Raw genomic sequence first — 72,089 nt, forward strand, 5'->3', positions numbered from 1 at the left:
ATATCATCACTCAACAAAATATATTAAGTCATCTTATTTTTTATCATCAAAACAAAATTTTAAGCCTCGTAAGGCCAACAGATACGCCAAGTTGTGTGTACGCTTTAAGTCCCGTCTTGGCTTTTATTTTTCGATATCTTATGTTTGTGCTGACATGAAAGCCTGTTCACACACTAAATGCACACATAAGATATTGGTGGTTTGTCAGCATCAAAATAGAGATTGGACTCAAAAAGTTAACAAATCTTTATTGAAAGAGAGCATATATTTGGGCTTGTTCATTCAAAGCATATTTTTTTTCCCCTCAATCTTCATACTTTGAAAATCATTTTCTTTGAAAGCTTCTTGATTCTCCCACATATTTTTGTTGATAAATATTATTGGGAGAAAATTTTATTGATCATTTTTTTAAGGTTTGAGCACATACTTTTTTATTTATATATCTGTGTACTTGGAAAAGTCTATTTACATTTGTGCTTTCATAGACAAATTTTTATTTTGCAAAACTACTTGAAAACAAAAACCCTTGGTTCTCCTATTTTCTTTGAAATATATTTTGGGGAGAAAAGTTTTATTAGGGTTATATCTTTGAAGTGCTTATCATAAATATCATGTTCAAAGATTTCAAAATATTTTGAGAAAATATACAAATTCACTTGAGGTTAAATTTATATCATGTGTGAGTACATCTAGTGCTTAAACTTGTACACATATGCTTTTGTAGAAGCATTCATAGTTGTACAAAAATATTATTGTTGTAATTCCTAACGTATGGTCGGAAGAGGATTGCACTGGCCTGTAACGTGCACTGGATAAACTTAGACCCAGTTAAGAAAGTCCCGAACTGGTTCAGATCCAGTTAGGAGAACTAGGTGCATCATTCTGTAAGGTGTAGTTGTAGGTTAGGGTCAGCCCTGTAATCTTACTTGGGGTATTCCTCACCTAGTAAGAAGAGGAGGATGTAATCGGTGTCGCTCCACTTGTTAATGAGCATTAGTGGAATCCTCTTACTTGTTAGCAAGAGGCGGGGACGTAGGCAAGTTTGGCCGAACCTCGATAACATATTCTGTCACTCTCTTTTCTGTGCTCTTTTATTTCTACGCTTTAATGCGTTATTTAATCTGCTAATATATATATATATATATATATATATGTATATATTTGCACACTTTAATTATTGTTAATGTTTGGGAAGTACTGTGATTTATTTATCTGTTTTGTTTTATATATTTGTAATTGGTATTTGCTTAGACAGACCTTAGGTTGTGAAATACTGCTTATGGTTTAACACCAAACATACCTAACTTAGGAAGAACTTTTGAAATGTCCAATTTACCCCTCTTGGGAATACACTAATTACATCAAAACATATCTCTCCAAAATTCTTCAAGTTCTTATATATACATGAACTCTAGAAGAATGGTTATATAGATGTTTAGTAGATCCGATCAAATAATAATCTAACAGATTTGTTCACCAAAACTTTGCCTACTATAACATTCAAGAAATTGATTCATCTTATCGTAATGAAACATTTTAAAGATTTTAGCAGAAGAAGTTAATATATGGGTGACATTCAATGGGGAATGTTATGAAAAATATGAATGTCACCTTTTCGTTTTTCCAATCCAATAAATGTTTTGCTATCCTTATTGTCCTATAAAAGGACACCTTCCCCCTCTTATTTGGAACACGCACATTGTATGCTTGTATACACATTTGCATGCTTAAAGTAAGTAGATATATAGAAAGAATAATAGAGATAAAAAGAAGAGAGATATCTTGTAGAAGGCCAAAGATATTTAGTATAAGGCCGGTTCCAAATCATCTTATAATTCCTCCCGAAATAGTGAAATTTTTTATCCTATCCACCTGTGGAGTAGGCATAGCCGAACCACATAAAATTTCAGTCCCATCTCTATTTTATTTTCTGCATATTTTATAACAATTAAATGCTATTTTCCCTCTCTTTGTGATGGATTACTTATTTGATTATAAATATTCTCTTCACTTAAAAAAATATTTATTTTGTAAATTATGATTTATTAAATAATAAAAAAATTCTGATTGCAACAAAGCACATACATATGGATGAGCATTAAAGGCTGTGTAAATGCTCTGTGTTTACATTATCATGTTTACATTTTCAAATTCAATAAATCAGACAAAAATAACTGCTAACAAACACACATGCACATCCATATACCTTCACAAAAAAGTTTATTAATCAAAGGATTTTTAAAAATTAAAATAAAACTTGCAACCATAAAATTTGAATCTTTAATTTAATTATGTAAATTTTAAATAAATTTATTAAAATTTTTATAATACATTTTATTCAAATCCACATAAATTCAAATTCAATATCTAAAATTTATACATCTAATCGTAATATAAGAGTACTTTGGTATGGTATTGTTAAAATTAGTATTGAAAAGGCTTAGTAAAGAGGATCAATCTTATTCTTCCCCTCATGCCTCACTGGTAAAATTTTGAATATTTTTTTCCCTCCATTGCAGGAGCATTTCCGAAAGCTGAAATTTGAATCTCCTGATTAAGAGATTTCCTCCTTCAAAATAGGAGCAATTGGCACCTTCACAATTTTTGGCACAGTATACAGCCATAAATGCCATCAAGAGAGACTTAGAAAACTACACATGCACCAAAAATCTTTCAGTTTTTCTGCGGAGCGTGGGGAAGAAGAACATTTGAAGACACCCCCCAATACTAGGATTATGAAAATGATGAACAGATAAATCTAAACATGGTTCACAAAATCAAAATTTGGGAAGTTTAGATGTGAAATCCAAATACTTCGAAACATTTGGACAAACCTTTTGCAAATTCAATAATACACAGCAATCTCGATAGTTTACATCACTACTGTTAGTTCTCTCTTGAAGTGGAAGCAGCATTTGCTGCATATTTGGATAACACGCCTGTTAGCAAAGTCTTCTCCCTGACCTTTAACCTGCATCATGATCAATAATAAGAGAGACAGCATGTGTTCCAACAGACTACAAAAGGCAGATAACAAGCCCGCTGTGTACCTATTTGCAGATCCAAGGATGCCTAACTTCGGACCCTTCTGAGCTTTCCTTTTGGTGTCTTGCTTTTTCTTATTCGCCTTTGCTTTATCTCGAGGCTTTGAGGATGATGAAGCAGTTGCGGAGTCCACAGTCGGTTTCAAGCCATCACCGTCATTTACCTCTGAAACATGGGCAAACTTTAGATTCCTTTGGATTTCTTCCCATGCTGATAAAGGATTATCCTGCAACTCCTTGGACTCATTTGACGTGGCTTCCTCCGACAAATTTAGGGAAGCATTATCCAACTCAAAATCAGCATCTGGGTTATCTGCTTCCACAGTAGGATGTACTACTTTAGGAGCAGAGTCGGTGCCAAGGGCTGAAAATTCAGAAGCAGTATCGGGCGAGGGTGGATTTATCAATTCGCATTTTATCTGCTTCTGGATTTTACCAAAAGTAATGTTTTGTCCTGAAACTATCCGCACAAATCTGCCATCACAAATAGCAGTGGCTTGCACAAAATTAGCACTAGCTAAGTAGAAGGAAAGAACTTACATGTTTATATATCAACTTAACATGCACTGGGAATCAATGAGATACAATGTCAGCATTCAATGTGAATATGATTTTACTTGTATCAAACACACTGTTCCTCATATTGCATAGTTTTATAAAATATTTAACCCATTGTTCTATATTTAGCCTGGCCCAAATATATTTGTACCCGCTATTCTCTTGCTAGTTTTTTTTTTCCCAGTATTACTAAAAAAAAAATTTCTTTAAAAAAAACATGTGTTAGAGATCCAGATTAGCTGTGAGGAGAATGGGAAATTAATTCAATATGCCCATTGCAAAGTCATGAAAGCCTAAATGTAGTAACCCAAACCCGAAAAATAAAATAAAAATGAATTAAAAAAAAAAAAGGAAAATAAATAAAGGAAAGGAAAAATAAGAAAAAAGAAGAAAATGGTTTGGTTTAGCACCAAACTGTCGATGGTATGAGGATCTCTTAGAAAAACCGCCGATGGTTTTCTCTTCAACAGGCATTTTAAGAACCAAACCGGTTTTGTCAAGTGTAGGAAAACCATTAACGGTTTTCTGCGGGGATAGCATAACTATAAATAGATCCCAGTTCATTTCTTTTAGAAAATTTCTCTTCCCCTTTGCTCTCTCAGCTAGGGTTTCGGGTCTTTGGCGGTTTTAGGGCATTGCAAGCATTTTTAAGCCTATTCGGGGGTTTGTGATCGCTCCCAGACATAAGGTTCGTGTTGTAGCTCTTCAGTTTCCATTCGTCGGTGGGTTTGGAGCCTAGGGTTTCGAGCTTCTTGTTTAGTTTAGGCGGTTTCTTTAGAAAGTAGGTAAGAGGAATTAATTATAGCAGGTTTTACTAAGTTTGAACCAGTTAAATTCGATTATACAAATTTATATACGCAAGTATGATTTTCTGAACAATTTGCGCATTTGGAAAAGAATGATTTTTGATTATATATCATATATGGGAAAAATTGTGTGGCATGAATATAACTTTCATAATTTAACTGGTTGCGTATACTGGCCGTTGTGAATACTGATTAGTGATAAATATTGACAGCCGGTGAAAATTGGCTGATTGTGGTTACAGTTTATTTGTGAATATAGATTGATTGCGAATATTGGCTACTTTTGATTACTGTGTGGTGAATACTTTGATGTGTGTGAATGGGTCATTTTGTGAGGTTATCTGTATGTATCACAATATAACGTTGGCAGACCTGAGGAGTTCGTTATATTGCCTAGATATAATCACGATATAACTTTGGCAGGCCTACTGAGTTCGTTATATTGTCATTATATATTGGGATAGAACATTGGCAAGCCTGAGGAGGTTATTCTACTGATATACTATGGATAGGTCATTGTGAAAGTGTGACGGTGATGGCTGGTGAGGAAGAACTTGTGCAAAATCTTGTGTGAATGTGAGTCCTGTGTGGACGGTATTTCCTGTGTGGATGTGATTAAAGTGTGTGGTCTCTTGTGTGGATGCGTGTGGTAAAATGTATACATGGGTCTCAGTGAAATGATTTATATTGCATGTGTGTGAACTTAATTACATAAATATTTATGGCAAAGTAAACTCTCCGCCCGAGAGCTTGCTGAGAAAGGCGAGTGTCCTGGTAATTTTCGGTCTGGTACCAGAGCAAAGGTAAGCTACTTGTATGGGCGGGTAGTCTTCCATATTCTTGGAGACTTTGCCTATATACATAACCCGAGAGTTTACTGAGTAAAGTGAGTGCCCTGATATTGGTATCAGAGCAGAGGAAAGCTACTTGTATGGGCGGGTACTTTTCCCTATTCTCGGAAACTATCACTATAAATAATTATATATGTGTATGTGTATGTGTAATCTGTATATGCTTCCTCTGCTGATGTTGAATAACAAATGATTATACTTTGTATTTATTTAAATTCTCTGCCACACACTGTTATGGTTTATTCTTCCTTACTAAGATGTGTCTCACCCTAACGAATGATTATATTTTCAAGTCCATCAGGTGATCGAGCTTAGTATTTTTGGTAAATTTTGGGGTGAATGTAAGAACAATTTATGTATAGTTTATGTTTTTAAATACCGGGTTGTAATATAAACAGATGGATGCAGTTGTTTTTTTGGGGTTTATAAATAGACTGGTATTTAAATTGAGATTGATTATATATTTCCGCTGCATGGTTGTAGTTTATAATATCAAAAACAGGTGAATGAAATACATAACCTTCAGGCCCCACTTGGCGGGTTCGAGGCGTTACAGATGATATCAGAGTCTAACGATTCTGCAGACTTTCAGGATAATTAATATCAAAGTATTGGTTCGAGTTAGGATAAGGATAAGAGTGGGTAGGTTAGGTGGAATAGTGGTTTGGAAACCTGAAAGCGAAGATCCTTTGATGGTAGTCTGTATTTTTCCGGGAATGGCGATTTCTGGAAAACTACGGTAAATCCATTAATGGTTATGTTTTTGAGTTGAGAGACTAGAACTTGGGCACGTAAATCGGAGCGATAGGTCGATTGAGTATGTTTGTTGTGTCGGTGTTACGGTTTTGTGGTAAGACGGTATGAACGAATCATAAATTAGAACTTCTATGCTATAGTAGCTTTTCGTTTCAAACTTATTTCAGTTATGATAAATAAGGAGAATCTAAGTTTGTTTCTATCCTATCTTCAGGATGGATCCTAAGGGGAAGGACGTTGACATTGGAGGAGATAAACACGTGAATACCTCCAGTGAGGATGATGTTGATGCCTCGGCGGTGCTGCGTAGCATAGCACGTTAGGCTAAGAAGGAAACTCGGAGAGAGCAAGCTGAGCCACTTGCTGATAGGGGCTATACTTTTCAGCAGTTCACCTGGATGAGTTCGCCGGCTTTTGTAGGAGGTGCAGACCCGATTGTAGCTGAGGACTGGATTCAGGAGATGAAAGAGCTTCTGACTGTACTGAGGAGCAGAGGGTACAACACGCCACCTTTAAACTGGTTGGAGAGGCCAAGAAGTGGTGGAGGGCGATGAAGCTGGTAAAGGAGCAGCAACTAGGACCTGTGGTCATCACTTGGAGTCGCTTTAGGAAGGTGTTCTTTGACCGGTATTTCCCCGCTGCCACCCGAGCAACTAAAACATAAGAGTTCTTGCATTTGACCTAGGGGTCCATGACTGTGCAATAGTATGCGGTCAAGTTTGTGGAGTTATCTCGTTTCGCTCCACACAAGGTCCCGGACAAGCCACTGAAAGCCCGGATGTTTGAGAGAAGACTGAGGCAGAAGATACACGCTCAGGTGGTGGTATTGTTGACTCAGAGTTTCTTTGAACTGGTGGACAGGGCCATGGCAATTGAGGCAATTATATAGGAAAGTGAGGCAGAAGCGAATTAGAAAAAGAGATCCATACATTCCAGCTCACATACCGATGTCCGACAAGATTCCTGAAGGGGAGATCGAGATACTGGGAGTAAGAGGTCGGATAGGGCTGATCGAGACTACTGGGAGAATTCATCCCGCCCCCTTTGTGCCAGATGTAATCGAAGGCATTGGGGGGAATGCCGGAGTGGAAATACCGTGTGCTATAGGTGTGGCAGATATGGCCACATAGCTCATGATTGCCGTGCTCCATCGAGCAATGCACCCACTCCTAATCAGAATAGAAGGAACAACCCAGTACCTCGCGGCGGCGGCAGCCCGACGCGTGTCTATATGCTTACCCTAATTGAGGGAGACAATGCTAGAGGCACAAGTAATATGTTTACGTTTGCATAAGCAATAGTCTTGTTTGATTTTAAGTGAGTCGATGGTTCACATGTTAGAATAAATTGAATTGTGTGAATGTGGTTAGTTAGCTTTTAAGTTGTGAAAAATGATGGATTAACAAATTTTGACGACGAAATTTGTAAGGAGGGAAGACTGTAGTAACCCGAACCCGAAAAATAAAATAAAAATGAATAAAAGAAAAGGGAAATAAATAAAGGAAAGGAAAAATAAGAAAAAAGAAAGAAGATGATTTGGTTTAGCACCAAACTGTCGATGGTATGAGGATCTCTCAGAAAAACCGTCGACGGTTTTGTTAAGTGTATAAAAATCGTCGACGGTTTTCTACGGGGACAACATAACTATAAATAGATCCCATTTCATTTTTTTTAGAAAATTTATGTTCCCCTTTGCTCTCTCAGCTAGGGTTTCAGGTCTTTGGGGGTTTTAGGGCATTGCAAGCATTTCTAAGCCTAGGTTCGTGATCGCTCCCGGACGTAAGGTTCATGTTGTAGCTCGTCGGTTTCCGTTCGTAGGCGGGTTTTGAGCCTAGGGTTTCGAGTTTCTTGTTTAGTTCAGGCAGTTTCTTTAGAAAGCAGGTAAGAGAAATTAATTATAGCAGATTTTACTAAGTTTGAACCAGTTATATTCGATTATACAAATTTATATACGTAGGTATGATTTTCTGAACAGTTTAGGCATTTGGAAAAGAATGATTTTTGATTATATATCATATATGGGAAAAATTATGTGGCATGAATATAACTTTCATAATTTAATTGGTTGCATATACTGACTATTGTGAATACTGATTGGTGATGAATACTGACTGCTTGTAAAAATTGGCTGATTGTGGTTACAGTTTATTTGTGAATATAGATTGGTTGCAATTATTGGCCACTTGTGATTACTATGTGGTGAATACTTTGATGTGTGTGAATGAGTCATTTTGTGTGGTTATCCATGTGTATCACAATATAACGTTGGCAAGCCTGAGGAGTTCGTTATATTGCCTAGATATAATCACGATATAACATTGACAGGCCTGAGGAGTTCATTATATTGTCATTATATATTGGGGTAGAACATTGGCAGGCCTGAGGAGGTTGTTCTACTGATATACTATGGATAGGTCATTGTGAAAGTGTGACGGTGATGTCTGGTGGGAAGAACTTGTACAAAATCCTGTGTGGATGTGAGTCTTGTGTGGACGGTATTTCCCGTGTGGATGTGATTAAAGTGTGTGGTATCCTATGTGGATGCGTGTGGTAAAATGTATACATGGGTCTCAGTGAAATGATTTATATTGGATGTGTGAACTTAATTACATAAATATTTATGACAAAATAAAACTCTCCGTCCGAGAGCTTGCTGAGAAATGTGAGTGCCCTAGTAATTTCTGGTCTGGTACCAGAGCAGAGAGAAGCTACTTGTATGGACAGATAGTCTTTCCTATTCTCGAAGACTTTGCCTATATACATAACCCGAGAGCTTACTGAGTAAGGTGAGTGTCTTGGTATTGGTATCAGAGCAGAAGGAAGCCACTTGTATGGGTGGGTAATTTTCCCTATTCTTGGGAACTATCAATATAAATAATTATGTATGTGTATGTGTATGTGTAATCTGTATGTGCTTCCTCTGCTAATGTTGAATAACAAATGATTATATTTTGTATTTATTTAAACTCTCTTCCACACATTGTTATAGTTTATTTTTCCGTACTGAGATGTGTCTCACCCTAACGAATTATATTTTCAAGTCGATTAGGTAATCAAGCTTAGAGCTCCAGGCAGGGTAGTATTTTTGGTAAATTTTGGGGTGAATGTAAAAACAGTTTATATATAGTTTATGTTTTTAAATACTGAGTTGTAATATAAACAGATGGATGCAGTTGTTTTTTTGGGGTTTATAAATAGACTGGTATTTAAATTGAGATTGTTTATTTATTTCCGCTGCATGATTGTAGTTTATGGTATCGAAAACAGGTGAATGAAACACGTAACCTTCGGACCCCACTTGGCGGGTTTGGGACGTTACACTAAATCAGCCAAAGTCATCTGCCATCCCATCACTGGCAGTAAAATGGTAAAGATATCGAAAGGAAATAACAGCCGACCCCACCTATTTTACTAATTTTTTTTTAAAAAAAAAAAACAAACGACCCCACCTTCTACTAAGACATAAGACTTGGTGGTAGTGGTGGCTGTTTTTGTATCAAAAGGGGGTTATGGACAAGGTGGTGGTTGGCAAAACTGAGAAGTTGCTGTTTAATTTTTCTTCCAAAACATAGGGAGAAGAAGATGCAATAGCTCAATTTACAGTTTTTTGGCAAGAGACATAAATCCAGTAGTTTTTTTGTCTAGAATCCATGGCTAGCATCTGCCCTTCATTTAAAATCCAGAAGCCTATTTTAATCCTACCAGTGTCACATCAAGTTAAAGCATCCCAGAACATAATTATAACCATCCTCAAACACTTAAGTCTAAATTACAGACTTCCTTTGAATTAGTGAAATTTTTCGTAACAATTCATTGTGACTGATGCACATGTCAAAACCTTTTGAGACACAAACCAATTGAATTGAATTTTCTTTCTTGCTTAGATATAGTAGTCATGATCAACTCTATCCTGTAAAAGAAATATGTACTACAATTATAGAGGAATGGATATACCTATTTGCATCCTCCAGAGACTTGAGGTCAACAAATGCAAAGCCCTTGCAAACGGGGTCTCTTGTCTTTTGGTTTCCAGATACTGCTGGGGCAATATTAATTATTCCAGGGACTTCTTTGAAAGCTGATCTCAAATCTCTATGGACATTTTTTTTCTTAGGAAGGTTAAACAAACGAACGCGAATGCCACTTGGAAAAGGCTCAGGTGCTGCAAAAATCCAGTAAAATACAGCCAGGTAAAACTGAAGTTCACATGGAGTACACACCAAGCCCTGCTAGAAATAAACTAGCAAAGAATTGTTTTATATTAGAAAGAGTTGAATGCATTATTGAACAGCTCAGCTTATAACCATAACCAAACTGGTTGGCCAATAGTTTCATAGTTCACCTGGTTTGATCGTTCAATTGCAATGTCGACATGGCATCATAAACTTTTTTTTTTTAATTTAAAAATCAAAATTCATTGAAATTAAGGAAAATTAAAAGTAGGAACAAACAGAGAAAGTAATGCACACACAGTTACAAGGTCACCAAAGCCTTTCGCTGCTCTCCAAAACCATACCCATTGGCAATTCATTGCTCCTCTTGACACATGCTTGATTGTAAACCCATTCTCTACTAGCTATTAGCAACAATAGCAAGCCTTTTTAGCTTTTAATTGTAACTCAAGAGAGGGAGAGGGAGAGGGAGAGAGAGAGAGAGAGAGATGGTAACAATTAAGATGAGAGACGCAGGAAGAAAAAAATCTCACATGGATGATAGGAAAAAAATTCTGCTCAATTTTGTTTTTCAGTTTTCATTATGTTTGCTGCCGCAGAAGAATGGGTAGGGCCTCACTTGGAAGTGGCCAAGAGAAACTGACCTGTTATAAGAAAGAGCTCCCAAGTTTACTAAAAGAAGTAGGTTTGAAATGGGAGTGTCTTCGTCAAGCCCCGGGCTCACAAGCCCTTAGGTCACCTTTTGGAATTCACAACCACTCTGTTCCAAACTGCTTCAGTCCCCAGGGCATTAGGTCAGATTTCCCTACCCCTAAACAACTGCTTCGTAGATTGATTAAGCAATTGATGCTTAATACAATTATTTCAGCATCTGTAATCACAAGTGAATGAGCAGCTCCCTTGACGCTGACATCATTGAAAGTGAATTTTTAAGTAGACCTCACTTTTCAGAGCTGCTCCCAGCTCACACTATGATAAAGGAGGTGCCGTGAAGATATGCTATTGCTCATCCATCCATAGCGTCCGCAAAGTGCTTCTCTTCTTGATTTTGGCCATGAGATCCAGGGAAAACTAATCAATGAAATTGGATGCAGTTGAAAATATCCTAGATAAAGGTGGGGCGTGAATGTCACTTCCTTTCATTGCTTGACAACTTGTTTACAGGATAGATCTAATCCCTGGGGAAAACTCATCAGAAAGGCTTTTCCCACTCTCGTTGCTGTAGCTCCATCGCTTCATCCAATCCAACATTGCTTGCCTTTGCTTGTGCATTGGTGGGAAATCTATCAAGAGAGTTTTCTCACTAATCAAGGGGGCTAGGCTACACACTTCTATATTATGAATCTTACAATGTCTGTCTTGACACATGTTTGATTGTAAACCCATTCTCTACTAGCTATTAGCAACAATAGCAAGCCTTTTAGCTTTTAATTGTAACCTCATGCGAGAGAGAGAGAGAGAGAGAGAGAGAGAGAGATGCTAACAATTAAGGTGAGAGATGCAGGAAGACTAAAGATGCTATCTCAAGTACTCCTTTGCCCCACATCACTGCCAACACCTCTCACCCACCATCTGGGACTTTCATTGCAAATTTTACAGCAGCTGCCAGCTTGGTCCTTCTCCATTAAATTCAAGTGCTCCTCCATCCCCATCCCTGGCCACTCCAATGTTTTGCCACTAGCAACATCAAGTCATACCTCTACTTCTTCCTCAAATCTCCTATCCTTTTTAGCAAAGATATTATCAAACCCACATCGCAACTTGCAACCTGAGAGCATATAAGGAAAATTCGCAAACTTAAAGGAAAATTAAAATGATTTGGAATCTGGTTCTGCCAAGTCAACTGGTTCACCAGTTTTGACTGGGTTACACCTTTAGTAGAAATCAGCATGACATCCAGACAATAGGAATTGTTCTGGTGTGGACTATTTGGACTGGCCAGTTCTGTGCAGTTCTAAAAAACTGGCTAAAATGGAAAAGATTTATGCCAATCGCTAGATCAATTCATTTGTTGAATTGCAAAAGATTTCACTCCTAAAAAACAACTCATGGACCAACATTGGAATATAATATCAGAATTTATAAATTATTCACTGAATGAATGATTCAGAATTTGAAAATTTAATGGTGAAAAATATCATCAACACATGAGAAAAACTTTTGTGCAAAAATTTCAGTAAAGAACACACTAGGGCTACAAAGAGAACAAATAGATTCAGTGTTGGATAATTCGTTTCAAGAATCATCAGCTGGCAAATAATCGATGTAAATAAAGTTTCTCTTCCTCTTTTTTTTTTTTCCCCCGGGGGGGGGGGGGGGTAGGGGTTGGGATTGTAGCATTTGTGAACATCCATCATCCAGAATCACTGCACAAATAGTTCAGCTATTATTTGCCTTATATTCACAAATTAGAATATCAACCATATTGGATAGAATTAATTTACGCATAAAGTTTGAAAGCATGATCAGATCACCTTTTTTTTTTCAAACAAGGAAGAGATAGACCCTGCCCTGCCAGGCCAGCACAGGAAAAATGGAAGGGAAAATGTTTTGTTCTTAATTTAGAGAATTTTTTACTTTAGAGAACAAAAAATTGAGACATTTGAGATAAATGTAGCTCTTTCTTAATTGTGGATTTTGGGCAGGAAGTGATTACGGATTCTTACCCATGTTTTCTAAGGTGTAGGAAAGCCATTATTCCTTAAACACATAAGCCAAGTCATAGAAACCTTGAGTCAGCAGCCCTAGCCAACCACATCTAACTTAATTAATCTTGAATAATAAGAACCCACCTGCCCTAAAGGGAGGCTCTCTACCCCTTTTCTAGTTAGTAGGAATCCCAATGAACCATTGCCTCTTTGTTGCATACCTTAAAGATCGAACCCCCATAGGACCATCACCCTAAGCTACCAATCCTTAGACAATCAGAATCCAAAAAACCATACTGTTTTGCCATCTTATTATTTTTTGAAAAAAAAAACAAAAAACCAAATTTTAACTCCAAAAGTAATTCAGAAAGGAAACTAAGGTTCGGAAATTAAGTTAATGAAAAATGAGAAGGTTAACAGCTCTCGCAGAAGAACATTAAGCATGCCAATTTCCCCTCTGGTCTTCTTTCTGGAAAATGGATAATTAGAAAATCCTTAAGCTATCTTAAATGCACAAGAAATATAAACAAGAGATATTTCAATCCATTAATTTAAATGAACAAAAGAGTGACTTGAATTGAACTATGCAAGTACGAAAGGATCACTATCCCAACAAACCATAAAAAAAGGGCAGCTCGGTGCACAAAACTCCCGCGTATGCGGGGTCCGGGGAAGGGGCAGACCACAATGGGTCTATAGTACGCAGCCTTACCTTGCATTTTTGCAAGAGGCTGTTTCCACGCCTCAAACCTGTGACCTTTAGGTCATACAGCGACCCATGAACAAGCAAATTTAACAATTAATGAAGAATTAGTTTACACCTAAGCCTAAGTGGAAGGATTAAGTTACAAAGGCATAGGGAAAGTGATAACTAGAAACAACTTAACATAATCAATTGAAGAAAAACAGCCAAGAAATTGTTTCGACCATGGACCTAGGTTGGGGATGAAACCCCAAGTTGCCTACTTATCACTTTTTGTGAGGAATCTCATCCCTAGTAGTTTGTGCCTTGTATCAGGAAGGCTACCAAAGCAAGCACGTGCACACACACATGGATTTTCACACACTATCTTATATCATGAGCTCGCAAATGCATTCATGCAATAATCCTTGCAACATGTTTTTCTAGAAACCAAGAAAAGACACAAAATGCTCAAATGACTTCGTAATAACTTAACAAGATAAAAAATGAATAGTAGATACTCAAAGAGAGTTAAACATGCATTAATACTAGCAACATCAATGAGATTCTACATAACAAACTACTAAAACACACTTTCACGAATTTCATGCATGATATTAACACATGATTAGTCAAAAATTGATCATTCATAAGCACACTACAAATTTCTTCATATGAACCAGGTCTGGAAGGATGTATCTACTTACTCATGAGTATGCAAGAGCGAAGCATGCTTCAAGAGCTTCGCTCTTCCCTCATTGTCCTCCTTAAAAATTTTCTCCAGGTGCTCATACAATTTTTGATGCACTCTCCTTTCTCCAATCCTATGTACTCTCCCTTATGTTCCTTTATGTCCAAAGTGGCTGTCTAACCAAAGGGAAGGAAAATTTTCCCTTGGAGTCTCAAACATTCCAATGATGAGAATGTTTGAGAACCTAGAAATTTTGATCAAATGCTCAGATGAGGTGCAGATGGGGCAAAAGACAAAGGTGCTTTGGCCTTGACACATGGTAGGCGCCCCTTCTACACACTAACACCACCACCATCATCAATATGTTCCATGCCGATGGGCACTGATACACCAAACTTAGGCACCTCTTCTCAAGTGGGCTCCCTGGATCCATCCTTTTTTCCATGTCTTTTCAACTCTTACTTGATTTGGGTCATGCAAGATGTTCCAAATATGCATTTATTTACATGTCTTGGATCTCCAAATACGCCTTAGAACCTCTCCTTTTATCAATATGCCATTCTAACAAATTAAGGCTCTTGACACTTTGCACTTGGAACCCTTGAAGAAATATGAATTCGTGCGCTCGAGGGGGTGGGGAGGGGAATACAATGCGATGTCTACAATGGACAACGTGAATGCATTAATTGCCACATCCTGATGCACCTCTTCAGACTAACATAAGCTATTTGCAGACATTTAGATTTTTTTTTTTTTTTACAAAAAACCACTAGGAAAATGCAGCAGCACTTTATAATTGAAAATCATAGGAAATGGGTCCTGCTTAGTTGTCATAGTGAGGCCATTGATCTAAATTCAAGAAAAAGAAGGAAAGAACAAACCATTGAATAAATAAATTCTGTGAGACTGAGATTACTAGCATAAATCTCAGAAATTTATGTTGATATTGTCACCAAAATTGTAAACTTTCAATTTTCTTGTAACTGTGCTTTGGCTTATGTCCGGTTTCTTTCTTTCACCTGAATCCCTTGATGCTTTTCTCTTTCCTGCGCATATTGATTATCCATCCCTCTCAGCTTCTGTAACACTTCCACTAATATAGCCACAAACACAGAGAATCAAGTAATTTTATGGGTTGAAAAGCATATTCTCCATATGTTACCTTATGATATCCATGAAGAGAGAAAATTATACACACTGACAGCTAATTCATGAACACTAATATCATTCTGCCCTTGCGGACAATGACATTGTACCATTACAGGAGCACTGCTAGTCCCTCTTCCTATTGAACTGGGTTTTGAAACCAAACTTCTCCTCAAGAGGGTATGTGGGGCGATTCAAGTAAGATCCAATGTATATCTAACTTCCTATTCACTCTTGGAATCCGACAGTCCAGGGGGAACCACCACTGCAACTCTTTTCTTGAAAATCCACACATCCCTTATTGGTGCATGGGCAGCTAACTTTCGATCATAGATTTAGGTTCAGCCTCAGTGGCACAATCAAATATTCAAATGGACCACCTAACAATGCATCTTCACAAACCAAGAATTTTGAGATCACCCCAAAATGAATGGGATGACGGAGGAATCGTACCACTTGAGCCCTTTTTTTAGTTCCATGTTTACATAAAAGGAAAGTCATCGTATGAGTTGATTTCTAAAAGTCTTGGATGTTAGTCTTTCCAAAATAATTTAGAGTTGTGTCTTAATCTTGAAAATAATTTTAATTTTGTAATGTTATAGGTATCTCTTGTCATGACTTATGTAATGGATGTAAGTCAACAATTTTTGAATGCTTGACAAGTAGTTTGCAAATTATATTTGATTTTCTTTTTTACATTATATTATGATTTTCTTAAATTTTTCTTTATTTTTAAATATTTGTGATTTATTTACATATTCTTATCTAAAAACAACTCTCAAAAGGCTTACACCTTCCCTCTTAAGGGTTAAAATATCTTGCCTTAAACCTTCATATTTTAAAACACTGCTCACAAATGCGCTACTAGGCTTGCATTTCAAATTCTCAAACCATGCAAGTTGTCCCTCCCTTATCTTGTCTTCAACTGGTCCTATGCTTAGTTTATTGCATATATGTTCGTTCCTTAATTTATCTTTCAATTTTATATCACTCATCCACCTTAACATTCGCACTTCGGCAACTTCTACTGTTTACTTTTTGTACATGTTGTTTCTTAGTTGCCCAACATTCTAAACTATAAAGCACAATTGGCTCTATAGCTGTGTCATAAAATTTTCCTTTTAATTTCAAGGGTATTCTACGATCACACAACACACCTGATGCACTTATTAATTTCACCCAACCTGTTTTAACTCTAAGTGTGACATCCTCTTCAATTTCCCTTTACGCTTGCATAATAGATATAAGATATCGAAATCTACAAGTGCGATTAATTTCTTGATTATCAAGTTTAGTCTACTCTCCACTACTCCGCCTTAAGCTACTGAATTAACATTTCATATATTATGTTTTATTCCTATTTATCCTAAAACCTTTAGGCTCTAAAGCGGTTCTCCAAAGTTCTAATTTAGATTTCACTCTTCTCTTACTTTCATCAGTTAAAACAATATCATCTACAAACTACATACACTAAGAGATCTCTTTTTGGATATTCCTAGTGAGCTCATTAATCATTAAAGTAAAAGGTTATGGATTTAAAGTAGAACCTTGATGTAAAAAGATAGGAAAATTTCTAGATTTCCCTCCTATAGTCCTAACACTATTCATTACTCTATAATACATATCCTTAATGACCTCAACATATCTACTGCATACCCCCTTCTCTAAAACCCACCAAAGAACTCCTCTAGATACTCCATCATAGGTTTTCTCTAGGTCAATAAAAACCATATGCAAATCCCTCTTCTCTTCCCTAAATGTTTCCTTTAATTTTCTTAAAAGATAAATAACTTCTATTGTCAATGTACCAAGCATAAAACCAAATTGATTCTCTAAAACCCTTTTAGTTTTATTCTTTGTTCAATTACAATTTCCCATAGCGTCATCATATAACTCATAATCTTGATTCCGTGATAGTTCTTACAATTTTGAATATCGCCTATGTTTTTGTATAAAGTTATTAATGTTCTTTTCCTCCATTCCTCTAGCATTTTCTTGGTTTTCACATAGTGTTGAATAGATTAGTTAACCATATACTTCCTTATCCTTTAAACATTTTCAAACTTCAGTTGGTATGTTATTTGGTCCTAGAGATTTCTCTTTTTTCATTTTTTTTTCAAAATCATCTTAACTTCAAGGATTCTAATGTTATGAATAAATCTCCTTATTTTAGTCTTTTCCTTATTTGTCACTTCCAAATTCAAACTTTTATTTTGGTTTTCATTAAATAGTTTATCAAAGTATCTCCCCCACCTTCCTTCTATGTCTTCTTCTTCAGTTGAGAGATTATCATTATTTTCCTTTATACATTTTATTACTTAAATTTTTGCATTTTCTTTCTCAAGCTCTAGCAAATTTATAAATATCTCTTTCTCCTTCTTTTGTATCTAATCTAGTATATAAAGTATCATAAACTCTATGTTTAGCATCACTAATGGCATTTTTTGCATTCCCTCATAACTTAATAATTTTCAACGTTTTTAGCTGTTATAATAATTTTTTTCTTCTTCTGCATTATATCATACTATAGAGGATTTTGAACCTCCTCTAAATAGATAGGACCCCCGATGCTCCTACTGCAGAGCTAGAAACATTGTTAACATGGAATCCGTGATTGTACAAATATCGAAGGATCTCCCTCGTCAGTAGCCTAACGTTTTTCTGTAAAAGTATTAGATCTCCTAGTGTTGTTCATAACCAAGTAGCAAAAGATGAAATATTTCTCTTCACAAGTAACAGATTGAACGAAGCGCATTGCATTAGAAAACAGGCGCCTCCATTCAATTGAAAATTGCAGATATATGCCCAACAAATTTCTAAAAATGGGACTTACTCTTTATTGGTGAAATAGGAGGGTTTAGTGTTGAAAGGTAGCATATTAGAAAAATTCACCACCCAGAACAAATACCAACCTTTCTGGACCTGATTATGGCCTTCCTTGGAATGCGGCTTCGAAGGGTTGTTCTTAAGCCTATTGATATTGGCAAGCTGAGCCCGTCTACTCTGCGCTATTTCGTCGAACAGCTTTTCTTCAATTGAGGTATCGTATACTTTGCCTTCGCCAAAACCGCGAGGCTTGTTCCTTGTCCACTTCTTCATCTCCGCAAAAGGATCAAATTCCCCCTCATCATCATCTTCAGCTTCTGCTTCTTCGTCACTGTCGTCTTCATCATCATCATCAAAGTCGTTCACTTCCAGGACACTACTGGTGTGTCCTCTTTGCTTCCTCAAGGCGTGCGCGCAGAACCAACCTCGTTCCTGCCCAAGAACAACAAAAAAATCGAGTTGGGTCTCTCGTAATCCTTGAGATTAAGACAGAAAGCGGGCAGTTTTCGAAGCAAACCGTGAAGAGTGAGCCAAAGGAAGACGCGTTTGAGATGGGAGAGGCGTCGATTTGATGGGGTTTGAGTGGAAATGCAAGGAAGAAGGGCATATTGCGGTGAGGGGCGCTGGTAACAACATGTGATAAGTTGCACGAGAGAGGTTGCGGCCCTCCAGGACTCAACAGCATTTTCGCTGCCCCCAACGTCTACCTGCCTGCTCTGCTTCGTCGCGCCACGGTGCCACCCGCCAGTTGTCCGCCGCTACCAGAATGCCACTGCCGCTGCGGATATGTTAGATTTTTAAATGCTACAGCTAGCTCGGGATAGCTACGACGTCGTCTTGGACCCTTTTGGTTTTTCTAAGCATTTTGGGCACGCGAGAAGATCCTCGGTAACCAGGTGTATCAAGTAGTACTCGACTCAATATTGTACCGAGTTCAATGAACGAGTTCGAATTTAAATTTCGGCCTCGATAACTAAATAATGACTCAATATTAGTGACTCATTTACTAATTTGTTTGTAGTTTATCAATTAATTCAATATTAAACTTGTAAACTATTTGATTTTAATTTTAAAATATATTTTCTCTAATTATTTTTATTAATGATCAATTAATTTAACTAATTTAGTAACTTAATTTGTTATTAATGTGAAATGAATTCTAGTTGAGTCAAGTTCTATTCAAGCTGGAGTTATATACAAGGGTAATCCATGGTTTGGTTACTCAAATTGAATTTCGAGACACCGAACTGAAGGTTTCGACTTGGTGATTTATAAATCAAAACTGATCCAAACCCCTTGATTAATTGACGATTTGATTTAGTTATCCAATTTGAACTGATTTTCATACCATTATAATTTTTTTTTTTTAAAAAAAAGATATTTTACTTGGTTTTGATCTAATGTGTGAGTTTACATTTTATTTATATAAATTAATCACCTAAAATTTGCTTGTGTGCGCTATTTTGTAACTTTAAGATATGTTATATACATTATATATAATAATGTATAATATGAATAATATATATTGTAAATTAATACATATATCAATTTAGTTTGAGCAATCATCAATTAATGAACATAAAAACTAAAGTCAAACCGATATTAGAAAATTAAAAAAAAAAAATTTGAAACCAAACTAAACAAATCGATTAATCAAAATTTTGGTCTGATTTGAATCAGATCAATTTTTTCCAAATATTTTTTTTTAACAATTATAGTTATATACATGCCAAATGAGTCAAATTTTAACAAAAAAACTTTAAACTCGAGTTTTTGAGCTCAAGCTCTCTTTCAAATAAACGAACCGAACTCAAGCTGGCCACAACGTTGCTCCGTTGGACTCATTCATAACTAAACTATCAAGAAACTAAAATTTTTTGTCAAAAAAAAGAGAAAAGTAAATCATGAGAATAAGGAAAAGAAATATATGATTGAAAAAAGAAAAACATTTTGTTGTGTGGTTCTAAGTTAGTGTGTGTGGGCTCTCTAAAAACAAATTGGAATTGTTGGATGGTACATTTATTTACAATGGACCGTCTCTAGAGAGGCTATGGCCTATAGGCTTGCCAAGATGGGCCGGTGCTCGACTCTTGTCAAATCAATTAAACAAAAATTCAAGGCCCAAATGGGTCCACAAAAATTTCACTTGTCAAAAATTAAAAATTTATTCCTATTTTTTATTTTTAAAAATTAAAAATTTTATTTTTTTTAATTATTAAACAAGTACGTTGCCATAATGTTTTGACACTAAACTTATTTTTGAATTTTAAATAAATTTCTTAAAATATCTGATAATTTGTGGGGAAAAAGTGTAGCCCATTAAAAAAAATAAAATTTTTTCATCAATTTTTTTTTATAAAAAAATTTCATGGAGCACTAAAAAGCAAGTTAAAAAATACAACATTAAATTAAAAGTTCCATTGATTTTTATTTTTTAGTATTCTAATAATATTTACTAATTGTTATCTAGGACTTGGAACAAAAGAGAATATGAGTTTGATTAAACTTTTAGTTTTATTTACTCGTAAAACTTTTTAGTAGATGGGTTCCTAACTAAAATTTTTCTTGAAAGTCACTCAAAAATATAATTTTTTTTTCAATATTTAAAGCATGGGACAATATATATGGGTGTGTGAGAAATGTTAAAGTTATTTTCTATAAAGAAAAAACCCTTTTAACTAAGTTTATGATAGGGGTGTACAAAATTTACCGTAGAACCGAAACTGACCCGAAACAGACCGAAATAAGTTCTGGTTCGGTCTTTTGGTTTTGGTTCTGGATAATAAAAAATTTTGATTCTTGATTCAATTCCGGTTTCCAACCCAACATCGAATCAAAAAATTGAAAAATCGAAAAACCGAAATATCTTATAAATAGCAAGCTGAATTAGAAAGTGAATTGCATTGGATGCAGTAGAGGTTATGTGTTAACGGGTGAGAAGTCGTGCGCCACAATAGTTGCGCTTCAAAAGTAAAAGCAAATGATTCACAAATGATGGCTTGCTCTCTGTTTTGGTGTTGCCCCCTGCTGCCAAATCTTAGAAGGGGCATTTACATGGTTCAATTCCCCAAGTCCTCTCTGCATACTCTCTTATTGTTCTATCACTGCTGAATCTCCCAAAGCCAGCTGCACTGAGGATGCTCATCTGTGTCCACCTCATTTGGTCGACAAATGCCTTATTAGCAGACAACTGCAGCCTGTGCCTCAAGATGGCTTGCGAAGTCATAACCATTCGCACCATCTACGCTATCACATAATGACTTGAAGTAGTTTTTGAAGCCAAAATAGCCAAACTGCACCATCCTTACAACACATGCAAATTGAAGTGATGCCTTAACAACAACTCCTTTCTCACGCAATGCTGCAACTTCATGCACTTTAGCACCCAATAAAAACATGTTTTCTGCTCCTACTTCTTCAACAATTTCTACAATAGACCCATATGTTGTAGCTAAAAGCAAGCATCCATTCATAAACAATTTCATGCTTTTAGTTCTCAATATCTTATGTCTAGTAGTACTTATGTGTTGTGAAAGATCACTCCCTGGTATTACTCATTTAGCCATAGAGCCATTGTAGTCAGGTATGAAAACCAGTTTTAGAAGGTCTCCGACATCTGTATCATTATTATTTTTTTTTTGCCATAGCATGATAAAGTTTGATAATCTTCTTTGCAATCTCATAATTGGGTGCAGCTTTCCCTCCAATGATGCAAACGCGAGGTACAACCTTCTTCCTATCACCCTTCCCTATATTTTTTATACAGCCTCCCCACCTATTCTTGTCCCACATTAGATGAGGTAGAGATTTGAAGTCTCTCCCTGTTAGGACCGGAGGAGCCCATGGGTGGGCTTGATACACATGGGTGAACACCAATTTGACTCGAAACTCAAGCTAATTGGGTCTTGGGTCCATCCATGTATATAAACACTCATTATCCACTTTAATTTTCCAATGTGGGACATGCTCTCAAGTGGAATTCTCAACAATCTCCCCCTCACTTGTGAGTTCCTGCTCTCCCTTGAATGAAAACCGTCTCCCTTCTAGGACAATTCTCCAATAATTGCTCAAGTGGGCCTTACCACTGGCATCTTACATGCCTCAAATTGCATTCCACGTGCCTCCAAACCAATCCTACCTCCCACATCTTGACCTTATTCGGATACATCCGCAGCCTAGATGATCCTTATTGGCCTCAATCACACACTTGGTCCTCCAATTGTTAGCACGTCAGGAGAATTAGCTTCCCGTATCGACTTTTACGATGTCGCTCACCCAGAGTTACGAACCGTCGGCTCTGATACCACTTGTTAGGAACCTGTGAGCATCCAGATCAAAGTGACACCAAAATTTTAACGTGGTTCGGTCAATAACGACCTACGTCCACGGAGCACACACCAAGTATTCACTATCGTCGGAAAATATTACAATTCTCTCTCTCTCTCTCTCTCTCTCTCTCTCTCTCTTCCTCCCTTCTTCCTCTCTACTCTCTCTGAGCTACTCTGTGCTCTCTCTGCACTATTATGCGCTGTGTATTACAATTTCCACAGCCCTCCATTTATAAGGCTTGGAAGTTAAATGATAATTAAATAAAATCAATACATATTGGAAGTTACAATAAAGAGATAAATAGAGAGATAAATTGCACCGCGTGAAATTAAATTCACCGTGTTTTCCAACTCAGCCCTCCTAGCTGTCTTTTGGCTCCATCTCTAACAATCTCCCATTTGGAGATAGAGACACCTCCTCAACCAGTATCATGAATAAATTATGTGCTTAAAACATATATCTTCAGGCATAAAGACCAACTGAAGTTGAACACAACTTTAGTTTCTCTGTAGTCAACACCTTCCTGTCTGCTCGATTTCTGCAAACTAATCTGATGGCTGTCAGCTTCACAACTGGTGTAAAGATGTCGATGTAGTTAATCCCTTCTTTATGCTTAAAGCCTTTGACTACCAATCAAAACTTGTACCTTCTGGAGCCATCATGCTCCTCTTCGATTCTGTACACCCACTTGTTGTGAAGAATTTTGGGCAACTTCCACGTTCTATTAGAGGTGAGGGATTTCATCTCATCCTTCATCTATCTGGGGAGATTGATTCTTTGAGAGTCAGAAATGACCTGCCAATGGTGTATTTACAACCTTGGCGCTGCTCATGTTGAACCTCTGTAAAACATGGCTAATGTACTCTTACTGAGATAAGGAAAATACAATTCTCTCTCTCTCTCTCTCTCTCTCTCTCTCTCTCTCTCTCTCTCTTCCTCCCTTCTTCCTCTCTACTCTCTCTGAGCTACTCTGTGCTTTATCTGCACTGTCTATGCACACTCTCTGTGCTGTCTCTGTGTTGTCCTTTACATCTTCCACAACCGTCTATTTATAGGGCTTGGAAGTTAAATGATAATTAAATAAAATCAATACAGATTGGACGTTACAACAAAGAGATAAATAGAGAGATAAATTGCACTATAAATTGCACCGCGTGAAATTAAATTCACCACGTTTTCCAACTCAAACCTCCTAGCTGTCTTCTGGCTCTATCTCTAACAATCTCCCACTTGGAGACAAAGATGCCTTCTCAACCAGTATCATGAATAAATGATGTGCTCAAAACATATGTCTTCAGGCATAAAGACCAACTGAAGTTGAACACAACTTCAGTTTCTCTATAGTCGTCACCTTCCTGTCTGCTTGATTTCTGCAGACTAATTTGATGGCTGTCAGCTTCACAACTGGTGTAAAGATGCCGGTGTAGTCAATCCCTTCTTTATGCTTAAAGCCTTTGACTACCAACCGAGGCTTGTACCTTCTGGAGCCGTCATGCTCCTCTTCGATTCTGTACACCCACTTGTTGTGAAGGCCTTTGGGCAACTTCCACCTTCTGTTGGAGGTGAGGAACTTCATCTCATCCTTCATCGCAAGCTCCCACTTGCTCGTAACGGCCACCTGACATGCTTCATCATAGCATTCGGGCTCTCCTCCATATGTAGGAAGTAAGTAATCAATATACCTTCTGTTTGGTATATGAGATCGAGTAGATTTCCTAAGCTCCGGAGCTGGAGTAGGAGATGGTGGTACGATGATCTGCTCCACTGGTTCCTCCACTTGAGGATTCTCGGTATTCTGCTAATGTGTCCCAACACATTCTAAGTGGACCAGTTCTAGTCCCTTCTTCTTTGGGGCATGGATGTTTATCTGGAAACTAACCCTTTTCTATTTCCTGACTATACAATCCTCACACATGTCATTCTGCACTAACTGTAGACTACTCAATTTTTCTTTTGACTGCATCACCTTGAGTCCTTTCTCGCTCATGTGACCAAGTCGTTGGTGTCAGATGTTGCTGTCGTCATTTCTTATAGCAACTGAAATAGACATGAAGGTATTGGAGGTTAGAAAAAGTGTTCAGCTTTTCTTACCTCGCTCAATCGTTAGTACACCTTTTGAAACTTTCCATTCATCGCCAATGAATTTCATCGTGTATCCCTCATCTGCCAACTGACCAACTAAGATCAAATTCTTTCTCAGGTTTGGAATATACCTGACATCCTTCAGCTTCCATAATGACTCATTTATATTGATCTTCACAACTCCCTTTCCGGTTACGTCGCAAGGTTGATCGTTGCCAAGGTACACCTTACCAAAATTACCTAGTGTGTACTTATCTAGGCAATCTCTGCAGCATGTGGTATGAAATGAGGCTCTTGAGTCTAAGACCCAAGACTCCTGCTTGCTTTCCAAAGAGCATATCTATGACAACTTGAATAAAAAATAGAATTTAAATAATTAAAAGAAAGGGAAATGGAAACCGGAAATAGAAGGAGGCAATCGACTGCATTCGTCGTTGACATTGCACTTTGGAAGGAATAACCGAGGGGGAGGATCATCAAGGCTTCGTCGACCAATACAGGGGATTCGTCGACAAAGGCTTAAGAGAATTCGTTGATGAAGATTGAATTTTGTCGACGAAGAAATACCGAGAGAGGATTTGAGCCGACTGAATTTCGTCGACGAAGGACTGAATTTCATCGACGGAATTATTAAAGGATTCGTCGACGAATGACGTGGCTCGTCGACGAATTCCCCGGTTCTATAAATATGAAAAATCCGGATTTTATCTTCCTTATTAAGCTAACTTCTCTCTCTCTCTCTCTCTCTCTCTCTCTCTCTCTCCTCCCCTTGGTTTTCTCTCTCTCTCTCTTCAATTTCGGGCTAAATTTACACCAGATCGACAGTTTGAAGCCACCACGATGCTCCTGGGGAAGTTCTCTCCAAATCTGCCAGAACGGATCGTTGGTGAAAGCAAGTTGGAAATCATCCCAGAGTTGAGGTAAGACTTTTTAAGTCAAATTTAGTCTCATGATAGTTATAGGAAATGATATACACGTGGAAATACCAAAGTTTAATATTGGGAGTTTTCATTTTCAAGGTATTGGTCAGGAAATCCTATGGGAGTTAGATTAGATTGTTTTGGGGATTTTCTCAGTAGCCAGGTAAGGGGATAAACTAAACTAGTATTTTGTGAAAAATGTATGTATATTATTATAGAATTTGATTTCAGGGAAATGAATATATACATATATGATTTCTATCTGGAAATACGGTTAAAATGATGGTATGTTAAATATGTGAAAATTTTGTTCAGTGTGGCATAAGTATAAAATGTTATGAAATATTGTTTTCTGGAATGGGATTTTGATACGGATTTTTATAATGTAAAAATCGGTGTACGGGCCGGGATTTTTATATATATGTTTGCCGGCTACGGACCATGCTATGATATGTTTGCTGGCGTACGGGCCGTGCTATGATATGTTTGCCGGCGTACAGGCCGTGCTAAGATATGTTTGCAAGCGTACGGGCTGTGCTATGATGTGATTTGCCAGCGTACGGGCCGGGCTATGATAAAATGTGTAATATCGGCGTACGGGCCGATGATTTTCATGATACACGTATATATGCAAAATGATATGATCGATGTGAAAATTAATGATATGAAATATCCATGTATCACAGTTTTAGTATATGTTATATGATATCAGAACCTGGTTGGCTTGGTCTAGGTCAGCACTTGCACAGTACCGTTTCTATGTGTCCATGGTCTTCGTGATCATGATATTTGTGTTAACGCCGCAGTTCGGAGTGGTGTGAGATTGGATGGTCGATGTGGTTTTTAAGAAGTGTGTGTGATCGCTCCTAGTGTACGGACCAGGTCTGGCAGACCCATAGGACTTACAGACTGTATGTTTGACTTGGCAATGGTCGGCCAACCATTGTCAGGTCCCACCTTCGGGCCACACAACCCAATCATGTGGGGGTAATACATGACAACGGCCAACTAACCTACCAGGGATGTTTTTGTATTATATTTTATGAGATGAGATATATTATGAAAATGCAGTATGTTCTGCCATGATTTGATATATATGTTTTCTCAGATTTGACAAAACAGTTACAGAATATGTTATGTATGGCATATGTAGAACATGGAATGCTCATGTTACCACACACTGGTATTAGTTTATTTCCCTTACTGAGATGTGTCTCACCCCTAAATTTTATAAACTTTTCAGGAGCCCCAGATAGGAGAGCGAGAAAAGCCCCACTGAATTAGAGTTGTGGTCTGCCCTTTTTGAAGGGTAAGCTTTGGCAGGGTCAGTTGGATTTTTGAGGGTAATGTCCCTAGATTTTGTTTGAGATGTGTATATACTGAAATACAGTGGTATAGTGACTCTGGTATTTGTAGTAATGAGATGGATGTTTTTGTATGTATAATATTGTGATTATATGTTTCCTGCTGCTTAGGCTTCCGTGTCGTGTTCTGATGTATCCCTGGTACCCACGGGTCCAGGTAGATTATGAGCTGGAATATGAGATTTGTAATATTAATTTATTTATTAAAAAAAGAAAAAATGTGGAAAATAAGCAGGTCATTACAAGATCAACATCTCATCATTCTCGGAAGCAATATTTGCTTCTGTCTTTGCCCTCATCTCGAATTCTTTCTTCTGACTCCTGCACTGGTTCTTGCAATGACCAGTCTTTCCACAGTTCCAACACTCAATAACTTTTGTACTCTGGGAACCTGTGTCCTGAGTACCTCTGGGATTTCCGGATTTAAACCGTCTGGGCTTAGATCTGCTGCGGTTGTTTGATCGTCCATGTCTGTTTCCTTTACCTCGACTCTCCATGTTCAAGGTTGAACTCGAAGTAGAGCCATGGTTCGACTGCATTCTTATTTCCTCCGTCAAAAATCATGTTGACAACCTCATCGTATATAAGCTTCGATTTTCCTGCGGAACTACTAATGACAGTAACGACACCATTCCAACTTTCAGGCAACTGACTAAGAATCAGTAGGGCCCGAACCTCATTATCAAACATTATCCCGACTGAGGCGAGTTGACTAGACAACTCATTGAAGTTATTCAAATTCCTACTGAAACTCTCACTTGCAGACATGTTCATCGTAAATAGTCTTTTCATGAGATGTACCTTATTTGTGGCTGAAGGCTGCTCGTACATATTAGAGAGCGCATCCATCAAAGACTTGGTGGATGTTATATGCTTGATATTAAACGTCACAGATTTCGACAACGTCATTCTGATGGCTCCGAGGGCTTTTCGATCAAGCAACTCCCACTCGTCCTCGTTCATGGATGTTGGCTTACCCTTCAACGGTAAGTGCAATTCCTTCCCAAACAAATAATCTTCTATCAATTTCTTCCAAAAACTGAAATTGTTTTGTTGAACATTTCGATTTTTGAGTTTTTTTCATTTGACATCTCGATTCACTGATCTAGAGATGGAATTAGCTCAAATGGATAGTGCGGTTGGATTCGAAACGATCAAAAACCTTAGAAATGGTTCAAGTTGCTCTAAAAACAAACTCAAAACGACTCCGAAAAGGTCAGTCAAAGTTTCAGTCAAACTTGGTCAAGCTTGCTAGCGCGGCGCCTGTTGGCGTGGCGTTGACGTGGCAGTGGGGTCCACTGATGTCGTGGCATAGGTGGGCCCGCTGATGACGTGGCAGCTGACGTGGCAATGTGGGCCCACCTGCTAACGTGGCACGCTCCTGTTGACGTGACCTGGCTGGTGTGGCAACTGACGCAGCCGGTTCTAAGCGGCGGGTCGGATCCGGGTCATGGATTGGATCTTGGGTTCACTCGGGTCTGAGTCACCTGCCGGGTTGGATCTGGGTATGAACCAAGTTTGGTCAAGAAGGATCGGGCGAAGAAGAAGCGTAAGGCGCGTGGAGAGGCGTCTTGCTCCGGTAAGGCGTGTGTGGGCGCGTGAGCGTTCGTCTGAGCTCCTTTTGAGCTCCGGCTGGCACCCTTGTCTTCGTCTTGGCGAGTTGAATGCGATGGTGGCCTCAAAACGTAGTTTTGATTTACTAGACAGAACTCTGAATTTTGGGATCACTTCTAATCTGGCTTTTCTGCTCCAACTAGACTCTGATACCATTTGTTAGGATCGGAGGAGCTCATGGGTGGGCTTGAAACACATGAGTGAACACCAATTTGACCCAAAAGCTCAAGCTAATTGGGTCTTGGGTCCATCCATATATATAAACACCTATTATCCACTTTAATTTTCCAATGTGGGACAAGTTCACAAGTGGAATTCTCAACACTCCCCAGCTATAAATACAGGTTATGGCCTTCCCTTTATTACCAATCCAACTATTAGCTTATGGGCTAAGGGTGCTACTAGCTGTTGGGCTGAGGGCTTTCTTTATTGTGTCTGACCCACATTGGAATTCCATGGCCCTCTCCAATAGAGCCCCCCAGCAAAGGCCCAAGGCCCAGTTGATTTGTAATAGGCTTGACTATTATTAACATTGGTTGAGGTTCAATTCGGTTAGAAATCGAATCGGAGAATTTTTTTTTTTTTAAACCGAACTACCGGTTTACAGTTTGGTAATGATTTTTAATTATAAGAATCGATGTGTTTCGATTCGGTGTTCGATTTTGGGTAAAATCGAATTGAAAAAAATTGAGTACAACCCTAGTTTATGAAAGCATTTTGGTGTCTTTCATTGCTAGCTAGCCTGGTAAACTTTTGGGTCCAAAGAGCTTGAGGCTGTGCAGGGGGCATAGGTGTGCTGTGCCATCACTCAATATCTCAACTTGGAGAGTATCATGTTGGGTGGTACAGGCGCAGGGAGCTGGGGCTTCTGCATTTATGCTTCTGACCTTCAAACAGTTCACTCACAACTGTTAATTAAGACCCAAGGGAAAGAAACAAGAAACATAATAATAATAATAATAATAAGAACAACACCAACAACAACAACAACACCGACACCGACACGAGAAATACTACGGAAGAAAGAAGCCACTGTTGGTGCAACTTAATTGGAAAAGGGTTTGAATGATTTATCTAGATTGGAGTTTTAAATTATTAAAAATAAAAGGGTTCTAGCTTAGTTAGGTTTGTTCAAATAGTTAGGTCAAAGTAGAGTCTTCGTAATCCAAAAATTATAAATTTAATTTTTTATTCGTGCTTTGCTTAGTGAATTATTAGGGATGCATTAATGAGTGAGAGACAATATTTTTATTGCTCAATTTTGTGCTATCTAAGTAGGTCCAAAGGACTTGTCCAGTAAGAGGTTTGGATCATAAAAACAAAAAACAAAAAGGATTTTAAATCTCACCAAGGCCTTTTTTTCTTTCTTTCTTTCTTTTCTTTTTTCTTTTTTGAGTTTATTAGATATACAACATAAAGTAATCCACCTCCTATCTAGTATTTCCTCTTGCTACTACTAAAATTTATCGTTCCTAATAAATCTTTTTGGGCAGGGAAGGCAAAGTGGGCCTGCCATTTAATGAGTTTGCGTTGGCTTCCTGATGTGAGAATGGGAGTTGATGGTGTCTCTAGTAAGTGAAACAGTGAGAGCATTAGGTAGCAGGAGTCCATCGGAGAAGCCCTAGGAAGCGTTGCAAACTTTCGGTTGATTATTGATTGACATGTTGTGACTTGTGAGCCCATTGGGTTCTGTTTGGGACTCCAGCAGTCCAGCTCCAACATGCCCTAGAAGGCCTTGTGATCACCCCTACCTCCTCTCTCTTTGTCCTAGATATAAGTATAGCCACACCACTTAGCCCACCTTCTAATCAATCTTATGGCTCCTTGAGAGCCATGAAAGGTTATAACATTAGAGGGCCTTGAGTTGGGAACTGAATTTAGATTCTCAAAATAAAAATTCTTATAGTCTTGTATTGACTTGGGAATATGGGATTAAAGCGCGACCTCTGTTGCCATGTTGAGAGAATTAGTATCAAATTGTCAAGTATATATAATAGAAAAACATATCTGCATTGTCATTTATTAAGACATGATTGGTCTATTTGATCTTAATATGTATTACTTCAACTTTTACTCTATGATGGTAATATTCAGAAGTGAGATTCAACTTATAAATATATAAATTTCTCTTCAAATTTTGCTCGTCCTACTAAGAGAACAAATGTTAAAGAGTAGTTCTACTAAGTGATCAATTAAAAACACAGGTATTTGTGGTTTATTACAAATAATTTCAAAAACATATTAATTGGTACGTCATTTCTAGCAATTCTTGACTACTACATATCATTTTAGGCTTCGCCTATTTTAATGGAATCTTGATATAATTAGACGTGCATGACACAGTGTCTAATTTTTAACGAAAATAGCAAGCAACTTTTTAAAGCTTCTACCCTTTTTATGCATGTAAAAACTAAAATGTCAAATAATGTATACCTTACCTATGCGTGAGAGTACAGAATTCAAACATTAAATTGAGTTTGCACAAATTTGGACAAAATATAGTACAAAATTATATTGAGTTTCTTCCAAATCCAGACAAATTTAACTCCGAAACCTAAGTTTATAATACTAAATACTACTACTACTACTACTACTACTATGAGTACATTTGAGATGCAACACGCTTGTCCTTGAATAACATTAAATATAAACCAATTAAAAGGTCAAACTCTAAAACATACTAAATTAATCAAGCATAATGGAGCTAAATAATAAATGGAATGAAAGTTGTCTGCAGCATCATCTACAAGTTTAGACTTTGGCCCAAACAATTATTAGCTGCACTTCTTCTTTCTTTGAATAATAACCAGTCAAGTCCCTTAAAGGAGAAGCCTCAATTAAGAATTGTTGCATGACCTAAAATTCAAAACCATGGTTGAATGTTTAGGCTTGAAATGTGTAGATGGATGGATGTCCCAATCTTCCTCTCGCCGACCAACCATCAAAAATTGGCTTTTGGGTCCTACTCTCTCTCTCTCTCTCTAGAATGATAGGAACTCATACCAGAATCCAATGGTAAGCATTGAATTGAGGAAGGGAGGGGAGTGGTCTATTCAAGTTTCTTGTAGCTTTAACTTGGCCTATGCAGTAAAATGGAAAGGGCAGCGAAAGAAAGGGAAGGGGAGAGAAAGCTAAGCAAGCTATGAATTTGAAAATAGGAGGAAAGGGGGAAACTAGAATTGTTTGAAAATGAAGTTCCCACATGTTTATTTTAATTGCACTGTTTAAGTAATTTTATTAGGTCAAGTTTGGAGCTTGGAAAATATGAGGGAAAGGAAAGGAAAGGAAAATGTGGAGGAATCCCTCTTTTCATATTTAGTTAGAAAGGAAACAAAAAATATACCAAATCAATTAATAAAATTTTAATTTTATGCATCATTGACATTGGAGTTTTCTTAATTTTTAATTGTAATAGAACAGATTTTTATTTTTAATATCATTTGATATAAAGAGAAAATATAATAGAAATTGAGTTTTCATTCTATTTTCCTTTCCTTCATCAAAATTCTTGATTCAAATGGATGCTTAGACTTCATTTGGAACTTGAAAAATGTGAGGAAAAGAAAAAGAAAATATGGAGTCCACTTTTTCATATTTGATTATTAAGAAAAGTAATAAAAAATAAACCAAATCATAGAATGATATTTTAATTTTAGGCATCATTAATATTTAATTTTTAAAATTTTAATTATATTAGAGCAAATTTTAACTTTTAGTATTATTTGGTATAAAGAGAAAATATAATAAAAAATGAATTTCTTATTTATTTTTCTTTTCCTTTTTTTCTTCTCCCACTTATATTTTTATCCAAACAGACCCTTAGTTTTTGTGCAATTGGAAAATGACCTTTGGGATAACTTTCTTGTGACCTTGTAAAGATTAAGAAGATAGGGGCAAGGAAGAAAAAATTCCAACCCCCATGACCTTAACACAACCCAATCTCTCATAACTAGCATTTTTGCTAGTAAGGTCAACTAAAATAATGTCAAAAAGAAACAAACAAAACAGAAAATATTAGTTAAGATTAGTTTGTAGAAAGAATAATTTCAAAATAAAATTGTAAAAATTTGACGTATACCTTAGTATAATATATCTTATGATCCATTAGAAATTCATTTGACTTGGATTATACATTTACATATCATAACTATTTCATCTATCTCCTATATTTCTCTTTCAACTCTCTCTCTCTCTTTCGTGGTATTGGAGCAAAATTGTTTATTGAATAATCCCTAAAAATAATTAAATAATTGTTGAGAATAATTTTGAAATACGTTTAAGATTTTCCTATCAGAAAATATTTAATCTAATTTTTATCCTTTTTTTTTTGTGAAATAAAGATATATACCTATTGATTTTGAAAATATTTGTGTTGCGGAGTTTATTTTTATTTGACTATTTTAGTGGTATGGCTAAACTAATATCATAATAATATTTAATACTAACAATTCAATCATTAAAACATAAGTAATTGCACCCATTAGTCAATGGTCTTACCTATGTCATAACATATGTGCGTACATAGTTACATACTATGAAATGTCATATCTAGTTGCAAAGGTGTATAAAAAATAAATTGGACTATTGGATTAAAATACATTTTTTTTAAAAATAATTTAATAAATTTTTGACTATATCCATAACAAGTAGACCCCAATGAGTGTGGACAAAATTTTAGTTATATTCTAATATTTTAAATTCTTTTTCAAAAAATACTCCATGATTATGTAAATCGAGGGTCATTCAATATTAGCTTAAGCTCCAATTTAAGTAAATCATTTTGTGTGTTTCATTTTTTCTATTCACAAGAGGTACTAAGAGTATCAAAATATCAACAAAAATTGGACTAAAAGACTAATCGATTGAATTAATATCTATAAAATTTTAAGGTTTAGAGTGCATCTTCATCACGTAGATTAGATGAGTAGGGGTTGTTTAATTATCTGTCATTCCATCAACAATTATTTCATTATTGTTTTACTCTTTAATTATTTTGCTTATTGCTATTGATAATGTTATTATCGTCAATCTCATGGGTGGATGAGTAGAATATTAATATCTCTTAGTCTCACTCTTGTCTCTTAGTATCTCACTCTCACTCGTGTATGCTTGACCATTTCGTGCTCTTGAGTCTCGACAATTTGAATTGGAATTAAGAATCATAGGGTAGGATTTTGACTTCTGACAAACAAATCTTAAGATTTTGTATATTTAACCACTTCATGCTCTTGATTGCCAATTGGAATCATAGGGATTTTGACAAACAAATCTGATTTTATTTCACATTTGGACCATTTTGTGCTCCCGATCGACCATTTCGTGATTTTTTTTTTTTTTTTTTTAATGTATGTCACTTTATAGGAAATGTTTAAAAAAAGTTAAAATGAATAAATTATATTTTTAAACGCATTAACCATTTGTGACCCATTTATTAAATGAACGGGTTTGGATTTATATATTAGTCGCATGTTAATAAATGGGGCAACTTGAATCCAAACCTGTTTAACCCCTACCCATTTAACCCAACCCATTAACCCATTTTGCCACGCCTAACGTGTAACGCCCCCAAACCCGAAAGTGGGGTCCGGAGTGTTATTTCTTTATACTATAGTGTAGAGACTCGGGAAAAAAAAAAAAAAGGAAAATTCAAAAGAAATGAAGCAGGGTTCGTCGACAAACCCCTTGGTTTCTTCGACGAACGCCCACATACGGTTTGTAGACAAGCTTTAGTGTCTCGTCGACGAAAAGATACCGAGAGCAGGATTACAGGACATTCAGGTTCATCGACGAATTCATAGCCTTCGTCGATGAACTCTCTTCTTCGGTTCGTCAACGAGTCCACATGTCTCATTGACAAAGTCACATGGTCAGCCACCTATAAATACGGGAAAATCAGATTTTTGGCGAAAATTCAGCTTTGGTTTTCTTTTTCTCTCTCTCTCTCGCTCTCTAGATTTTCTATTCTCCCACCTTCTCTCTAAGGTTTCGGCTCCATTTTCCCCTGATTTGACAATCAGAAGTTACCATGATGATCTTGGGGAGATTCTCTACAACTTAGTCAGAGTAAAATTTTGGTTTGAGAAGTTCACGCACCATTCCAAAATCAAGGTAAGTAGGTTATTTTAGGGTTTTTATAGTTATCAGGCTTTTTTTGGACCCAAATCTTGTGTTAGATGAAAATATACTGAATTTTGAATTGATTAAACTAGGGTGTTGCGATTTCAGGATTTGGGTTTCCAAACACCACAAGCATGGGTTGAGGATCCCAGCGGGTGTTTTCTCAGAAACTCAAGTAATATTGATAAATAAATAGTAGTTTAGAATTAAATGAATAAATAAATATGTGAGCCTCGGGAAAAGCCGAATATAGTTATTATTAGAGTTTGGATTGATTGAATTTGGGAATATATATTATTTCAGGATTTTGTGTTTGATACACTGTAGGCGTGAGGATAGAGTTGGAGCCAAGCCTTCCAATCAGTCAGGTAAGGGAAATACGCTATTGTAGTAATTTTAGGAATTTTACCAGTAAAACATGTGTATTTTGGAATATGAAATTATGTGTCTTCAGGGAAAACTCTACAGAATATATGTTACTTATATTATCAGAAAATACAGATTATAGTTTATGGGTTTTCCTATTTATCTAGTTGTAAGGCATGAGTTAATATCAGATCAGTACAAAATTTATACAATTTTCATAATATCATGATTTACAGTATATGCACAGAAAAATATTTTACAGTATTTACAGAATACCATGATATACAGATTTCAGAACTATAACATTTAGATATTTCAATTAATCAGATACTTCGGTTATTCAAATACTACAGTTTATTCAGATCAGTTATTACAATGTTATAGTTATTTCAGTTGAAACAGAATCATGGTAAAACAGTAAGAAATATATATAGAATAGTATTATATAGTATCAGACGCTGATGGATCAGATTAGTTCTTAGAGCACGGTACCATAGCTATTTCATATTAGAGTGCAATCACATATCTTAGATAGTGTGTGGATTTATCAGCAGTCGATCATGCCTTGGGAGGTACTGCAGACTCCTCGGTAGTCCGGGTTGAGGTGGCCAATCTGACTAGGGAGATTTCAGTTGACTTATCCTGATAGGCCAATCAGTGTTAAGTCCCACCTACGGGTCGTACAACCTTGTCATGAGGGGGACAAATCATGACATACAGCTATCCAAGGAAGTTTTCTCAGTTATGTATATATATAGATTTACAGAAAAATAGCAAATATATTTATAATTACTAGAAGTATGATTAAATAGAAAGTTCAGAAAAAGTTGTACTTTAAGCCACATAGGAGTGAGTTATATTGTATACCATTTTACATGCTATCTCAGTTTCAGTTATCTATCAGTATATTATTCATGTAAACTCTGCTGCCACACACTGGTAATAGCATATTTCGTCTTATTAAGAGTTGTCTCATTCCAGCAATTTAACATTTTTCCGGTGATCCAGTTAGACGAGCAGATCAGGCTTGAAGATAGAGAGGATATTTATACTACCCTATCAAAAGGGTAAGTATTTTGGGGAGCGTGATTATTAGTAGCATCTAGGAAGTCTAGTGGAGAATTTTTGGAAAGATGTATATGTATATATGGTTTGGGAAAATATTGATTTTTGGTATTGTAATTATAGATGTATGACTTTATGTTTTTCCTTGCATAGGTGTGTTATTACGAACAAGGATTCCTTGGTACCCATTTAGGTACTGAGATGTTATAGTAGGTCCTTAATAGTTTGGTATCAAAGTGATATTAATTTACAACATATAGTTTTACAGATTATAAATATTTATATAAAAAAAATGGTATGAATTTTTGGGTCTTTACAATTTGGTATCAGAGCCTAGGTTGCTAGGTTTTGTAGACTCTAGAGTACAGCGGAAAACAATACCAGAATATAGGAATGGTATTTTTGAGATAGAATAGAATTTCAGTAAATTAATGTTGGGGAATTAAGATGAGAATTTAGGGTTCTGTTCTGCAGCCTAGAAGTGGGAACTTCGGGGTGGTTTCTTTGATTTTCCTGGGGTGACGATTCAAGAAAACCATAGTAAACTATCATCGGTTTCTTTCCATATGGTAAGACTAGAACCTAAATTAGTAATTGGTGGTGTGGGAATATCTTAGTTAGATTAATGTAAGAATAGCATTATGAGGTTTGGATTCTCAGAATAATTTGGTAATATTGCAGGATGGACCCTAGGGGTAGTAGTGCTCACGCTAGCGGCGATGATGGTGTAAGGCCATCTAGCATGGGCGGCGGGGATTCAGATGCTATTATGCGCAGCGTAGCTCAGTAGGTTATGACAGAAATTACACGGAACTCTAGGGAGCAAGGAGGTCCATCTGCAACCCAGGGGTGTACGATAGAGAAGTTTACAAAGATGAACCCTCCAACTTTTTTAAGAGGAGCTAATCTTGCAGTTGTTGAGAACTGGATGCAAGAGATCGAGAAAGTACTAACGGTGCTTCACTGCACTGATGAGCAGTGGGTCCTCTATGCCATATATAAGTTGACAGGCAAGGCCGAGAGATGGTGGACGACTACAAAATTATTGGAGGAATAGAGACCTGTACTAGTGGCGATAACCTAGAGCCGGGTTAGGAAGATATTTTTCGACAGATATTTTCCTGCTATCATCAGAGAGGCTAAGGTAGTAGAATTTCTGAATTTTACTTAAGGAAATCTCACGGTTCAATAGTATGTAGCGAAGTTAGTAGAATTGTCACTCTTTGCCCCCTACGTCGTTCCGGATGAGGTTAAAAATGCAAGAATGTTTGAGAGGGGCTTGAGGCGAGAAATATATAAATAGGTGGTAGTTCTAAAGATGGAGATTTTCTTTGAACTGGTTGATAGGGCCACAGTGGCAGAGGAGAGTGAACAGAGAGATGTGGGAGCACCGATTCAGAGAAAGAGGCCCACGCCTCTAGGTTTCCAGGTGGGTTCCAGTCGAGGCTCGTGGAGAGGAGATTGATATGGTGGAGGTCAGAGGCAGTTGATAGGACACAGTGGTTCTCAAGGTGGGCAGACTTATCCCATCTTCCCTAGATGTGGCAGGAGACATTTAGATGAATGCCAGATGGAAGAGAACGTCTACTATCAATGTGGGAGATTTGGCCATATGGTTCGATCATGTTAGGGACCGCCAACCCACACACCAGCTCATGGACCATTCCAGTGAGGTTATCAAGTGCCCTGTGGAGGCCAGCAGAGGAACACAACTATGGCGAGGGTTTATGCGCTAACGCCGGGGGATACTGCGGCTGCCGAAGATGTTGTTACAGGTATTCTTATTGCTTTACCTTATAAAGTTGTTGTTTTATTTAATTCAGGTGCCACCCATTCCTTTGTGTTGTTAGGATATGTTAAATTATCTGGCATTGAGGCACAATTGTTAGATGTTGAATTGTCAGTAACCACGCCGACTGGATTAGTAGTGAGGTGTAGGAAGGTACTTAAAAACTATCTAGTGGGCATTCAGGGGAAAGTATTACTAGCCTATCTCATGGTGTTAGACATGCAGGGGTTTGATGTGATATTGGGTATGAACTGGTTGGCAGCTAATCACGCCAGCATTGTTTGCCATAAAAAAGAAGTAATTTTCAAACCCCGAGGTGAGCAGAAATTTAGGTTTGTGGGATCACGAGTGTGCTCCTCACCACAGTTATTGTCAGCTATTTAGGTGAGGAGACTACTTCAGGGTGGTTTCCAGGGGTATGTTGCTTATGTAAACAAGATGTCAAAGGAAGAATTGAAACATGCTGATATTCTAGTTGTCAGGGAATTTCCAAATGTTTTTTTTAGAAGAGTTACCTAGTTTACCACTAGATCGAGAGATTGAATTTGCTGTGGACTTACTACCAGGATCAGCATCGATATTTAAAGCACCCTACAGGATGGCTCTAGCTGAATTAAAAGAACTGAAAGACTAGTTACATGAGTAGTTAGATAAAGGGTTTATCAAGCCTAGCGTGTTGCCTTAGGGGGCACCTGTCCTGTTTGTGAAGAAGAAATACGAGACTATAAGGATGTTTATTGAAAATAGAGAGATAAATAAAGTAGCAATCAAGAATAAATATCCTTTTCCCATAATTGATGAGTTATTTGATCAGCTCCAGGGGATCCAAGTCTACTCCAAAATTGACCTTTGGACATGATATCACTAGCTGAAAGTTAAAGCAGAGGACATTTCAAAGACCACTTTCCGAACCAGGTATGAGCACTACGAGTTCTTGGTAATACCGTTCGGATTGACTAATGCACCGACAGCATTTATAGACCTAATGAAGGATGTTCCATAAGTACTTAGACCAATTTGTTGTGGTATTTATTGATGATATACTGGTCTACTCGAAGAGTTTTGAGGAGTATGAGGATCATGTGAGGCTGGTATTGCAGGTATTAAGGGAAAATAATTTATATACTAAATTCAAGAAATGTGAATGCTGGTTGAGACATGTCACTTTTATCGGGCATGTGATTTCTGGGGGAGGCATACCAGTAGATTCGAGTGAAGTAGAAATAGTGGTAAGTTGGGTAAGACCAGGGAATGTTCAAGAGGTCAGGAGTTTCCTAGGTCTGGCAGGATACTACAAGAGTTTTGTGGATGGTTTTTCCATATTATCTGATCCATTGACACGACTCACAAGAAAAAATGTGAGATTTGAATGGACCGACGAGTGTGAGCAGAGCTTCCAGGAGTTGAAACAGCGGCTGGTCACTGCACCGGTATTATCTATTCCATCAAGAGAGGATGGATTTTTTATATACAGTGACGCATCCTAGAAAGGACTCGGGTGTGTGCTGATGCAGCACGGGAGGGTTATTGCTTACGCTTCTTGACAGCTTAAGGAGTATGAAAAGAATTACCTGGTACATGATTTAGAGTTAGCTGCAGTGGTATATGCTCTAAAGATCTGGAGACACTATCTTTATGGTGGGAGATGTGAGATCTTTACTGTAACGACCTGGAAAATAATGGTATTTAAATAATGAAGAGAAAGAGAAATGGAATCAGTAACAAAAGGAGGCAGTAGGCGTTCGTCGATGACATTGCATTTTGGAGAATACAATTTCAAGAATTTCCAGGACTCATCTACGAATACAGGGATTCGTCAACGAATGTCTTCAGGATCTCGTCGAAGAGGTCCCGTTTTGTCAATGAGAAAATACTGAGAGATGGATTTGGGCTACTATGAATTTCTTCGACGAAGGGTAGGGTTCGTTGACGAATTTACTAAAGGACTCGTCATCGAGGTGATGTGTCTCATCGAAGAATCTGGCTCTCTCCCTTCTCTTTTTGATTTAAGCCCCGCCAGTCGCCAAATCGATGATTCGAAGCCACCACGACGCTCCTGGCGAAGTTCTCTGCAAGTCTGCCGGAGCGGATCGTTGGTGAAACGAAGTTGGAATTCATTCCAAATCCAGGGTAAGGTCTTTTATTCAATTTTTGGCTTCCTGGAAGTTGTGGGAAACGATGTAGGCCAAGAAATATTGATGTTTTGTTCTGAGATTTATGATTTTCAAGGTGTTGAGTGGAGAACCCTGCGGGTGTTGGACCCGTTATAATACGAGATTTTTAGCAGGAAACGGGTAAGGGAAATATGCTATGCTAGGTTATATGAATATGTTTTCAGTATAAAATTATAAATGTTCCACCAAAGTATTGTTTACAACAGAGATTTATACAGTTTATCAAATGTGATTAATATGTTTTAAAATTACTGTGTGGCTTGAGAATATAGATATAGTATAGAAACATGCTTTACAGTACTTTCAGAGATGTGTTTTACAAAATATATAAACAGTGAATGTATTTTATAGCAATTACAGAAATACCATGATTATACAGTTTTGCATTACCATGACATACAGATTTACAGTTAATTACAGAGACACGGTTGATATAGATACAGTTTTCTACAACGTCATGGTTTATACAGTTATTAAAGAATCATGATAAAACAGATAGTTGTATATAGAGGTGTAATATATAGTATCAGACCCTATTGGACCATACAGTTACAGAGCACGGTACCATAGCTACATACAGTTTATAGAGTGCAACCACCTATTCAGATAATACGTGGTGTAAAGGTCGATCACATAGAGCCCACGGGTGGACAGGCTCCTCATCAGATATGGGTTGAGAAGGGCTGATTAGACTATGGAGTATAATGATTTATTCCTGGTTGACCAGCTGGGGTAAATCCCCCCTACGGGCCGCACAACCCTGTCATGAGGGGTTAAATCATGACACACAATTATCCACAGGGAAGTTTACAGTTATTATTATGTTTATACAACTTTATAGAAATAGAAAATATATACATATATTAGCAGTATTTTGAATAGGAACCTAAAGTACAGAAATGTTAAGTAATAGGTAAAAGATGAAGATTATATTTCTAGTATTGTGCTTTACATATTTAGTGATACATGATTATATAGTAATAGATTTTCTCAGTATTGTAGTTCAATTGCAACACACTAGTAATAGCATATTTTGTCTTACAGAGCTTTGGTTCATCCCAATGTTGAATTATTTTTCAGGAGAGCCAATTGGGCGAGCGGACCACGCTCGCAGATAGAGGGGTCACAGTATTGCCTTGTCAGAGAGAGTGAGTATATTTTTGGGTGTATTTTTGTATAGCCCTCACTGGTTGAGGATATTGCGGGATGTAAGAACCCGAATCGTGATAAATGGGTTAAATAAATAAGAAAGGGGTAAAGTGGTAAATGAACAGGCTTCGTCGACGAAGCCAGAGTTCGTCAACGAAGGCCATGCATTTCTCATCGACAAAATTCAAGGACTCGTCGGCGAGGAGAAGTCGAGGAGTCTCAAAAAAATCAGAGATCCCAGATTCGTCGACGAGGCCACCGATTCGTCGACGAGGCCACCGATTCGTCGACGAGGCCACCGATTCGTCGACGAAGGCAGTGAAGGATTCTTTGACGAGAACCCCATTTTGTCGACGAGTTGGGCCGGGTCAAAGGTCCCATAAAGATGCTATATTACCATGTACTATATGTTATCAGAACCCGGATGTTAATTTAGTTCAGTTCAGGAGCTCAGTACCGTAGCTATATTGTAGATCAGATATCTACATCAAATTAGTGCTAACACTCCACGAGGGGGTGGGAGATGGATAGTCAATGTGACTTTCAGTAAAGTGTGGACGTCCACCTGGCAGTCTGGACCAGGGTGTGGCGAGCCCATCGTACTTACAGACAATTTGATTCGGTAGTGGTCGGCTAGCCATTGTCGGTTCCCGCCTTCGGGCTACACAACCCGTCATGGGAGGTAATACATGACATTAGCTAGCTATTCATTCTGGGTATATTTTCTGTATTACAGTTATAGCAGAGATTTTATATACGTTATGAGTTATTAGCAAATATGAAAATGTATGATTATTCAGTATGATATGATGAATGTTTTCCGGTTTATGAAATGTACTGTATATGTAACGACATGCTTAATAAACTGATTTTTTTATATATATATATATATATTTTTTTTACTATAATATTCTACATGCTCTGATACCATATTGAGGAAAAACCCAATCATAAACCTAAGCAGCGAAAAGCATAAACTGAATAAACATGTCCATATCATACAATATCAATACCAGAGTGCTACCATGTTTTTCCCAAAATATACACATATATCTGTTTTTCCAAAATTCCCTCAACTATACTGGGATGTACAAAAACACTCCCAAAAACATACCCACTCTCTGGCAGGGCACTACTGAAACCCCTCTATTTGCGAGCCTAGTCAGCCCGCCTACCTGGATCACCTGAAAAATATATCAACACTGGGATGAGCCAACGCTCAATAAGGAGAAATATGCTATTACTAGTGTGTGACAAATGAACTAACAATATTATGCTAAATCTAATTTCATATAAACATGTATAACTGGATATGTTAAGTACAGTATAAGTAAGAAAATGCATCCCCTTTCCATGTTGCTTAACATAACAGTATTGTAAGTTATAACTCAAAATACTTCTAGGGTACATAAGTAGGGTCCCCAAATCAGTAAATCCATATGTATGTAATAATAACTGAAATTGTTCCATGTGGCTATCTGTGTCATGACATGCCCCCTCATGACAAGGTTGTGCGGCCCGTAGGCGGGATTTACCCTGGCTGGCCAACCAGGAATAAATCACTGAACTCCGTCAGTCGACCTGCCCACCTCAACTCATATCTGGATGGGGAGCCTAACCTCTTCAAGGGCCTAGGTGGTCGACCTTACCACATATTATCTGAATAGCTGGTTGCACTAAATAAGTAACATAGTATCTGTAGCAACGGTACCGTGCTCTGTAGCTGCAAGTCCAACAGGGTCTGATATCATATAATATATTTATATACATATTTATCTTATTTACCATGATTCTAAAGTAATCATAATAACCATGATACTGCAAAACGTACTGAAATCTGAATAATCATAACATGGAACTGCATATTCGTAATATTGGAATTCGTATAATCATGGTACTGAGATTCGTATAATCATAGTACTAAAATCCGTAAAATCATGGTACTGAAGTTCACATAATCATAGTACTTAAGTCCGTAAAATCATGGTACTGAAATTCATAAAAATCATGAAACTACAATTCGTAAAACATATCCCCGTACTACATACATATTCACAAGCCACACCATACTTTAATACATAATTTTCGTAAATAAATACACTCTATAATATTTAGAATTTTTCTAGCATAGCATATTTCCCTTACTTGACTACTGGAAAGCCCCTAGGGAAAACAAGCCTAACACCCGTAGGGCCTCCTACAAAACACCCTGAAATCAACATATGCCAAAACATAATATCAGTATTTTTCTGCCTATATTATTTCCTATAACTGCTAGGAAGTCAAAAACTGGATAAAAGACCTTACCCTGAATTTGGGATGAAATCCAACTTCGTTTCTCTGACAATCTGCTCCGGCAGACTTGTGGAGAACTCCGCCAAGAGCATCGTGGTAACCTCGGATCATCGATCCGGTAGCTGGTGGGGTCGGAATGGAAGAGAGAAGGGAGAGAGTGGCGTAGAGAAAGAGAGAGAGGAGAGAGAGAGGCGCGGTGAAAAATGAGAAAATATCCCGATTTTCCTCCTTTTATATTGCTAGATTCGTCGACGAATCCTTCAAAAAATTCGTCGACGAAGCCCTGTACTTGTTGACGAAATTTAGACCGGCCCAGAACCTTTCTCGGTATTTTCTCGTCGACGAAGCCCTGTGTTCATCGATGAAATTCTTAAGGCCTTCGTCGACGAAACCCTGTGTTCATCGACGAAACTTGGCAATTTCCTGAATTTATGATTATTTAATATTATCTCCAAAATGCAATGTCGCGTTCGTCAACGAAGTCTATGGCCTCATTCTATTTTTGTTTCTATTTTCTCTCCCTCTTTATTTAAATTCTATTATTTTCTGGGTCACTACAATATTTGTATAACTGCACTAAATATTCATGTTGTCACACAACTGTATTTAGTTTATTTTCCCTTACTGAGAAGTGTCTCACCCCCGAATATTAAATGATTTTTAGGAAACCCAGAGGGACCGGCGGGTCAGGGCCGCCGTTAATTGGGTTTAGCTTCCCTACTAGAAGGGTAAGCGCCGAACTAGGATCAGGAAATCTTTGTTGTACGGTCCTAGTGTAATTTTGAATTTTTTGGAAAATTGTAAATAAATACAGTATTTTGGGAATGTAAATAACTCTGGTATTATGTTTTATGGTTGAATGAATTGAGATTTTATTTTACTGCTGCTTAGGTTTCCGCTGTGATTGATAGGTGTCCCCGTTACCCATGGGTTCGGGTTGACTTTTCCATTTGTTATGTTATATTTCTTATTTAGAAAATTGAGGTCGCTACATTTGGTATCAAAGCCTAGGATACTAGGTTCTGTAGACTCTAGAGTGTAGCAGTAATAATACTAGAGTATAGGATAAGGGAATTTGAGGTCTGGTTTTATAGGCTAGATGCAGGACTTCTGTGTTGGTTTGTGTGATTTTCCTGGGGTGACGATTTCAGGAAAGTCATGGTAAACTATCGTCGGGTTGGGTATCTAGGTTGCAAGATTGAACCTTGAATTGAGATTAAGAGAGATTAGTTAATTAGGAGAATATACTATATGAGTTGAGTGACATGTATAGTAAAGGGGTTTGAGTTAAGTTATCATGTTTTTCATGATGGACCTTGGTGGCAATAGTGCCCACGCCAATGGAAGTGAGGGTACTGGACCCTCAGGCGCTGCGGGGATGATTCAGATGCCGTTTTACGCAGCGTAGCATAACAAGTTATGACAGAGATTGCTAAGAGTTCAATGGAACAGGGTGGTCCACTGGCAGGCCACGGTTGTGGGACAGATCCTGCAGTCGCTGAAAATTGGGTGCAAGAGATGGAGAAGATATTTGCAGTGCTGCAGTGTTCTGAGGAATAGAGGGTACTATTTGCCACATATAAATTAACTGGAGAGGCCGAGAGATGGTGGTTGGTGGTGAAATTATTAGAGCAGCAGAGGACTGTACCTGTGGAGATGACGTGGGAGCGGTTTAAAGAAACATTCTTCGACAGGTATTTTCCAGCCTAGTCTAGGGAGGCTAAGATTGAGGAGTTCCTGAATCTGAAACAGGGACAACTATCAGTGCAGCAGTACGCGGTGAGGTTCATTGAGTTATCTCGCTTCGCCCCGTACATCATTCCAGACGAGGCGAAGAAGGTACGGCAGTTTAAAAGAGGCCTGAGGAGAGAAATTTATAAGCAGGTATCAATTCTGAAGTTGCAGGATTTTGCTGAGTTAGTGGATAGAGCCACTATAGCAGAGATTGGAGAGCGGTTGGAGGCTGAGGAGCAGAGGTAGAAGAAGAGGTCTACACCTTCTAGTTCCCAGCAAGGAGTCGGTTGTGCTACGTGGGAGAGAGGTGGCTATTATAAAGACCGGAGACAGAAGACCAGGCATCGCGGTTTCCAGGGTGTGCAGTCATCTCCAGCTTGCCCATCTTGTGGGAAGAGACACCTAGGGGAGTGTCGTGCCGGGCGAGGTGTCTGCTACAGGCGCGGGGAGCCAGGGCACATGATGAGGGAGTGTCTGACACAGACTGGTACTACTCCTGCTCTTAGACCTGCACGAGGAGGTTACTAGGCACCATGAGGAAGCCAGCAGAGGAATACGGCCCAAACCAGAGTTTTCGCTTTGACGCCGGGCAAAGCTAAGGCCGCCGACGACGTGGTGACAGGTACTGTTAGTATGTTTTCATTTAAAGTTATTACACTTTTTGATTCTGGTGCCACACAGTCGTTTGTGTCCTTGGAGTGTGTTAAATTATGTGGGGCGGAAACGCCATCGTTAGATGTCGAGTTATTAGTGGCTACACCGACCAGGTCAACGGTGAGATGTAATAGGGTACTCTGTGGCTGTCTAGTTGATGTTCAGGGGAAGATTTTATCTGATGATTTGGTGGTATTAGATATGCACGGGTTTGACATTATTTTCGGCATGGATTGGCTAGCGGCTAATTTTGCTATTATAGACTGTCGTGCTAGAGAAGTGATATTCAGACCTCTAGGGAAATCAAAATTTAGATTTACAAGGTCATGAGTGCAATCCTTACCTCAGATGGTCTCAATTGTTCAGGCAAGGAGACTGCTCCAGAGTGGCTATTTGGGATTTGTGGCTTTTGAAAAGGAAATGTCAAAAAATAAGTTAAAATTTATCAATACGCCTGTAGTGAAAGAATTTATAGACGTGTTTCCAGATAAATTACCAAGTTTGCCTCCTGATCGTGAAGTAGATTTTCCCATTGATTGTGTTAACTGCGTACGATATGGGAATTCTAACTGATTCCTATTCTGTTTTTAGAATGGAGCCCAAGAATAATAACTTGGAGAGTGGCTCTGAGGAGTCGGCAAGCGATGAGTCTCCTTCTGTGTCTCGTGGTTTAGCGAGACAGGTGATTCGAGAGATTGGGCAGAATGTTAGGAGACACGAGAGCTCTCCTATTGATGCGGGGTGTACCATCAAAAGGTTCACACGCATGAACCCTCCAACGTTTACGGGAGGACCCAATCCGATTATAACAGAGGACTGCGTTGAGAAGGCTGAGAGGATTTTGGATGTCCTCCACTACACTAATGGGCATAAGGTTTTGTACGTTACCTTTCAACTGACTGGAAAGGCAGGGCGATGGTGGACAGCGGTGATTCTGCTTGAGATGTAGAGAACTGGTCCATCTGGTATGACGTGGGGCCGTTTCAAGGAGGTATTTTTTAAGAGATACTTTTCGGTCTCGACTCGGGATGCGAAGGCTGATGAGTTTTCGGGCCTGACACAGGGAACGTTGACAGGTGCAGAAGTATGTTGCCAGATTTATCGAGTTGTCTCGATTCGCACCGTACTTGGTTCCGAATGAGCATGAGAAGTCTCGGAGGTTCGAGAGGGGTCTGAGGAAAGACATCCACCGTCTTGTGGGGATGCTATAGATCTGTGAGCTCTCTGTCTTAGAGTAAAGCCACCATAGTTGAGACCAACCTTCGGGGAGATGAGGTAGTGCAGGTTTAGGGGAAGAGGCCAGTATCTTCTAGTCCTCATAGTGGTCCTCGGCAAGGTCAGTGGAAGAAGAAGAAGAACTATAGCTCTAGTTATCGGCAGAACACCGAGCGGTCGAATTCTTAGGGGGATCCATTCTCCGCACTGTGCGCTAAGTGCCGTAAATGGTACGATGGCAAATGTTAGCCATTCTGGGGTGTCTACTACAATTGTGGCAAGTTAAGCCACATGGTGAAGAGGTGTCAGGAACAGAGGAGGATTATGCCTGCACAGAGCCAGAACCGTAGGAGTAATCAGATGCCTCGAGGGAACCACCAGGAAACCACGGCTTCAGCGAGAGTATATTCACTTACTCCAGAAGATGCGGAACACGCTAGGAACATGGTGACAGGTACCATGTTATTGCTTTCGAATAGAGCTGTTGTTTTATTTGATTTGGGGGCAACCCATTCGTTCATATCTGCTAGTTTTGTGAAGTTATGTGAGGGGGAAACCCGTATGATGAATGAGATGTTGTATGTGACTACGCCGACTGGGAGTATAACAATTTGTAATAAGATGTTAGGAAACTGCCCAGTTGTGATTCAGGAGAGATTGCTACCGGTAAATCTTGTAGTATACGACATGTCGGGTTTCGACGTCATACTGGGAATGGATTGGTTGTTCTCCAGCGATGTGGTTATTGATTGTCATAAAAAGGTAGTATTGTTCAGACCTCCTGGGAAGCAGGAGTATAAGTTCGTGGGATCGTGTGTGCATTCGACGCCACAGATTTTATCGGCATTGCAAACGAGGAGGTTACTCTTGGATGGTTGTTAGGGGTACCTAGCTTGCATGAAGGAACCGCTGCGGGATGAGTTGAGACTCGAGGTTATTCGGGTGGTCAACGAGTTTTCGGATGTGTTTTCAGATGACTTACCCGGTTTACCTCTGAATCGTGAGGTGGAGTTTGCGATAGAGTTGCTGCTTTGCAAGGCACCGATCTCTAAAACTTCGTACCGGATGGCTCCAGCACAACTTCAAGAGTTGAAGGAGTAGTTGCAAGAACTACTGGACCAAGGTTTTATTCGACTGAGTGTTTCGCCCTGGGGAGCTCCAGTATTATTTGTGAAGAAGAAGGATGGGTCGATGCATATGTGCATTGACTACCATGAGATCAATAAAGTGACAGTGAAGAACCGTTACCCTTTGCCTAGTATAAATTATCTTTTTGACCAGTTGTAGGGAACGCAGGTCTTTTCGAAGATCAACCTACGGTCAAGGTATCATCAGGTGAGGGTTAGGTCTGAGGATGTAGCAAAGACTGCTTTTCGAACAAGATGTGGTCACTACGAGTTTTTGGTCATGCCTTTTGGGTTGACAAATGCTCCGACGGTGTTCATGGATCTGATGAACAGGGTTTTCCATGAGTACCTAGATCAATTCGTAGTGGTATTCATTGACGACATTTTGGTATACTCGAGGAGTACGAAAAAGCATGTGGAACATTTGGGGTTAGTGTTACAGATTCTACGGGAGAAGAAGTTGTATGCTATGCTGAATAAGTGTGAGTTTTGGTTGAATCAGGTCGCATTCTTAGGCCATGTGGTGTCTAAGGGTGGTATCTCTGTTGATCCTAGCAAGATCGAAGTTGTGGTCGACTGGGCTAGACCGAAGAGTGTGCAGGAGGTTCGAAGTTTTCTAGGACTAGCGGGTTACTATCGTCGGTTCGTGGAGGGATTCTCTAAATTGTCTGGACCTCTGACACGATTGACTAAGAAGGGAGTGAAGTTTGACTAGACTAGTGATTACGAGCAGTGCTTTCTCGAGTTGAAGCACCGGCCAGTTACTGCTCTAGTATTGACCATTCCTTCGGGGGATGGGGGTTTTATGATTTATAGTGACGCGTCTCTGAAAGGTTTAGGATGTGTGCTTATGCAACAGGGTAAAGTGGTAGCTTATGCTTCTCGGTAACTTAAGGAGTATGAGAAGAATTACCCTACGCATGATCTGGAATTGGCTACTGTAGTATATGCTCTAAAGATCTGGCAACACTACATGTACGGTGTTCAGTGTGAGATTTTCACTGACCACAAAAGCCTCAGGTACTTTTTCACACAGAAGGAGCTGAATATGAGGCAAAGGCAGTGGCTAGAGTTGATTAAGGACTACGATTGCACAATCAGTTATCACCCAGGAAAGGCTAATGTGGTAGCGAATGCATTGAGTCGGAAGTCAGAACATGCAGCAGTAACTACAGTTGTAACTCAGCATCATGTCAGACAGGATTTGGAAAGCCTTGGCGTGGAATTGGTGTCTGGTGATCATCAGGCTTTCATTGCTAGCTTGGTGGTCCAGCCGACCTTGTTCAAGCGTATTAAAGCTGCGCAGGCTAATGATGTAGAGTTAGCTGAGATTGTGAAGAAAGTGCAGCAGGGTTTGGCTGCGGATTTTAACATTTCTAACAGAGGTGTATTGAGGTTTGGGACCAAGTTGTGTGTTCCAAATGACGATGAGATCAGAAGGACGATTTTGAAGGAAGCGCATCGTTCTTTGTATACGGTACATCCGGGTAGTACAAAGATGTATCGGGATTTGCGCGAGTCCTTCTGGTGTAGTGGTATGAAGAAGGATATTGCCCAGTTTGTGGAGCAGTGTCTGACGTGTCAGCAGGTGAAAGTTGAACATCAGAGGCCGACAAGGTCGTTACAGCCTTTACCTATTTCAGTATGGAAATTGGAGCATATTTCAATGGAATTTGTTACCGGATTATCAACAATGCTTCACGGGCAGAATGCTATTTGGGTAATTGTAGATAGGTTGATGAAATCTGATCACTTTGTACCGATGAAGGTCAACTACCCTTTAAGTAGACTAGCGGACCTATACGTATAAGAGATAGTAAGGATGCACGGAGTTCCGATGTCCATTGTTTCAGATCGAGATCTGAGGTTTACTTCTCGATTTTGGAGGATCTTGCAGGAAGCGTTGGGGATGAAGCTTCATTTCAGTACAACGTTCCACCTGTAGACTGATGGACAGTCGGAGAGGACAATACAGATTTTGGAGGATATGTTACGAGCTTGTGTATTAGAATTCGGTGGTAGTTGGATTCAGTTTTTGCCACTAGTGGAGTTCGCCTATAACAATAGCTTCCAGGCTAGTATAGGGATGACACCATTCGAGGCTTTGTATGGTCGGAGGTGTCGATCTCCTTTGTATTGGGATGAGGTCGGTGAACGTCAGGTTTTAGGACCTGAACTCGTGCAGCAGGCATCTGAGAAGGTAGATTTGATCCGGGAGAGGATTAGAATGGTTCAAAGTCGGAAGAAGAGCTACGTAAATGTTTGCCGCCATGAGTTGGAGTTCGAGGTAACGGGCAAAGTATTCCTTAGAATCGCTCCGATGAAGGGAGTGATGAGATTTGGAAGGAATGGCAAGTTGAGCTCGAGGTATATCGAACCATTTGAGGTTATTGAGCGAGTGGGTCCGATAGCCTACATAGTTGCACTCCCAGTACTCTCGAGGGTCCACGATGTGTTTGACGTATTTATGTTGAGAAGGTACGTGTTGGATCCATCTCATGTTATCATTTATAATGAGTATGAAATTGAGGATACTTTAGCGTATAAGGAAATACCTGTTCAGGTTCTGGACTATAAAGTTCAGAAGCTTCATACCAAATAAATACTATTGGTGAAGGTATTATGACGAAACCACGAGGTTGAAGAAGCTTCTTGGGAACTGGAAGCGGAAATATGCCGGAAGTATCCGCAGTTGTTCTGAGTAGTACTTGGATAGCAGGGTGGTATGAGTATGTATGTATGTATGTAAACTTCTGTTATCATATTGTAGTTAGTGGTTAGTCTCTAGGAGAAGTCCTGTTGTATTGTAAGCTCCCGAGACCGTGTATGTATGTAACCATGGTATTCCTCCACCATAAGTTAGGAAGAGTATGTATGTATGTATGTATCATAACGGGGCTGTGTATAAATGGCCGCCGTATTCTCTAGAGGGTGTATGGATGTATCGTGACAGGCCAGCATATAAATGGCCGCCGTATTCTCTAGGGAATGTATGTATGTATCGTAACGGGGCTGCGTATAAATGGTCGTTGTATTCTCTAGAGGATGTATGTATGAGTACGTGAATAAGAGATGGCAAATTTCGATGACGAAATTTTTGTAAGGAGGGGAGATTGTAAGAACCCGAACCGTGATAAATGGGTTAAATAAATAAGAGATGGGTAAAGTGGTATTTGAACAGGCTTCGTTGACGAAGCCAGAGTTCATCAACGAAGACCATGCATTTCTTGTCGACGAAATTTAGGGACTCATCTACGAGGAGAAGCCGAGGAGTCTCAAAAAAATCGGAGATCCCAGATTTGTCGACGAGGCCATCGATTCGTCGATGAAGGCAGTGAAGGATTCGTCGACGAGTTGGGCCGAGTCAAAGCTCCTATAACGGATATTTTTTGGTTGCTTTGGGACTAAGTTTCCCTAAACTCTCTCTCTTTCTCTCTCTCTCTCTCTCTCTCTAGAACTCTTCCTATCTCTCTCTCTCTAGATTCCTTAGCTGATCGTCGATGGAATTGGGAATCCAAAGTTACTGCGAGGATCAGTGAAGGATTCTCAACATTTCTAACGTATCGGAATTCCATTTTGAGCGTTTTCGGGTTTTGGTCTAAAATCAAGGTAAGGCTCGGTTTTCCTTTCTGATTTAGTATATGTGTAGTAGTACGGATTGTAAGTATGTATTGTACTGTGGTTTGTAGGTTTTGGAGTCTCGGTTCATAGTTTTGGGGACTGTAAAGTTCATAGTTGGAATTCGGGTTAAGGTAAGGGGATTCTGTTTATATCAGTTTATTTTTTAAATCAAGATCGGTAAGCTTGTAGGCTACGATCGTATGTATGTTTTGGTAACTTATTTTGGGAAATCTATCGGGTAAAATGCGGGATTTTCGAGTTACAATTTTCTGAAAAAATGGGGATTTCGGGAATCATCTCTACTTTGTTTGGAAAACTACTGGTTATGCTAAAACTGTATTATTGAGGTGACCATAATCCATATTTGCATAAACTGTATACTTGAATTTGTGAACGATATGATTTGCCGTAAACCAAATAAGTGTGGTATGTATGGTTGTATGTAAATGAATTTGTTCCAGGTATTTGTAAAACAACTATGTGGCGGCTAATTACCGTACGCTAAAATATATAGGAATGTGAGTTCCAAAATGATTCCAGGGATTTGTAAAACAACCATGTATCGGTTAACTACGGTGGGTGAGAGTGGCCGGCTCTATATCTAGGGTGTGAAATATCGCCAGTATGTTCCGGCTGGTCACTGAAGGGTGTGTTCTACACCGTATGTAGCAATATAATCACTGTGGGCCTGAGTTGTCACATCGTAGTTGTGTATGTAGCAATGTAATCGTTGTGAGACTAGGTGACCTTGTGTAGTTGCGTATGTAGCAATGTAATCACTGTGGGCCTGAGTCGTCGCAACGTAGTTGTGTGTGTAGCAATGTAATCTCTATGAGACTAGGTGACCTTGTGTAGTTTCGTATGGAGCAATGTAATCACTATTGGGCCTCGGTCGTTGCAGCGTAGTTGCGTATGTAGCAATGAAATCGTTGTGAGATGAGGTGACCTTGTGTAGTTGCGAACTAGTGTGACAACACTGACCGTATGTTTTGGGTATCGTATGTACTGGAATGGTTTTGTGAAAATACTGGAACTGTATGGAAATGTATGGATATGTATGAAACTGTATGTAAATGTTTCGAACTATATCGTATTGTATAGTGTTATGAAGTATGTAAAATAACACTGGTACAACACACACTGATATAACCTGCTTTCTTCCTTACTAAGAGGTGTCTCACCCCAAATGTACGTACAATGTTTTTCGGGTCCTTCAGGTAGCCGTAATTAGCATCCTAGCATCTAGAATCGGGGGTGTCGTGAGTTACTGCTAGTACCTATTAGGTACTAGTTTTGGTATCCAGGTTGTCGGGATGGTTTTGTAGACACCTGGGATATGTTTTGTATGATGAGAATGTATATCCTAGCTTGTATAGACTCTGGTATGATATTGTATATGTATGGAAAGACCGTATTCTACTACGTATTTTGGACGAATATGGATGTTTATGTGTATGTATATGAAACATCCGTTCACCCCACGGGGTCGGACCCTCCTTTTGTGTTGTATCGTGTATATTTTAATTGATACAGAGATCGATTAGGTTACTAAACTCACACCTGGGACCCACGTGCGGGTTCGGGGCGTGACAGGGGAACAGCCAAATATGTGTATTTTGGGAAACCTGTTAGCACTTTGGTATTGTATATAATTACATATGGATATGTTTATTTGATTTCTGCTTCGTACTGCTTGGGTTAATGATTGGGTTCAATCCAACATGGTATCAGAGCACGTTAAATATCATAACATAAAAAAATAAAAATAAAAATTCAATTAAATAGCAGGTCGTTACATTTACTGACCATAAAAGTTTGAAATATTTATTCACCCGGAATTGAATATAAGGCAGAGAAGATGGTTGGAGCTCATTAAAGATTATTATTGTACTATTAGCTGCCACCTAGGGAAAGCAAACGTGGTGGTTGACACTCTGAGCCGAAAATCGATGGTTGCAACATTGTTAGCAGTGACAACCCTGCATCCGATCCAAATGGAGTTAGGGAGGCTCGGTGTGGAGCTAGTAGAGGGTGATCACTAGGCATTCATCGCCAGCTTGGTATTACAGCCTACCCTACAGGAGAGGATTAAATGTAATGACCCAAATTTTCTAATCATTTTTTTCACGCTATAAATCATAACTCTGATACCCAGTATTTAAAATATTTGTCATCATCATGGCCCAGAGTGGATGTCGTGGTAACCTATGCATAGCATGTATATTACCTATGCAGCGAAAAACATAAATATCCATATCATATCCCAAAATACACAATACCAGAGTACTATTGATCCACCTATGAATATATACACACATGTACACCATTTCCCAAAAATCCCAAAATTCTAAGGGCTCTACTACTCAGCCCGAGACTCACCCCAAAACTATGGCAACTTAACCGCCTCCTCTATCTCTAAGTCGACACTACACGTCTCTCTGGGTTACATGAAATGTTCATAATGCTGGAGTGATACACCTCTCAGTAAGGAGAAACATGTTATTACCAGTGTGTGGCATATGAGTCTGTACATAAAACATAACCTTTATTTAAAACTATAAATAAGATATCATGTAAAAGTATCTGGACTATAGCCCACATCTATGTCATTTAAAATACAGTAATTCTGTGTTAATAATTCAAACATACTATTATCTATAATATATAATCTCTGTTTTTTGTGTACGCTCTATATGTATATAATTCTAAAAACTTCCCTAGACGGTTGTATGTCATGATTTAACCACTCATTACAAGGTTGTGCGGCCCGTAGGCGGGACTAAATACTGGTTGGCCTTCTAGTGCTAGTCTAACTGTATGCATACGTCTGTATATGCCTATAGAACGAAAGGCTCGCTCCACCTGGTCGGGGCGCCAGGGAGCCCCCTACTTTACCTGTGGCACAATCAGCAATACCATACTCTATCTGAAAACGTATTATTGCACTGTCTATATTGTATAGCTACGGTACCGTGCTCTGTAAACTGCACTGTTCTATCAGGTTCTGATGCTATATAATACTATTTCTAAATAACATCTATCTGTTTTACCATGATTCTGTATAAACTGTATTAACCATGATTTCGTAATTCTCTGTTTTAACCATGACGCTGTAATAACTGTAAATTTGTATAAATTGTATTTCTATATGTCATGATTATGTAAAATACTGTATAATCATGGTTCTATGAAATACTGTATAATCATGGTTCTATAAAATACTGTGTAATCAAGGTTCTGTAAAATACTGTATAATCATGGTTTTGTAAAATACTGTATAGTCATGGCTTCGTAAATAAAACTGTACAATCTGTATAGCGTAGTTTTGTAAAAACTGTTTAATCATAATTTTGTAAATCTGTATAAAATTCTGTAATATACCAGTATTACTCATGCCACACGGCTAAATAAAACTCATTAAATATAATCTGTAATACTATATAATTTTCATACTCTGATCTGTTCAAAAGTCATACTTTGTAACTCATAATTAAATACTATGTTTTACTAATAAAATTTTTAATTTAAGTGGCATAACATATTTCCCTTACCTAATTGACTGAGAAACCTGACCCAACTTAATCCTTACGCCCACAACATACCAAACTCAAGATCCTATAAAAATATACATTCCCTAATTCAATTAACCCAAACTCAGAATAATATTTATACTCATATTTTCCCCAGGCTCTCATATCCCATTATATCCATAAAATTCTAATCTACAAATCATTTATCAATGTTACTTGATTTCCTGAGGAATTCCTACTGGGATACTCAACCCATGCTTGAGGTGTTTGGAAACCCAAACCCTGAAATCACAACACCCTAATTTAATCAACCCAAATAGCAGTATATTTCCATCTTATACAAAATCTAAGTTCAGAAAATCTTGATAATCATGAAAATCCTGAAATAACCTACTTACCCTGATTTTGGGATGGTGACTAAACTTCTCAAACTAAAATTCTGCTCCGGTTAAGTTGTAGAGAATCTCTTCGGGATCATCGTGGTAGCCTATGATTGTCAAACCGAGGAAAAACGGAGTTGAAAACTTAGAGAGAAGGCAGAGAAACCGTAGGTAAAGAGAGAAAGTAAAATGGGAAATAAAATTTCGCTAAAAATCTGATTTTGCGAATATATATAAACTGTTGCCACATGGCTTCGTCGATGAGACACGTGGAGTCATCGATGAACCGAAGAAGGGAGTTCGTCGATGAAGGAGAAGAGCTCGTCGACAAACCAATGGGTCTAAAATACCCCATCTCGGTATCTCTTGGTCGACGAAATACCTGAACTCATCGACAAACACTACATGGGAGCTTGTCGACGAAACCAGGGCATTCGTTGACGAACTCTGCTTTCTCCCCTTATAATTTTTCTTTCTCTCTATTATTTAATTATTATGATTTTCAAGTCTCTACATTCTCCCCCCCTTATAAAATTTCGTCCTTGAAATTTGCTATCTGTGCTATACACAATCTTCTGAGGAGTAATTCACTACTTATTTTATTAATTACCCTTACTTGTGGCGGAGGAATACCATGGTTAGTATTAGGGTTCTGGAGACTACAAATATATACATAAAATAAAATTCCCTCGTAACCAAAACACTACTTATCCTAAAACACAACTTATACATCAATTACTTCGTACTATATAAACGATATCAAAACAAAACTTACTTTATCTGAACTATTGCTGTTTCTTCTTTATCTAATATTGATCCCCATTGAACAGATGTGCGTATTTTTGTCGTATCTCTTCCTTTAGCTCCCACTAGGCCACTTCCACTGCGTGATTCCTCTACAGGACTTTCACTAATGGTATTTTCTTGGTGCGCAACTCTTGTTCTTTTTTATCTAGAATCTGCACTTGTGTTTCCTCATACGCTAATGTAACTTTAAGCTCTATCTCCTCGTAGCTAATCACGTGGGAGGGGTCTAGACGTATTTCCTCAGTATGGAAACATGAAATACGTCATGAATTCTAGATAAATTTGGTGGTACAGCTAGCCTATAGGCGACTGAACCCACTCTCTTAAGTATCTCGAATGGGCCTACAAACCTAGGGCTCAGATTACCCTTTTTCCCAAACCTTATATCTCCTTTCAGCGATACTACTTTAAAAAATACACGATCTCTCACATCAAATTCTAACTTCCAGTGGCGAGTATGTGTGAAACTTTTTTACCGACTCTAAGCTGCACTGATTCTGTCTTTAATAATTCAGACTTTATCGTACGCCTGTTGCACCAATTTTGGTCCTAAAACTCGCCTTTCACCAATTTCATCCTAGTATAGTGGAGAATGACGACACCTCCTATCATATAATGCCTCGTAAGGTGCCATCCCGAAGCTAGCTTGGTAGCTATTATTATACGCGAATTCTACCAGCGGCAAATACTGAGTCCAACTACCCTTGAGATCCAGTACACATGCTCGTAGCATATCCTCAAGTATCTGAATTGTCCTCTCTGTCTACCCACTCTTCCATATCAGTGAGTACCATGGCTTTTTAGTACCTTTGTTTCTCTAGAAATTGTATGCTTTTGAACATATTAGCTCATCTCTAGAATTCCATAGGTTCAGCTGTTGTACTGCTTGATCCCTACTTCCACACTGTTGTAGCAACATATTTTTAATCTCCACAATCTTCTTGAACAAGGGAGAGTCCTCATGTTTTGCTGTGACCTCCCAAACGCTACCATTATTGAGATAAATATGATGTATCCATTTCGTCCACAAGGAATCTTTCTTTTTATGTACATTCCACAGAGTCTTTGTAAGCAAGGCCCTGTTCCAGATTTTCAAGTCCAAACCTCCCAGACCGCCTTCATTGTTTGGTAAGCATACCTCCTTCCATGCTACGGGGGGTTTAACCCTACCTCCCCTTAAGAATAATTTACAAAGTTTGATTATATACTTCAGCACAACCCCTGGAATGGGAACAATGGATAGCCAAAAACAATCTATTCCCTGGATTATAGTGTTAATTATTTCCATTCTACCTGCATAAGTCAAAGTTTTCCTTGGCCATGATCCAATGGATTTTTCTATCCTATTAATCAGTGAAGCATAGTGAGATGCTTTCAGTCTTGTGGAAGCTAAAGGTATGCCCAAATACCTGAATGGAAAAGACCCTTGCTGATAACCAGTCATATTCCCTTTACTTTTACTCAACTTTAACTAGTTGGATTTTGAAATACAACTATCATAATAATCATATATCCATATACTGTAGTTTAATCGGTTAAATTTTGAAATCAAGCTAATATAATCTATTCCCCTTACCTGTTCCTGAAAATATGCCTATTCCACCTGGAAGATGGAAACCCTAACTTCTTGAACTCGCGCGCGGAAAGTGAGTCGGCAAGCCGAGAGAGGAGAGGGAGATGATCGAGGAGCAAGAGCAAACTTCGAGCGGCCTTAGGAGAGAGAGAGAGACACACGTGAGGGATGAGAGAGAGCAATTCGGAGCCCTAGAAGAGAGAATGAAATTTTATAAAAAAAATGAACTAACTTCTATTTATGGGCAAGCTGGCCCGTATGAAACCAAAACCGTTGACGGTTTGGCCTTGTGATCCCTTTATAAAAGCTCTCAGTTGTTGAAACCATCGACGGTTTTTCTTGAGCCTCGTGAAACTGTTGACGATTTAGCTTGTTCCAAACCCTTTTCCTTCTTTCCTTTTTCTTTTCTTTTCTTTTCTTTTTATCTATTTCTCTTTTCTTTAATTTATTTTTCTTTTATTTCATGGGTTCGGGTCCCTACAAAACGTGTGTAATAAGGTTAGAGCAAAAGTTATTTTGACTAATCTTAATGAATGATTAATAAAATTAGTCACATCCAATAAGATGTTAGCTTGGTAAATGAACCTATTAGAAAAATCATGAACGTAATATATATATATATATATATATATATATATATATATTATGTGTAAATATATGAAAAATAATACTTAAAATTACATATATTTATATTAGGGAAAGTAACATTGTCAACAACCTTCCAAATATATCAAATATCCTCATTTCAATAAGATGATGTAATAAATAAATAAATACAAAAATATAGTCAATACATAATTTCATACCTTGTCTACACACCGAATATGTTATATGATATATCTAATAAAAATGTGTCTATGTTCAAGTATAAGAAAAATGATAATACTACAAAATAGTAATTATTAGGAATGAAAACGGGTCAATGTGCAATTAATGTTTTACAAATCATTCATTTTAAATTAAATTTGTATTTAAAGAGTAACAATTTGTTTAAATTAAAATCAACTCGAACCTAATCTGTAACATAAAGACTTAGATATGTTCAAATCATTCTATGTCAAATTTTCTTTTAATTTTAAAATTAAAATCTAATATCAAAAATTAACTATTTTCATGCTATTTATTGCAATATTTAAATTTTAATTTATAAAGATTACATTAATGCACAAATGTGTTAAGAGATAAGGATAGAGTTATACAACCATGTACACTATTTAATTTTTAATTTTTTATTATACTTTCATTTTAGTTGAAAAATATTTGCATCCATATATCGACCATCCCAATGGTATATTTTTTTTTTTGTATAGCATAATTAATTTTTTCCCTTGAATTTTGACTACATATGTTGAAATATAATTAAATGACCTATATTTATTAATAGGTATGCGAATTAATTGGGGACATTTGACTACAAGTATCATTCACTTATTTATAAACGAGCTCGAACTGACCCAATTCAAACAAACTCCAATTATCTACAAAGCACTCTAATTTCAACGCAACTATCTTTTAAAGAATTTACCTAAATTCAAATTTAAAGCTTAAAATCTATTTATTAATTCAAAAATCAAAATCGATTCGTTAAATTACCCATATATGGTATTTTGAAAATATTGCTATTAAATGATTATTTGTGTTTTTTAAGGGATGTGGAAAAGAAAAATACTAATAATCAAAGAATATATCTTTTTTTTCCTTAATTAATATAAAATTGAATATAGGGTTAGATAAATACAGCTATATTATATTTCATAATTTTCAAAGAAGACTAATTAATTGTTGACATGTTAAGCATAGCGTGAATTAAATAATTCAACTAAGAGTACCTTTATAATAGGCCTTTTCTTTTCTTAATTGAATTTTCAAAAAAGGTTTTGAAGAAAATTTCCAGCATAGTTTGTGATTATTAAATTATCTTAAATTGTGTCATAATGATATCATGAAAAAGATAAATGTATTTTTGGTGAAAAAAAGATTTTGGCATCATCATTGCCGTATCCAAGAGCCGGCTGTGGTTCCATAGCCAAAAGGCATGTCATCATCTCTTTTCATCCAATGGCTGTGATTAATTTTTTTATTTCGTGGTCCCACTTTGCGCCCATGCCGTATATTCATCTGGGACACGTGCACGTCTCACACGCTGCGGTTACTGTTCCATTCATCCACCTCGTTAACTTTAGCTGCGGTGAGAATGAGGCGACTGGCTGGGACGCGCAGGAGGAGGTAGAGAACTCTCATTTTACTTCGGCGGGAAAGGTCAATTCGACTGCCACGTGTCCATGAAATGAAATTAGAGGGGAATAAGATAAAAAATTATGTAGGGAATACATAAAATTATGAGGAGTAATTTTATTTCACTTTATTCTATTTTTTATATTAAATAAATTATGAAATTTTATATAAAAATATTTTACGCGCATTCTCTAAGATTTTTAAATTTTTAAATTTAAAATAATTATAAAAATAAATATAATATATTTCAATAAAACCATAATAAATGGACGGTACATAAAATTAAGTTATAGCTTATAAGAAAACATGATTATATTTGGGGGTATCACACCACGTCTCATATTTTTAAAAATTTTCTAATTTTTTTTCATAAATAATGGGAATTCAAGATATATAATTATCTACATAAATATTTGTTTAAGTTTTAAAACAAAAATAATTTGTTAAATAACTTATATACCAATAATTTGTAAATATGAGGGCTTTCTAGATTTGATAATAAGATAGGAACATTTCCTAAAGTATAAAAATTTTTAAGGATCTCCCTTAAAATTTTTAAAAATATAGCGATCTTTTTTGTGATTTGTCAAAAAGTCACAAACGTCACTGTATATTTGCAATAAGGCAAATCTTTCCCCCATGACATGACATGACATGGTGGAAACGTATCAGCAAGTAAGAAAGAGCATAAGGGGTTCAATTTCAGGTAGATACACTCACGGAGCCAGTGGTACCTGTTGATGATGAGAGTTTACTTTGTGAGCCAGCGGGGACCATGGATGGTGAGAGTTTTCTATGAGCCAGCGGGGACCGTGAATGGTAATGGAGATGAGTCCCGGGGGTCGGGTTGACCGAACGTCCAACTAATACACAAAAGTCATACCCGCATCCGAACTTTACCCTGATTAGCGAGACCTGGGGGAGGAGGACACTGATCCGCAGGTTTGGTGTCGCACCAGGGGGTTCGAATAGCTCGTTAGTGGCTAGAGTTCCTATGTAATCAAAAAAATAAAAAAATAAAAAAAATAAGGCAAATCTTTTGAAAAAAAAAATGTCATTTTGGTAAACCTCAATGGAGGTATGTGACATTTTTGAAATCTTGGAAGCTCCTTATCTTTTTATCAGATCACAGAAAAAGACCGAAATATTAGTGTCTTTTGCCGTAAATACTATGATTATAAATTAACTACCAAATTGAGGACATTTTTTTAAAAGATGTTTAAAAAGAAAAAAACAATTAAAAACCAATAATCTAAACTTCACTTACCTTATGTTTGGAGAGATTTTGGAATTAGAATTATATTGGATTTGAATAAAATGTAATATAAATATTATTGAAATTTGCTCAAATTTATCTAAATTCAAATTTATAGTTTAAAATTATGCTCTCAAATACAACATTAATGAATGCTAAGTTTGATAAGATATTTGAAGATTTCAAATTTAAAATTATTTTATTAATTATTAATTTTTTTTGAATAGATGAGAAAAGGTGAACATGTTATAAAAATTATTGCACCTTAAAATACGATTTGAAAGGGGAGATAAATTTGTAGATCACAATTTTACATATATATATATATGTATATATATATATATATATACTTTGACGTTTAATTTGATTATTGTTATGCGCGCGCTATATCTATATATTACACACATAAATATAAATAACTAATTTTTCCTCTCTGCCCCCAAAAATATAATGCTACCTTCTAATTATTTCAAAATTTTAAAAAATTACAACAATGAAATAAAACTTCACGGGTGAAAGAAAATTGACTTCTCTTGAGTTTTGACAAAAAAACAAAGATCTTGCTTCCACGGGCATGACGCGATGTAAAGGCATCAACAAGTAAGAAAGAGTATCGGGGGTTCAATTACAGGTAAATACACTGACGGCGCCAGCGATATTTATGGATGGTGAGAGTTTACTCTGTGAGTCAGTAGAAACCATGGATGGTGAGAGTTCGCTTTGTGAGTCAGTGGAGACTGTGGATGGTGAGAGTTCTCTGTGAGCTAACGGGGACCATGAATGGTAATGGAGATGTGTCCCGAGGGTTGGGTTGGCCGAACGTCCAACTAATGCACAGAAGCCGTATCCACATTTTAAACTTTGCACTGATCAGCGAGACCTGAGGGCGGAGGACACTGATCCATAAGTTTGGTATCGCAGCAGGGGGTTCAAATGACTCGTTAGTTGCTAAAGTTCTTATGTAATAAAAAAAAAAAAAAACAAATATCTGTTGTAAAATTTCAAGAATTCCATCGACCTTTTTTGAGATTTCAAAAAGATCACATACTTTTACTGAGATTTATCAAAAATACACAAACCTTCCCTCAAAAGACTTGTCTTTTTGTAAAATATAGAAATCAATTTTATGCTTTTTTGAAAAATTTCATGAGATTCTTAAAATTTTTTAAATCTCAAGATAAGTCCTTAGGATTTTTGAAACTTTAAGAGATGTTAGTATCTTTTTGCTAAACCTCAAAAGAGGTAAGTGTCTTTATATCCTAATTTTATTTTGTCCAATTAAACAAATAGAATATATTCATTAAATAACTTACTCTATTTTAAATAGGAAATACGTTTATTAAAAAAGCCTATTCACACATTTGATTAGTTGCATATTTTGCCCAATAACTATCATAAATTGGTCAATTTGAATTTTTATTATTCATTCATGACACCATGCTTTCTCAAAAAATGCCATCTAATATATAGTACTAAAAAAAATAAAATTCAATATTTTTAAAATTGAATATAGCAATTACATGAATTTGTGAGGATCCGTTCAGATTGAGGATTTTGATGGAAAAAGAAAAGGAAAGAAAAATAAAAAAAGAAATTTATTTTTCATTCTATTTTTTTTCCATATCAAATATTACTTAAAATAAAAATTTGTTATACTATGATTAAAAATTAAAAAAATTAAGTATTGATGGTGTATAAAATTAAATATGTATTTATTGATTTTAAATATATTTTTTTTTTTACTTTTCTTAATAACCAGACATCAGAGATTACGTTCCTTTATTATTTTTTTTTCCTTTTTTTTTTTCACTCATATTTTAACGGGCTCTTGAATTATTTATTAAATGATGCAAATTAGGATAATGATGTGGAATCTGACTAATGCTTGAAACCACACCATTAGGGCAATGTGATAAAAATATATCTTTAGTGATTTATTTATACTAAATAGTTAACTTAAATCAAGTATCTAGTACAGTAAGTTATAGTAACAAAAATTACATTAATATATAAATAGTTAAATAGTTAGTGCATCACTTGGATCTCAACTAGTTAGTATTTATGGATACAAGAAAGTTTTTACTAGTAAATCACATTTGTTATGATCCTCTATTAATCCCAATTAAAACAAAGGGAAATAGTATAATGTGAAATACAATTGCGTTAATAAATTTTGGGCTTAATTTGACACTTACACACTCCTCAAAAAACTTATTTTTTTACAAAATACAAGTAGGGGTGGTGTGTTTTTAGGAAAACTCAAGAGAGGTTTGTGAAAGTCTTAAAACCTGAAAAGAAGTCTTTGAAATTTTTGAAATCTCGAAGATGCAAAATATCTTTCTTGTTGATAATTTTATAAAGTTAAAAGCACTCGCCATGAAATAAATAATTTGTTATATAGAAAAACTAAATATTAGCTTTAGAAGTTGTTCTAATAGTGCTAAACTCTAAATGTTTGTTTGGTAAATGCATTAAATCAATTTATTTTGCCTTTAAAACAAAAAAAAAAAAGTCAAAAAGGAAGAACAATCTCAATTTAATGGTGCAAAAGATGTACTTTTACATTCATTGTGATTCAATCGACAATATAACTCAAATTAGTATTCATATGACAGTCGTAATTTATTTTAATAGTCAATTTTACTTAAGAATTCACTTTATGCCGGAGGTTTGGAGACTCCGAGACAAACAATATTTATTTATTTCAATTAAAAATCATAATTTTGTCGCGTACCGATAATTAATTTTCTCACATCTTAGGGTTGGATTCCTATATATATATATATATATATATAATCTAATTAATGTGATGAAACAATCTTTATCCTAATGCTACTTTTTTGATTTCTCAAAAAGTATAAAAGACACGTTTGATAAAATCATTCACTCAATTTCCCTGCCACGTGGCGCGCAAAGACTCATGTGCAAGTAATTATGCAAAATTCCGCGGGTGAAAACAAATTATAGCTCCGGCGGCCAATTGCTCCTGGAGGCTCGATCAAATAGTGAGAAAGTGATTCTAATTTTAATTTCCACATTATGGTGAAAATTTTCTAGTGGGAGAATGAAATCCCGCATTTTCTTTTTCTTTCCCGGGATTACAAAATCCCAAGAAAATTAAAAAAGAAAACGCGAACTCCTCATATTTATACCCGCAGATGCACACAGAAGCTTCAAACAAACCAAGCCTCCTATCTCATCGCGCAGGCCTTCTGGCGGCTTCCCACCGAGGTTCCCGGGTCAGTCCACAACCGTTGAAGATGAGAAGAGAATGAACAGAGGCAATCTCCGATCATGTCATTCTCTTACTCTGACCGCTCCTCTGACCTGCTCTGCGGCGAGGACTCCGGAATCTTGTTCGGGGAATCGCCGGAATGCTCGTCGGACCTCGAATCTCCTGCGTGTAGCGAAGAATCCATAGCGTGTAGTGAGGAATCTATCGCCGGATTCATAGAAGACGAGAGAAACTTCGTGCCTGGGTTCGATTACTTGGCAAGGATTCGGTCTCAGTCGCTCGATGCTTCGGTCAGAGAAGAGTCCGTTGCGTGGATTCTTAAGGTACGTTGATACATGGCATCGATGCTTGTGATCCGATCGTAACGATCGGTCCGTTTTCTACGCGCGCAGGAACTTTCCTGCGCTTCGTCGTTGATTGAACAGTACACAGAAAGTGCACGATATTTGCAATAATGCCATCCGACTCTAGCATCACTCCAATCTGTAGCAAATGTTAGAAAAGTGGTCAATGACGTCTAGAGTGCGCGCGCGCGCAACTGCGGCCTAAATACACCCATGGGCCACGGATCTGAGTCATTTGAGCTCAGAGCCACCGTCCGACTGCCATGAGAGAGTTGAGAACCGCCGTGAGGCGCATTTTAGTGCTCTCCGCATGTGCGATTAGCGGCGCATTATAGATATCGATTGCGCACGCTATGCGCATTATAGTCTACTGATCCATTCTGCACAATCATATCACATGATCGCATCTTTACCTTAGTTATTTCAATCGTGCGATTAAGCAGGCTCATTTAGTATCAATACACAAGTGACGGACTGATGCGTCACCGTGATTTTGCAGGTGCAAGCTTATTACGGTTTCCAGCCGTTAACGGCGTATCTCTCCGTCAACTACATGGATCGCTTTCTCTATGCTCGCCGGTTGCCGGTGAGTTCCGGTCATCATCCCTGTCTCTTGAGTTTTTTTTTGGGATAATAGTACTGATAATAACATCGTCTGATTACTAATTAATCCCCAAAAAAATTATAAAAAATTGTCACCAGTCATAATATTTGACTTTTCCAACATGATTTAATGTATAATATGTATTATATGAAAAGTACCTTCATCGAATATGATATGATACGTGTGGCAGGAAAAAAGTAGTGTATAGTTTGCTGTTCTCTGTTTCTTATACATATTTACTTTTTCCCCAATTGTTATACGTCAACCATGTGCTCTGTACGTATGTAGAGAGAGAGAGAGAGAAAGCACCAGGGGCTCAAAGCTCCGGTGAATATAGCCAGGACATGAAACAAAGGACCTGTACCCTTAAGTATAGGGAAAGCCACAGATAGATAATGGAGGGATGAGGAGTAAGGGTCCTTTGGATCTCTCGTAGTAGTAGCCAAATCCATGATGAAGACCAATATCGACCGCCCTGTCTACCTATTTTAAAGGAAGTTAGCCTACCTACCTCATCAATTGACAATTAACATTATGTTTGTGGGGGTTTCTGTGTCCCACATATCATTTAATACACCAATTTGTTTTCATTGTTATCATTACTTTAAAAAAAAAAAGAAAGGAAAACCATTGGACATTCTCATTAGCATCTTTTTCTCAAAAGGGGTTTCTTCTTTTAGATCAAATCTTCTTTTTGCCATCAAATTGTGTTTGTTCTAATACACGTATAGCATTGAGTTCATTAATTTGATTTTTTATGCAATATTTCAGCAAGCCAGCGGTTGGCCAATGCAACTATTATCAGTTGCTTGCTTGTCACTAGCTGCCAAGATGGAGGAACCTCTGGTTCCTTCTCTATTGGATCTCCAGGTAATTAATTAAATTTTAATCAATTGATTAATGAATGTCGACCCATCTAATCATTGATTAATCACAGCAACAGTTTTATCTTTTTAATTTGATTATTCATTCGAGCTTGATCCATTGAGTCCGCTCGCGTTAATTCTATAGGTTGAAGGTGCCAAGTTTATATTTGAGAGCAAAACGGTTCGAAGGATGGAGCTTCTTGTTCTAAGCGTACTGGATTGGAGGCTACGGTCAATAACCCCATTCAGCTTCATCGCTTTCTTTGTGTACAAGCTCGATCCCACCGGAAATTACGTCGGATTTCTTACTGCGCGGGCCACCGAGATCATATTATCTAATGTCAAAGGTAGTACGTACGCATATAAATGCACATATTAAATTGAACAAGATATGATTATCTCTGATAAATTAATTACTAAAATGTGGAAAGTGTACATAAAAAATAATTGAATTATATCCGGGAATCAGAAACTGGGTTTTCAATATTTGGCGGGAACTGATCGAAATTATTGCCAATAATTTAATGCGAACAGAGGCTAGCTTTGTAGGATACTGGCCGTCGTGCATTGCAGCTTCAGCCATACTCTGCGCGTCAAGCGATATTCCAAATCTGGCTCTTGTTAATCCCGAGCATGCGGAATCATGGTGTGATGGCCTAAGCAAAGTAAGGATCGATCCCTAGCGATTTAGTAAAAGAAAAAATTGATTAATAAGATACAATAATTAATCATGATTCAATTAATTATATAAAATGTTGCATTTATATAAACATAATGTATGGATTGCAATTTGCAGGAGAAGATCATGAACTGCTACCATTTAATGCAAGAAATTGTGGTTGGCAACAGCCGGAGGAAGCCCCCGAAAGTGCTACCGCAGTTCAGAGTGACAACTTGGGCCAGGAGGATCAGGTCCCGTACTACTACTACTACTGATTATTCATCAGCATCCTCATCTTCAATATCATTATCATCATCATCGTCGCCATCTTCTTATAAAAGGAGGAAGTTAGGTGACTGCTTGTGGGCAATAGAAGATGACAAGGGAAACTCTGGTTAATTATTTAAGCAAGAGAATAGTAAAATTAAGAAAAAAAAAAAGAAAAAAAGAAGAGGACATCATCAGAGAAGACACATAAAAGGATGGTCCAAGAAGTTGTCTAGAATCCTCAATGTTTTTTGTTGGAGGGGGTTTGGAGATGGATGGGATTGACCAGAGGGGTGATGTATAAAAATATATCTGAAGCATGGAGGTATGAATGCATGAGAGTCATCTGGTGTATAAAAACTTTTTTTTGGGTGGGCATGCTTTGCCAATTGCCATTCATTGTAAATGGCTTTGCAGATTCCCAAGGGAGGGGGATTTGCTCCAGAATAATAATTTGGTGTGAGAAAAGAGAGTGAATGTAGGTAGAGAGAGAGAGAGAGAGAGAGAGAGAGAGAGAGAGAGAGAAACTTGTATAGGTATTTTTTTAATAAGTAAATGGTGGGAGCCATGGAGCGTCTTAGAAAGAAATGTGTGGGGGTTGAGTTTCAAAGGCAGCATCATATTGATGATTAAAAATGTTGAATGGAAGGGGATGCATGGTGGGACCAATGACATTGAAGATTTGAAGGGATTGGGTGGAAAGTTGCAGGGAGAAGTGAGAGACATTCAATGGAGTGGGAAAAAATAAGGGGAGGGAGCTAGATTGAACTTTGAAGTTTGAGCCATTCACGAGAGATACAAGTCAAGCTTCACATCTAATGCCACCATCATTGATTCAACTGCGCACCAGCCCTCTATATAATTTCCATCAAGAGAATGAATAAGCAGCAGCAGCGGGAGGAGGCCGGAGGTGGCTCCATCCATCTATCTAATACCGTAGACTTTTTGAGGTTTGATAATTATCTGAGAGAGTGGTAAATGTGCGCACACGCCAACGGAGGGCGTGCCGCACACGTGTGTATGTGTGTTTTTTTGGCGGGAAATGCCTCTTTCTAGAGGCTGGCCTTCTAAAGCTTTGTTTGGCCTAACCCATATATACCTGAGTAATCTTCTTTCTGAGTGTCTTTTGACTCGTGTAATGGGGTTTACACGTGTGTATTCTTTCTTTCTTTTTATTTTTTTTTGGGGAGCAGGGGGGCAGACGCCACCAGACTGGCAGACCCTCTTCCCTCACGGGGCCTAAATTTGGCTTAACAAATACAAAAGGTCTTTGGGGCCTTTTTTTCTTGCGTGTTTTGTGTAAATTTGTATTCATCAATATCATATATTATTGTTATTAATTCAAATATGTATAATTTTCTAGGAGGGTCTGTGGGCTGGGGCACGTGATTGACAAGAAAGAGTTTGTAGCTTAGCTATTTGTTTTATTTACCGTGAGAGAGAAAGGACCTTAAAAAAGCAGGGGGTGGGGGTGGAATTTTGTGAGGGGTGTTGCCTCACAACCTGTGGGGTGAGAATGTGAAGGGACCCGTGGGTCGAGGCTGGTCTGGTCCCGCTCGAGCAATAAGCCAATAAAGATATTGGTTCCTTCGATGACCAGTGAGGCGCTGCTGGCAGGGGCGCCTCTCGTCAGAGCGCCTGGCCCACGCTCAGTCCTCCCTACCACCTCCACCTTCATATCAGACCACTTGTGCCCCTTCCCTGTAATACTCGCATAATTAATCCTTGCTCTACTTTTTAAGTGTGTCGAAAAAGAAAGTCGCCATATATTTTTATTAAAATGGTTTGTTTTGGTGACTTGTATATTTTATCCTTTTGAAGTATTTTTAATTTCTTTGCTCCCTTAAATAACAAACATGTCCTTTATAATAAGTATCATGCTCTATTATTTGTAGTTTTATTCAATCAAATTCAATTATAGAAGGTTCATTTTTCAAAACAGTTGGTAGCACACGACATACCTATAATAGAATTAATTTTCTATTAAAGAAGCTAAATTTTTAGTTTGTCTTCAAAATTATATCCACATTTTATGTATGTATTCGGAGACTTCGCAAAATTTATAAATGAGCATTAATTTGATTCAAAAGTTTAAATTTATTATATCTTGGCCCAACATGTACATAAGTACTCAGTGAAATTTTCTATAATCATACCCTTGTGAGTTCAAAACACTTAGAAGTCAAAAGTGTCATGCAATCAATTAAGAGTCACTCCTCAACTTGTAGGATCCACCACTTCTATTAAGAGTCGCTCCTTAATTTGAACCGTTGACAGATACCACTTGTTAGGAATTGGGAGTCCATAGGTGAGACTTTATATATATGAATGGGCATCAACTTGGCACCAACTTAGTTTAAAAGCTTAAACTCATTGAATTTTAGAACCAATCATATATATATATATATATATATATATAAGCATTCATTCTTCATTCTATATATATATATATAAAATATAATATAAACTTACAAGTGAAATTTTCGGAGTTTAGAATTTTCATTTGGAAAGTAGCTAAAAAAAAATTTAGTAAGCTACATTTTCTGCATTCTTCATAGCGCCCAAGTTAATTTTCAAAAGCAGTGAAAAAGACATTTAATAAGCTAAATTTTGTGTGTTAGTTGGTGACATCCTAATTAATAGTGTTTAAAATTTTCATCTAATTTTGAAAAGTAGCCGAAAGACTTTTAATAAGCTACATTTTTTGTGGTTTCAACTCAGTTGAACTCTCAATTGGAAAAAAGCAAAAAGAAGAGAAAGAACAAGAAAAATCTATTGCATTAAACACTATGAGAGAGAGAGAGAGAGAGAGAGAGAGAGAGAGAGAGAGCAATAAATGTACTTGATCAGATGTAGGTGTGCATATAGCTGTTGCTCTGGACAATCATAGCCATGCGCAGGGAGTGAAAAAAGTATATATATTATTCACATAATTGATTATGAGCGAGTTTGAAAATTAGTCATCAGTAATTATTCATCATATATAATTAGTTTTAATTAGTTAATTGTGGTGGGTATAATTGATTGTGCACAAAATTTATTTAACATGTTGACGTAAATTCACAAATTAGTGATTAGATTAATTAATAAATAATGATTATCATAACATTCTTCTCACATCTCATTTCACTACCTTCTTTAGTTAGCATGATGACATCCATGAATATTTAAAAAATGGTCCAACAAAATATGAAATATTAAACGTTATCATTAGTATAATTTGCATTTGAACACACATTTCAACATTTAATAATAACTATTATTATTTTTATTCACCTTCTTATTTTTTATATTCAATAATAAAAACATTCTTGAGTTTATAAATACATAGCAACATTGCTAAAAAAAAGTAACTTAATTCTTAGAATAACTTTTATCCATTGATCGACAATTCTTCTATTTAGCATCGTCGGATCACTAGTATTAGTTGGTGATCTTGACTTGGTGAATCATTTCTTTCATGAGGAGGTTCTACCTCATGGAAATGCTCATTTGGTCGGTTGGGAATGTTCAACTTATTAATTTATCAATGTTTCTAAATGTGAGTACATGTACTATTTATGTTAAATGAAGTTATGATTTTATAATCTACTATGGTAAGATCCAATTAACTATAACGGGTTTCGAAATTTCAGTCATAGTAATACTAAAATGTCTTTATGTTATCTTCAGAGACATGAATTTTTATTCTCAATTTTGAATTTGTGCGGACTTAATTAAAATATTATGTAAATTTATTGTGATACAGAAAGACTTAAAAAAGGATTAGATGTTACCATCCATATTTACAAGGTGCACATTTATTTTCGGGAACCTTCTTATAAGAACTCCACGAGTAAGCGTACTTGAGTTGGAGTAATCTTGAAATGGATGAACTTCTGAGAAATTTTCTCAGAAAGTGTGTGAGTGAGGACAAAATACACTGAAAATGACATGTGTTGGTCTGTGGGGCTATTCATTAGCCCGATAAAATCTGCGCCCTGATGAGTTTGAAGCATGCTTGTTTTATTATTTAATTGATCAAAAAAATTGATGACGATAATAGGAAAAAAAATTATATACACATTTAATGGGAAATGATAAGTCGCCTAAGGCTTTTATTTTATTTTATTTTAAGAACAGCAAACCAACATAAGGAGAGCCAAACGGGAAAAGCATATGAAAGAAAGCCACAAAAGGAAACCAACAAAAAAGAAAAGAAAAGGAAAGATAGCAGCAGAGTATTCATCGCTAACTGTCAGCTTGGAATGTGTCCGTCCCTAAGTAGAGGAGATATTCATCAACAAAAATTTGAGAAATTTCACTAGCTAATTATAGAATGTGCCTCATCTCTAATAGGTGAAACCTTATTATGAGAAATGCTTCTAATAATGAATTTATGATGAAAAATGACTTTAGTTGAGGTGAAACCTTAGTAAAAGATATTGACATTTTTTGAAACTTAAAAAATTTTAGGAACTTTTCCTAAAATTTGAAGAATTTTAAGGACTTCTCCTAAGACTCGCCAAAAAAAACACAAATCTTTCCTCATATCTTG

General features: G+C 37.3%; 2 protein-coding genes and 1 pseudogene across 5 annotated transcripts; 1 reads left to right on the forward strand and 2 right to left on the reverse strand.

The window, feature by feature from the left end:
* Positions 1–2,765: 2,765 nt before the first annotated feature.
* On the reverse strand, positions 2,766–19,019 carry LOC131144555 (uncharacterized). Of its 3 annotated transcripts, XM_058093256.1 has the most exons (5): positions 18,698–19,019; positions 18,267–18,612; positions 9,970–10,177; positions 3,051–3,518; positions 2,766–2,971 (listed from the first exon to the last, which is right to left on the reverse strand). In XM_058093256.1, exons 1-5 carry the CDS (start codon positions 18,863–18,865, stop codon positions 2,887–2,889), a joined length of 1,275 nt encoding a protein of 424 aa, XP_057949239.1. In that variant the 5' UTR covers positions 18,866–19,019; the 3' UTR covers positions 2,766–2,886. The 3 variants fall into 3 exon arrangements, with proteins under 3 accessions (XP_057949239.1, XP_057949240.1, XP_057949238.1); XM_058093257.1 differs by lacking the exon at positions 9,970–10,177 and having other exon boundaries at positions 3,051–3,504; XM_058093255.1 differs by having other exon boundaries at positions 2,766–3,518.
* A 2,198-nt stretch (positions 19,020–21,217) lies between these two features.
* Positions 21,218–27,372, reverse strand: LOC131144009 (alpha-glucan phosphorylase, H isozyme-like; annotated as a pseudogene).
* Positions 27,373–64,450: 37,078 nt separating this feature from the next.
* On the forward strand, positions 64,451–68,898 carry LOC131144556 (cyclin-D1-1). 2 transcript variants are annotated; one of them, XM_058093259.1, is made up of 6 exons: positions 64,451–65,133; positions 65,654–65,740; positions 66,530–66,628; positions 66,770–66,971; positions 67,159–67,289; positions 67,421–68,898. In XM_058093259.1, the coding sequence occupies exons 1-6, from the start codon at positions 64,870–64,872 to the stop codon at positions 67,682–67,684; spliced, it is 1,047 nt and encodes a 348-aa protein (XP_057949242.1). In that variant the 5' UTR covers positions 64,451–64,869; the 3' UTR covers positions 67,685–68,898. The 2 variants fall into 2 exon arrangements, with proteins under 2 accessions (XP_057949242.1, XP_057949243.1); XM_058093260.1 differs by having other exon boundaries at positions 67,174–67,289.
* Positions 68,899–72,089: the final 3,191 nt, after the last annotated feature.

The sequence above is a fragment of the Malania oleifera genome, chromosome 12 (assembly GCF_029873635.1).
Source record: "Malania oleifera isolate guangnan ecotype guangnan chromosome 12, ASM2987363v1, whole genome shotgun sequence".
Lineage (NCBI taxonomy): Eukaryota > Viridiplantae > Streptophyta > Magnoliopsida > Santalales > Ximeniaceae > Malania > Malania oleifera.

What these genes read in the sequence shown, in the direction of transcription:
- LOC131144556 (XM_058093259.1), top strand. Translation starts at nt 64,870, where the DNA reads ATGTCATTCTCTTACTCTGACCGCTCCTCTGACCTGCTCTGCGGCGAG. An exon ending in CTTCTCTATTGGATCTCCAG is followed by an intron (nt 66,629 to 66,769) that starts GTAATTAATTAA and finishes TTAATTCTATAG; the next exon opens with GTTGAAGGTGCCAAGTTTAT. An exon ending in GGTGTGATGGCCTAAGCAAA is followed by an intron (nt 67,290 to 67,420) that starts GTAAGGATCGAT and finishes TGCAATTTGCAG; the next exon opens with GAGAAGATCATGAACTGCTA.
- LOC131144555 (XM_058093255.1), bottom strand. Translation starts at nt 18,865, where the DNA reads ATGCTGTTGAGTCCTGGAGGGCCGCAACCTCTCTCGTGCAACTTATCA. An exon ending in CCTTTGGCTCACTCTTCACG is followed by an intron (nt 18,613 to 18,697) that starts GTTTGCTTCGAA and finishes GTTCTTGGGCAG; the next exon opens with GAACGAGGTTGGTTCTGCGC. An exon ending in TCTCTGGAGGATGCAAATAG is followed by an intron (nt 3,519 to 9,969) that starts GTATATCCATTC and finishes TTGTGATGGCAG; the next exon opens with ATTTGTGCGGATAGTTTCAG.